The 72,089-nt window shown below is 36.4% G+C and overlaps 1 protein-coding gene across 1 annotated transcript; it reads right to left on the bottom strand.

The window, feature by feature from the left end:
* Positions 1 to 1,300: 1,300 nt before the first annotated feature.
* Positions 1,301 to 52,217, bottom strand: LOC131856953 (uncharacterized). Its single transcript, XM_059208920.1, has 4 exons — positions 51,654 to 52,217; positions 3,244 to 3,658; positions 2,411 to 2,808; positions 1,301 to 1,555 (listed from the first exon to the last, which is right to left on the bottom strand). The coding sequence occupies exons 1-4, from the start codon at positions 52,215 to 52,217 to the stop codon at positions 1,301 to 1,303; spliced, it is 1,632 nt and encodes a 543-aa protein (XP_059064903.1).
* Positions 52,218 to 72,089: the final 19,872 nt, after the last annotated feature.

Raw genomic sequence — 72,089 nt, forward strand, 5'->3', positions numbered from 1 at the left:
TCAATAAACATGCAAGAAATAACACCAAGTATGCAATCACCACATAAAGCATAAACCACACGACACAAGAGTTTATACATGGAAAACCTAAATGGGAAAAACCATGGTTGGAGTTATTACCCACAAGATCCGCTTACTGATGTATAGAGATCTGACTGGTTAAGGTCTACACCACCCGGTTAGGGGCACACCCTGTTAGAAGTGTCTAAGCCTGGTTAAGAGCATTACGAAGAGGCTTGTGAGGACCAGCCCTATTAGGAGCTACCCAAGTAACTAGGATTTACAAACACAAGCTAATGTGTCACCTGGTTGGAGGATTTAATGATCATAACTGTTAGGATTTGATTGCACCCTGTTAGGATTGACCTTGTAAGAGAATTTTCTTGTTGCAACTCTTAGGAAGACAACAAGTACAAATGATCTCAGTATAACACCTTTTATGTCTGATATTTCAACATCACAAAGACTTCATCTCTCAACTCCTATGATCTTCGCACTATTAGAAATACAAAATTCGCTCATCACATATCACACTAACAAGCTCATGTATATATATTCTTTCATACCTCATCACACAATTAAAATTATCATAAGTTTGGCTAGAACCTTGTTAAAATTCCCTAGGTTCAATGCATCTAGACAATCTTTCAGTGTACCCTTTAGTTATGGCGGTCACCGACATAACAAATCCAATTCTATTCTATTTAACTGATCTGAGTGATTTTCATCACTACTGGTTAACTGTGTTTCTTGATCTCTGCCTTGTTGATCAAATCTCATTCATCTAATCAAATTTTCTTGTGTGGCCATGAAGCTATCTTCAACTGCTAGTCATCAACGTTGCTGAAAAACCACATTCCTTCATCCTTCTTAGATTTCATGTACCAGTTGAAGTCCTAATTACTGATTCAAATAAAATTGTCTTTGCTTTACTAGTTAAGTCTAGCTAGTTGATCTATAGGACTTAGATGACTTAAGAAACATAGTTGCCATCAATGACAACATACAAAATAGTCATCATACATAAATCTATACTAGTTGATGAAATAATCAAATGCCAACAATCTCACCCTTTGGCATGATGGTAACACTTAGGAAAATTTTGTCAACTAAGTGTGCAAAACAAAAATGACTTCATGATATAAACTCCCCATTATCAATACATACAAAATTTTGACTGTTAAACTAATTCTACTCCCCCTTTAACAACAATGCCAAATAAAAAAGTAAACTACATTCATTACATCAAAATTGTCATAAAAAACTGCATATATAGATAGAAATAACAGTTTTGAAGTCTTTACAATGCAATTCTCAAGAAAATATCACTAAAATGAAACTTTAACTTCTTAAGGTCATTGTCCCATGCTTCTAATAGTGTCTCAGTGATCTCAACATGTGTCAAGATCTGAGCTGGAAACTCCTCCATAGCATCAACAGTTCTCATCTCCGGGGTAGCCAAAATTTCTTCAGACTCCTTGTATGCTCTCTGTAAGATTTCAACCTTCAGAATTAACTGATTCTTCATCTCCTTCAAGGATCTTATCCACTTCACCTGTTCAAAAGCATAAATTTCTAATATGTGTTGTAAGGCATCAACTAATTTACCAAAAGTTATTGCGGAGTCTTGTACTGGTATGTAAGCATCACTTATCCTTGCTAGTTCCTTCTCTGTATATTCTCTCTTCTACTTTAAGTTGGAACAAAATAATGATATTTTAAATATAGTGGCCAAAATTTTACCTCTGGTTTCTATTCCAATTTTCAAAAGATCTTTGTTAACCGTTAGAGCCACTTTTCCTTTATCTATCTCAACCATTAACTGTTATCCCCTTTCCTTCTTGTAATCTCTTTCTGCTAAAGCATGAGCTGCCTCTTCAAGTGATTTTAGTTGTTCATTGACATCAACAACTAACTATCCAAGCTTTGCAATAGGGGTGGGTAGATTACCTATATCAGTCTCCGATAGGAGACTTGATAAAATTTCAATAGTAGTTTGAATGGTCTCTGCTTCTTGTTTCTGCTCTTTCAACCGCTTTTTTTGTGCTTAGGATTGCATAGTAGTAGCAATCTCCATTAATTCAGAGGAACTTAGATTGTCCATGTCCATTGGACCTTTAATAATAACAGAGTCATCATCATCATCATCAATCTTTATTTTCTTCTCTTCATCCTTTTTCTCTTCTGACTTCTTCTTAGGTTTCTCTTTCCCTGTCTTTGGTTGTTCCTTCTATGTTGTTGTAGTGAATGGTGGTAGTTTACTTTCAAAATGATGCACCTTTACCAGTGGTGGTTGCATTTCCACACTTTGTTCAGTAGCCGGTGCCTCCTTTGCCTTTGATTTTCCTCAACCATATCCTTCTAGCTGTCATGATAGCATCATTACATTTGTATCTATGGTTACATTTACTAGTGGATTTTGCGTTCCTGCAGATTGAGCATTCACCGGTTGCTCACTTGAGCTCTTATCAATTTCCTTCTCACCTTCATTATTTACATCTTGTTGTTTCTCTTGGGGATCATCCATTTGTATATCAACTTCAAAAAAATCTACATTGTCAGCAGTGTTTGCAACATTATCTCCAGTATTGTGAACATTATCTATGTCATTATTAACTGCATTACTGGTGTCATCATCATCTGGTATATCTATAGGCTTAGTATCAACAGGGTCATCATACAAGTACTTATTATCTGGCTCTAAATCTGTAGGCTTAACACCCTCTAGAAAATCTTCTCCCTTTAACTTATCAGGTGTATTATCCTTATCTTCTTTATCTTTTTCTTCTTCTTCTTCAGGGATGAGACCTAAATATTTCTTTATCAAAATTTCAGTCTCCTTTTGGACTGATTTAGTATCACCTATCAACATTCTAGTTAATCTCTTCTTTAATCTGAAGAAATATTTTGAATTTACCTTTATCTGTTCAATTTCCTCTTCAGTTGCTTCCGGTTGCAAGTGTAAGTGTACAAGCAATAAATTATTTATCAAGGCTAATTGCTCCTTGCCACCTAGCATCAATCAAATTATATAACGAATCTAGAATTTTCCCTTGTATTTAAATAAGGGATCTACTAAACTTGTTATACTAAAGATGACTGTATCTTCAATCTCCCTTTGTTGACTTTTAGACAAATGAATAAACTGTATGTTTAAACCTTTGTAAATACCATACTCCTTAATAATCTTAGTCATTCTAGTGAAAGAATCTTCTAGTGTCAATATTTTTGTAGTTGCTTTACCTTTTTGAGTAGTCTTCTGCTTCTTAGCACTTGCCCTTAGTACTTTCTTATCTTCTTCTAATTTTGTTTCCTCTATAGTTGTCACCAGTTTGTGAGATTTCTCCTTCTTTCTTTTTCTAGTTTGGGCAGGCACAACATGAGGTTCAATAGTTTTACCTTTCTTTCGGAATTGTATTTTAGAGGGTTTCCCTCTTTGAGATTCAACAAGTTTCACCTTAGTTTCTTCTTCTTTGTTCTTCTCAGCTTCTTTGGCTACTCTGGTCTTATCGGTGGGGGTACCAGTTGGTACAAAAGATGTTTCACATTGTTGAGACTCATATTTGGCTCTTGATACAACTATCTGTTCTCTTACAAATCTGGCTTGCTCAGCAAAGACATGCACCTCTTTTCTTACTTTCTTTGCAATCACCAGTTTCTATAGTTCAGAGTGTACTTTCAGTAATTTCTCCTTGTAGGTTCCAAACCTCTCAGTGATGGTATCAACTGGTTGAGCTAACAAATGATCAACATAAGTAATAAGTAGATCTTTATCTACTTCATATCCCATGGGCATTACCCATGTGGTTCTTGGAATCACAACTTCCATCAGGCATGTATCTGTGTCAACCATGAAATAGATGGAATCCTCATATTTGTTTACAACTTTAGCTAGAATTCTCTCTCTTACATGCATTTTCTTTTGAAATCTCTTGAAATATCCCCAAATAATATCATCAAACTTTTCTTTGATCATCTAGATACTGTTCTTTATTTGCAATAGTGTTGGAGTGCTAGATATCCATTGAATATCACCTATACTGGGGAAAAAGTTTTGGAAATAGAAGAATAAACCCATGATAAGCTGTCCAAACTTGAATCTTAGTTTCTAGTCCTTCCTAATTGCTTCTAAATTTGACATTAATTGACTTCTCATTGCTTCACAAATATCATAATCAACATCCTTCTTAATCATCTGGTAGGCAGTGTGAATAGTTGTTGTCGGTATACTGTTCATTCTGCTTGAATAGAAAATTTTATGGCCAGTCACCATAGATGTAAATTTAATAGCAGGATCATTAATTTTATTCTCGGTCATGGCTCTTTTATCCCATCTAGATCCAGTTAACTTCACAACATCATCCTTAGCTATAGACCTAAGCAATGACACTTCACTAGTTGAGAAGAAACCAGTTACAACATGGATTTCTTCCTTAGTGGTTTTGTGAGGTCTGTCCAACCACATATACTTATCATGAATATGGCTCAAAACAAATCTCACCAACATGTCATCAAAATCATCAATAAAATTGATCACATGATGAAAACCTTTATTGGTTATGCTTCTAAACTGTTCTTTCAATCTTCCCTATTCATTACACAGAGATCTGTATTGCTCATAAATAACTGCAACTCCCAAGTCTTCAATTTTTCAGTGATAAAAGGATCTTACATCCTCTACATGTAAAAAACCATTTGGTACATCGGCTAGGGCACCGATAGGGTCAGTTTCCTTGGACTTGTATGGATGTCATTTTTATTCAGGTCTTGCCCTCTCAGTCACATCAACTAGATACGGAGTATCCATACTACAATATGCAAAAATTTGAAGCAAAGAGTAAGATTCACTGATAAATATCTCTTCTTTGGTGCTAGGGTTTCCAACCATCAAAAACTTTCAATACTCGATCACCGAATCAAACTTTACTTCAATCACCTTAGATACTGGTAAATGATCTAAATGCTACTTGTACAAACTTATCTCTTCTCTACTCACTTTGCCAAAAGTTCTTAAGATGCAAAGGGATAAATAGAATTCAAAAAGTTCTATTTATTTGCACTTTAACTACTGCAATAAATGCATTTACTGATAAAACCCTAAAATGCCTTAGCAAACTCTAAAGTTTATTACCGGTAGAAAAAAATCAATGATATTTACCAGTTATGATCCAAAAATACATCAAAACATCAGAACGTATCAAAATATGCATATTTAACTTACAGTACATCATCTAGGGGTTCAACTCAAGATTTGACAATAAGCTCACCCCAAGTTGTAAAAACAACTTAGTTTTCTGGAGAGGGATTCTCCACATTAGGTGAATAATCTAATTCCTCAAATGGTTTTTCATTACTCTTCTTCTTCTAGGTCTTATTCATCTCAGCTTGGGTTTCTTCAATATCAACCTTCTACTTTCCTTTACGATTTGTAGGATGATTCATTGGTTGGTTCTTCTTTGTTCTGCAAAACTTTGCAATCTGTCCTAGTTTTTTGCAATGATAGCATACCATTCTAGATTCTCTCCAAGGTCATGTATTGCCTCTCCCTGTTCTTCTTCTATAGTTCATTACCACATGTCCGAAATTTTTGTAGATTGAACAAGTCACATTGACTCTCTTTTCCAACTCATAAGGACTAGACTGGTTAACATAGGGTCTTTGCCAATTTGCATTCCTTCGGTCAGTGAAATTCCTTCTCCAGTCACCAATAGGTCTTGGGTTCATGTGAGGTGTAGGATTGTTTGCTCCATATCTGCATTCAACTGATCTATGCCCATACATGTTGCATGTATAACAATATCCTTCAAATCTCCTAGGTACATATCTAGTATTAGGTCTATAACCAATATTACCATCAGACCTACTTTGACAAACATTGGCAGTATGTCCTGCTTTATGACGATTAAAACAAATAGGTTTGTAAGCTTCCTTACCAGTAGGCTTCTAAGCCATAGGATCAATTTTACCTTCATGCATGTCGCTTTTGGTTCTGAAAGGTTCTCCCTTCTCAAATGTATTGTATCCTAGCCTAGATGTATCACCTTTCATCCTCTGAGATTGGATATATTCATCTAGCATAGTAGAAGTCTTGTTGAATTTTGCAAGCTTCTCATTGGCTTTTGTAATCTCTTTAGTAAGATCTTCATTTTGCTTCATAATAGTCTCTCTAAGAGACATTGCCATATCAAGATCTACTTTGATTTCTTCTTTCTCTTCTTTCTCATCATGCCAATGTTCATACAAAGTTGTATTCTCTTGCTTGATCATAAAGATCTCATGGTCTTTCTCTTTGATTTGGTCTTCACCTGCCCTCCTAGCTTCAAGTTCTTGACTCATATAGATTGTAAGGGCTTCAAGTTCTCTCCTTAGGTTCAATTTCTCACCATTTAGTTTCTTCACTTCCTCGACCAGTGCATCAATGTTCGCCTCATCTGAAGAGTTGCTGCTAGAGATCTCCAATAATTGCTTTGTCTGTTCTTTCCTTAGTTCTCTTCACTTCCTCAACAAGTTCTCTAGCCATCTCTCTATAGATCATTCCTTCACCCATATTTTCCTTAGGATTAAAGATCCCTTGCAAGCAGTTAAGCCTTAAGGAAGTTAGGCTCTGATACCAATTGATGAACTTATAAGGCACTAAGAGGGGGGTGTGAATTAGTGATAGTAAAAATAATACAAATCTAAATATCAATTTCACCAACTTAAAACTCAATAGACATGCAAGAAATATCACCAAGTATGAAATCACCACATAAAGTATAAACCACACGACATAAGAGTTTATACGTGGAAAACCCAAATGGGAAAAACCACGGTGGGAGTTATTACCCCCAAGATCCACTAACTACTATATAGATATCTGACTGGTTAAGGTCTACAACACTCAGTTAGGGGCACACCCTATTAGAAGTGTCTAAGCCTAGTTAAGAGGATTACAAAAAGGTCTGTGAGGACCAGCCCTATTAGGAGCTACCCAAGTAATTGGGATTTGCAAACACAAGCTAATGTGTCACCTGGTTGGAGGATTTAATGATTAGAACTATTAGGATCTGATTGTACCCTGTTAGGATTGACCTTGTAAGAGGATTTTCTTGCTGCAACTATTAGGAAGACAACAAGTACAAATGATCTCAGTATAACACCTTCTATGTCTAATAAGATCCGCTTTAGAATATTACAACATCACAAAGACTTCATCTCTCAACTCCTCCGATCTTTGCACTATCAGAAATACAAAATTCGCTCATCACATATAACACTAACAAGCTCATGTATATATATCATTTCATACCTCATCACACAATTAAAATTATGATAAGGTCATCTAGAAACTTATTACAATTCCCTAGGTTCAATACATCTAGACAATCTTGCATTGTACACTTTAGTTATATCGGTCACCGACATAACAAATCCAATTCTATTCTGTTTAACCAATCTGAGTGATTTTCATCACTACCGGTTAATTGTGTTTCTTGATCTCTGCCTTTTTGATCAAATATCATTCATCTAATCAAATTTTCTCATGTGGTCATGAAGTTATCTTCAATTGCTAGTCATCTATGTTGCTGCAAAACCGCATTCTTTCATCCTTCTTAGATTTCATGTACCGGTTGTCAGTGTGAGACTCTATTAGTCATTTTACCGGTTGAAGTCCTAAGTACTTATTCAAATAAAATTGTCTTTGCTTTACCGGTTAAGTCTATCCAGTTGATCTATAGGACTTAGATGACTTAAGAAACATAGTTGCCATCAATGACAACATACAAAATAGTCATCATATGAAAATCTATACCGGTTCACCAAATCATCAAATTCCAACAAGTCCTACCTATCCTATCCCCATTAGACAAAGCATTAGAATTAAGGCTTCCCAAGGTTTAATTACCGAGGAGATGGAGCCTAATTTGGGTGACTTATTTAATGAGGATCATGCTAATTCTTCCCATCCTAATCATGTGCATATTCACCTCATTGATGGATCCGATGATGAAGAATAATATTTAACTAGGGTTTCTCTAGATCAACTTTCTACATTGGACAATCAATTTGATAGCTTTCGATAATGGATGTCCCAAGGATTCCCTAATAGTGAAGATTTTCCTTTAATTGAAGGTCTTAAGCACATGCTTCAAAGTGATAAGAATGGAATTGATATATTGTGTGGTAGTGCACATATTGTTTATTCTAATGTCATGTCTATGAAGCATCATGCCACAACCCTAGTTTATTCACAACCTTCAACACAAGTCAATCCTTTGATTCCTTTGACTACTCCTATGACTAGTATTCCTAATTTGACATCTAACATCATGGCTACTTAAACTCAAAATGTCATCTCTACAAACATTGGTCATGGGGGCAATCCCTATTCTTCATTTAATCCTCCATCTTTACCTACATCTTCCATGAGTGTTCCTATTATTCCTCAACCAATTAGTGTGACACAAGGGGGCAATTCCTTCAACAACTTTAATCCTCCTTTAAGTGTCCCTTTTCCTACACAATCATCAGCTATGCCTACTTATCATAATGTCCCACCACCTTATTTTCAGCCCATGCCTTCTTTAAATAACATCACACCACCTTCTCAATCACCTATGTCTAACATCAATTCTTCTACCAAGATGACAATTAGCAATCTTGCTCAAACCGTGTCTTCCTTACAAAAACAAATTGATTCCATGAGTCAATCCAAGTTTAGTGTTGATACCTTTGATGTTGTGAGCCCACTTTCTCTTGATATTGTTAAATCCATGCCACCGAAACATGTTGAGATCCCTCAATTGGAACTCTATAATGGAAAAGGTGATCCTCTTATGCATGTCAAAAAATTTCAAACCTTGTGTACTAATTTTTCTTCTGATCAAACATTGCTTGCAAAAATGTTTACAAGAACACTAAGAGATAAGTCTTTACAATGGTATTTCTCTCTTCCTTCTTATTCTATAACTTCCTTTCAACAAGTAGCAAATTATTTCATCCAATAACTTCAAAACAACATTGGTCCTAAAATCACTTTGATTGATTTAATGCATTGTAAACAAGGTGTTAAAGAAAAAGTGATTGATTTCATTCGTAGATATAAGAATTTGTGTGCTCAAATTTGTTTTCATGTACTTGATAATGATATTCAAATAATTTTCATTTCTAATTTGCAAAAAGATATCAGGGAAAAACTTCTTTCTTCTAAGTTTACTTCCTTTCTGCAGTTGTGCGCAACACTCCACAATTATCAACTAGTTGTTTGTCAAATGGATAAATCCACTCTTATGGCTCTGAGTGATAAGGGGGAGAGTGTTCAACAACTATTTGTGAAGTTCAAACCAACTAAAAGCTTCATGAAGTTCAATGATCCAATCAACAACAACCGTGTGAATTCTACAATAGGTGTGCCTTCTATTTCAAAATTCTTCCAAAGAGAAAGACATATTACTCCTTTGAACGAATATTTACATAGTATTATGTCTCAGTTGTTGCAAATAAATGTTATCAAACACCCTCCTATAAAAAAAATTGATCCTTCCAAACTTTCATCCCCTCATTTTGATAACAATTCCTTTTGTCAATTTTATTGTCAATCTGGTCACGATACTAAGAAATGTTTTGCATTCAAAAATAAGATTCAAGACTTGATTGATAATAATACTATATCTGTGGTAGGTGTGAATGGTAAAGGGAATAAATTAGTAGCTCCTCCTAATCAAAATATTAAGATTTTCATTGATCCCTTGCCATCTCATACCTCTAACATTATTGAGATTATGCCTAATTCTCTCTCTTCTGAAGAAATCACTTCTATGGCTCCAAACTTCATTAATATGGTAGAAACATAGTATATGCCTATAGATCCTTGTATTACATTTGACCCTAGTGAGATCATTAGAGCACTCGATGGCCCTTTATACATAGTGGCAAAGGTTAAGGATATCCCTTGTCATGGTGCCCTGATTGATCCCTCTTGCATGGTTAATGTCATAGCTAAAGAGTATCTTTTCACTTTATGATTGCATAAGCCAATATATGATGCTTCTAATGTGTTTGTGAAGTTATTTGATGGCTTCTCTTGTCCTACCATTGTCTCTATCACTCTTCTTGTTGAATTTCATACTAAATCCTTGGATGTTTTCTTTGTTATCATACCTTCTTCTGAGCAATTCCAAAGTTGGGCTATCCTTGGCTATCTTCCATGAATTCTATTGCTTCTCCAATCCATAGGTGTCTTAAATTTCCTCACAACCATAGCTTGTTTTGTCCATCCAGAACAAGCACTGGTGTTCCTATTGATCTCTTTTGGCATAAACAATTTCAATCTCTTCCATCAAGGAGCGATGATCTTTTTCAATCTTATAAAAAATGGAAGATAAAAATGATACTATCCTTAAGTCAACCTGGATCCCCAACACTTGACATCCCTATTATTCTTCAAGATGACATTTTTCCCCTCACGGATAGAACTAATCTCCTTCCTAAGGAAGATTGTCCACCTACCTCTATGGATGTGAATTTACCTTCTCTTAAAGAGAACAACAATATTATTCCTAAGGTTAGACCTATACCTCCTCCTCATGATAGACCTGGTCTCCTTCCTACACCTAATATTCCTCCTTTCTATGGCATAGTTCCACCTCCTTCCTCTTATCGAGAGAAGAGGCTTGCTTCTCCTATTGTTCAACCAAACTGACCTCAACCCAAATCTTCAACTATCAAGGAGAGAAACATTCCTACTTTGTCAAGTGTTCCTCCTCCTTCTCAACATTCTACTAAGACTTGATGGAATCGTTGTGTGAGAGAATTTCAATGAAAATGCCATGTTTGATCTCATGAAGCTATCCATCAAAATGCTCAATCTCCTCAGACTCCAATAGTTGACATGATTCCCTTTTCTCCTAAGCAAGATGTTCAACCTACATCTCCAAATCATAAGTTGCATAAAACATGTGATGGTTTTACTCCTATTCATGTTCTTGCTCCTCTTAAATTTGATGAAGTGGGTGAAAATTTTATTCATAATGGTAATACAACTCCTAATGATTCTTATAGTGAGTATGAGTATGTTGATGTGGCCAAGCATTTATTGGATGAGTTTTCACAAACTCTAATCCTAGCTCCTCGAATTGAACAAAGTGACTTACAACATGAGCATAGTTCTTGTTTTGAACTTGAGATAGCTCCATCTGTTGTGCTTGATATCGCTCCTCTGGCATGTTGCTTGCCTTACCGAAATAGTGATCAACAAGATCGGGAGGCAGATGTCGTGCTAGATTAGCAATATTAGCATTGCATATCTTTCTCTCTCTCCTTTCTTTCTCTTTTGGGACCATTCTTCTATGTGTATCCCTGTTCTTCTATTGTTCTCTCTTCCCTTTCTTCCAAGGTAGTGTCCTTCTTTTGGGAATGAATATTTTTATATTCATATACATACATGATATACATGAGTTATCATACAACATACTGACCCCGAGGAAAGTGACACTACCTCGTGTTTTGTGTTCATTATCCTTGCATTTATACCTCGATTGGGGGCTAAATCCTTATGATAACGTGATCCCTTCTCTCTCTCTCTTGGGTGTATCCTACCTTAAAGCAATCTCTCTTGATAAGGTGCATGCAATCACTTTAATGCGGGGGCATACACTCCGCTCATACTTTCCTTCTTGTGATACTTAGAATTACTTAGTGAACTTTTTTTTGCCTTTGTAATCTTTTGTATCCTTGCTTTCATGACTCATAGTGAAGAGAACTTTGCTACCTGTAGTCATGGTTCTCCCCTTCTTGATATTCCCTTTTACTTTGTCAATTGAATTCGTAAGATCCTAAGTCCACTAGGGGCTTGGAACATCTTGCCTCCTTGATGTGGTAAACTGTCTTTCAGTCTTGTTTCCTTGAACTTTATTGGTAGTATTGGTGTACACTTATACTCTTGCTAAAGTGGGGGCTAAAAGTAGTGTCATAAAATTATGGCCCTAGAATTTTTTGACTGCATTAGGGTCCTCACGCATGCAAGTTCTTATCCTCTAGCCTGATTAGAGATCGAAGATTGCTCAGCTTGTAGAAGCAACTTCTTCCTTGACCTCCACATCACCCCATCCACACTCTGCCCTTGAGAAAGTGGTAGGATAGGGATGTGGCACCACTATCCCCTCTTGGATAGGGTGTGGCACCCTTGTCCTCTAGGATAAAGGGGCGTGGCACCCTTGTCCTACCAGGAGAGGGGCATGGTACCCTTGTCCTCCCATTACAGGGGCATGGCACCCCTGTCCTTTCCCTATTTTGGGGCAGGACCCTTCCTAGGGTTGCATTGTTGGTTATGCATCAGGCGTGAAACTCCCCTGATGTTGACCTGTGAAGAAAATTAGACCCACTAACATGTATTTAAGGGGCATTCATCCTCTCATTTTCATAAGTTCCATAAGTGAAGTTCAATAAGTTGGATGAGTCAAAAATTCACAAGTGATCGAGCATTCAAGAGCATTCAAGCATTCTCAAGTCTCCCTTCATGGCTAGGTGTTGCATTCAAGTCAAGGATTCAACCATTGAAGAGGAGATTGATTCCAACATTCAATTCCACACAAACATCTGTATCAACATTGCTATTGCAACCTCCCTTGAGGTGATTTACAATCTAGTCTTTCAATTACATCTACTTGCAAGTACTTTCTTTCATTACTTGGTTAATTCAAAAATTGGGGTTCAACCTAAAGGCATGCCCCCAATACCAACCCATTTTCCTCTCTTTTGTGTGTGTAGGTTATAGGTGCGCAGCTGTACTTTTGGATTAAGACTTCATTTGCAGAGGCGGAAAAACCCTTTTCATTTCGTGGGGTTTTCAGAGGACTGTGTACATTCTCACCACAGTCCAAGAAACTTTTCCTTAAATTCACATGGAGACTTCATCTCGACATTTTACTACTAGATTCGGGTGCACAACTTCATCCCATATTCTGATCTCAAGTTGTTATCAATTCTTTATCACTTTTGCATTACATAATTCAATGAACTTCCTTTCGATTTCCAACAAGGAAGAGGGGGTCAACTTAACATTCCAAATTCATTCAGAATTCAATCTACCATCTTCATGTGGATTGATTGAATCTAGTGAATTATCCTCTCCTCTTTCTAATGTAACATGGTGAAAAGTGTTGAAGTATAATCAATAGCAAAACTCTCATCTCTCTTTGAGGGAGGGTAGTTTCCTTCTTGATCTATCATTCATAATTTTTCCACCATTACACACATAAGCTCATCATGCATCCTATTGAACACATACCGGACTCACTCGTGTTCATCGAGCAATAGGAATTTGACAAACTGCACAAAAATCTATTCCTCCAACACTTTGAATTCTAGTTTTAGCTTGAAATTCTCATCAATCAAGTGCTTATTACTTAAAGATTTAACAATTGAGAACTCCCCAACTCCTCGAGGTTGAAATTAGTGTTGAAATGAGTATAAACCCTAATGTCCTTGATATGTAGAACATCATATGAAATCGATGAAAATGCACTTTTTGGATCATCTTCGATAGAAATAAATGGATGTTTCTTGAAATTGGGTTGTGATCTCTCAGTGATATTAACAAGTAATGAAGTATCCATCTCAGAAATCTTGAATCAAAAAGTTTTACAAAGAAAATATTTTCTTACTCGGATTAGTGTTTCATATGGGGAATCTAGATCATGCTTCAATTTGTTCACAAATATTCAAGTAGAGTGCTCTCCTCTTGTTCTCTCAAATGCAAAGTGACAAATGAAGGTGAGATATTTCCTTTTATCACTTGCATACCTAACTTTTAGGGTGCATTAAATGCATTTTACACTAACCTTCTAGATACTCAACTTTTATAGACAACTCACAAAGAATCATCTTTGGATCTTCATTATTGCTCAGATTCTTTCGAAGATCATCTCACATCATTTGCAATACCTTAACACAACATCTGCTATCCTGCTAGATTAATGTACCATCTAATAAAAGGGATGCGTAAGATTTTCATGAGAACTCCCCCTCGGACATAGGCCTTAATTCAGTTCTCGGAGGAATTTCCAACACCGAATTCAAGTGCAGATCCATTCCCTACATCTGAATCACTCTTCTTAACCCATGTATTCCTCACTTGATTACAAATCTCATCCACTTTTGCTTTCCTTTATTGTCTTCTTACACACTCTTATTCTTGTCTACCAGAGCATTCCTATTCATATTTTTGCTTCTGCAGAATCTTGCAATGTGATCAGATTCTTTGCAATTGTAGCATAGCACATTTCCTTGTCTAGTCCTAAAATTCCCTTGATTTCCTCTAGATCATCACTAATTATAAATATGTCCAGACCTACCACTTGCATAACATTTGACATTCCTTCTATTTGGAAATTTATTCATCATACTTCTCCATTTATTTAACTTATGTCCATACTTGTATTTGAAAAATTGGCTGAAGAAAGATTGACCATTATGATTTATCCTATTTTTGCACAGAATTACTTTATGACCAAATCTATTGCAAACAAAGTAGTTACCATTAAAATTTTGAGAATTAGGTTGCCTTATCGGAGACCTTTTAGGTTTGAACTTCTTATTTTCTCACTTAGGACTGCTTTGACCAGATCCAAAGCTTTCACCTTTCTCAAATCCAATACCTCTTCTATCATTTGCATATTTTTGGCTTTCAAGCATCTCATTAAGTTTGGCTGAATTGATATTGAATTTCTCCTTGTACTCATTTGTATCTTCAAGATCATATCTAAGAAAAATAATCTTCTTTTCAAGCTCCTCCTCATGATGTTTGGATTCTTGCAGGTCAAGCTTTAGTTGGTCATTCTCACAATCAAGTCTATAGCATTCATCAGATTTATCTTTCAATAACTAAGAAAGTTCTCTTCACTTTTCTTCCTTCCTTAAATCGCCTTTTTCAACCCCATCACTATAGATTTCATCTCAAGCTTCAAGACTACATTTTATTTTGCAAGTTTTTGACATTCTTCTGATTTCTCCTTTAGGGCTTGATTTAGATGATCATCTTCCATGCATTTTCTTTCCTTTTGCTTAAGTTGATCAACAAGTTCCTTTCTCTTTTTCTTGGACTTATTCAGTTTCTCTTTCAATGATTGAATGAAATTCTCAACATCCTTAAGATTTCCTTGCAATTCCTAGACTTCAACTTTGGACTTGTAGCATCCTAAAATTGCACCCTTTGCAATTTTGACTGTATTTGGGGCCCTCGCCTTAGTGTCCTCATCCTTACGCTTGATCTAGACTCATTTATGCCTCCACCATGCAACAAACTTCATATTTTCACTTTGTGCCTTGTTGGGACCCTTAAACCTGGTAGGACCGGGGCACTACACCTTGGTTCTCCCTAATTGGGGCCAAGTTAAAACCCTAGGCCTTATCTCAAATGTGTGTGGGACTTGCTTCTTCATGTCGGCCTATTTTGAAAAATTATTAAGTTTGACGACAGGTAGGTATATAAACAGATTTTCCCCTCTCATTTGATCATCCATTACATTCATGATGTATTGAGCACACGAGAGATTAAGCATTCAAACATTGAAGCATTCATCATCAAGAATCTCTAGAGTTCTTCAAGGATACATATTCTCCATCTATCCATTGTGGAGCAACATGACATTATTTATTTGCAAGAATGTGTGTGTTAAGGTTTCGTCATTTTCATGCCATTTCATACAACATATGTGATTGCATTCAAGTAGCAAAGCATCATCATCATTCATTGCAGATCTAGAGGTATAAATTTCCAGACTGAGGTTTGACTTAGGTGAACCCCTATTCCCAACCTTTTCCCCCTTCTTTTCTATGTGCAAGAAACAGGTGTGTTGCTATACTTCTGGAAATAAGATTCACACAGAGACGAAAAAACCATTTTTGACACATGAAAATTTTGGAGGACCAAGAGGCAACGCCATGGTCCCTACTTTTTTAAGGTATTTCACAAGGTAGATCCAAATCAACTTATTCTACTCATGTCTAGGTGCACGACGAAATCTCAAACCTGTAGCTCAGTATTTTCTCAGTTTTGTCTTCAATTTTGGTACTTTACCCTAAATCGACATTTCAACTTACAAAAGAGGGAAAATCTCATCATAATCAATCAATCCACTTAGTATTTAGTCCTTATCTGATTTGTGAGAGAATCTTGTGGATTCCTCCCCTCTTTTGAATGTAAAGGAAATCTCCCCCAAAGCAAAAATTGATTTGGTGATTTCTCCTTCTATGTTGCAAATTGCCAAATCAAATTTTCCTCTTTACATTTCTGTAAACCCAACTCATTAAACCATTAATTATGATTTTTATTTTTAGATCTGAGTGTATGCAATTTAAAATTAAAGTTGTCATTTACAAGTTTGATTTCCTTGCAAATTTTAAAAAATTAGAGGTTAATTTTATTAAAACCCTAATTTTTAAATTTCAAAATTGAGCTTGTGAATTGCTTAATTTGGATTAATTATTTCAGATCTGAGTACTTCTTGTTAGAGTATTTGAGTATTTACTTGATTAATTAAACATTATTTGTTTAATTATTTAAGTTCCCTTTATCTCTTTTACACTTAAGCTAACTTTAGGTGCATATAATTAATTATTTTAATTAATTATTATGTGCAAACCTAGGTTTTCCCTTTTAGGGTTTCTTGACCTATTAAAGGTTGAGTACTTTCTTTTCATTGTATGAAGAAGGATTATTATTGACAATACATTTTGGATATTATCAAGCTCTCATCTTTTGGAGCATATTTTTCCTGTGTATTCTTTCCTTCTGTGATTTGCTTCATTGCTTCTCCTTGTAACAGGTTTTTCAGCTTGTAGAGATTATTTGGGCTCCTGTGGTGTTGTATTTTCTCAACTCCTATACTTCTTCTATTTCAAAATACAAAATTTCATCTTCAAGTCAAATTTAACAATTAAATTTTAAAATCAAGTGGTTAATTTCAAAAACCCTAATTTTAAAAAATTTTAAAATTGAGCTTGTGGGTTGTTCAAATGCTCAATTTTCCTCTTCAAATTTGGTTGTTAATTTCAACTCAAATTCAAATTTACAATCTTGGATCAAATTTAAATTTTAAAATTAAGTGGTTAATGAAAAAGACCCTAATTATAATATTTAAAATTAATCTTGTGCATTTCCCAACTTTTCAATTTCCAAATTTCAATTCTAAATCTAATTTTAAATTTTAAAATTAAGAGATTCTTTTTATAAGGCCCTAATTTTAATTTTAATTTTCTTGTGGATAAGTTTAAAATTAAATTTTAAAATTAAGAGGTTATTAAACAAAGCCCTAATTTTAAATTTAATTTTTTTTGGGTAAATTCAAATCTTCTAGTGGGTAATTTTAAGTTTAAATTAAGAGGTTATTTTCAAATCTCTAATTATAAATTTAAATTTCTTAGGAGGGTGCATAAGTTTTCACAAATTGAATAATCTTTTTTCTAAAAATTTTCATTATTCAATTGTTTTGCAAATTCCAATTTCATAAATCTCAACTTTCAAATTCTCATTTTCAAACTTCATTTCACATTTTTCAAAATTTACATAAATTAAGTGGTTTTATTTATAAGATCCTAATTTATTTCAATTAATATTCTTGGATTTAAATTTCAATACTCATCATGGTAATTAATGGATTTGATCTATTTTCTATTTCATATATGATTACATTACTTTTTACGTACATTTATCATAATCATGTGTTGGATAATGGCTTCTTTCGCTTCATGTTACTTATTTTCATCCATAGCACTTGGACATATTGCATTCTTTGAATTTCCAAGTTGCTTCCTTTTAATAAATTAGATCTCAAAGCTTTCATTTATCATGTGCGTTGTGTTATGGTGATGTTTTTGGGAAAATGTATTTCAAACGTAAATCACCTAAAATCTTTTGTAGATCCTAATCCTAGAGATGACAATGAGAAACCTAATACTTGTAGCTCTCCTAGGGTATCTAATGTCAATTAAGAAAGAGATAATTCTCCTATCAATGATCTCTCTAATGGAGAGCAAGAATTGAAGAGAAACATGGCTCCATCTTCTTCTCATACAAATGCCCTTGCGTAAATATGGCAAGATCAGAATATTGGTGTTTCCATCTCTCTAGATCCTCCTTATTCTCCAAGAGACTATCTTAGACATCAATTTTCTTTTAGAGAAGATGATTTTGTGCATTTCATTCATGATCTCTCTCCTCGCATAACATTAAGCAAAGATAAGGCCTTAGATGATAAGGATCTTCCTTCCCAATCTACCAAAGAGGATATGAATGATGAAATAAAGGAAAATCCTCCTCCACAAGATATTCCTTCTTCATCTACTCATCCTTTCATTCCTTCTAAACATCATTACACTACAAATTTCAAATAAATTTATTATAATGTTCTCTCTCCTTCTCAATTAAAATATTCTTATAGGAGTGGCTTTAACATAATATCAAAACAAGGTTTTAGAGGAAAAGTACTTGGAAAATTTGAACAAGAAATTTGAGTCCCTAAAATACCTCCTACACAAGTTACCACAGAAGGCTGAGGAAACAATAATAAATCTCCTATACATGACCTCCTTAGAACTCAAGACTTCAAAAATCATCTTGCAAGACAATAAGCCACTCGTTCTTGTAAAAGTTCTTCTACTTCAAAAACTCATTTTTGTTCATTTCATCAAACTCATGATCACCATGTCGATGATTGTCCCAATTTTCAAAATTCAAAAAAAGAACTTATTGATAATAATAAAGTTAAAATCATGGATGAAAATCCTTCTTCTTCTAATAACATTCTTCTTCTAATAACAACTCTTGTCCTTAATCTCAAAAGAATAAGCCTACACTCATTAATGATCAAGAAAGACTAGCTACTAGAATCTTTTGGAAATTCAAGTGTGACAAGAATGTTGTTTTTCCTTTTGTGAAGTTTAAGAATAAACATAAAGAAGGAAATGAATATTGTCTTTTTTATCTTGGTGGTTCTCATTCTCTTGGAAAGTGTAAAGCATTTAAGGAATTTGTTCAAGAACAATACAATTGTTCTCATATATGTCTTTCAACGGATCTTGCTCTCTTTCTAGGTGAAAAGGTAGTGCTTTAGCACTCCTTTCACCCTCATGTTTCTCCTCACCCTATGACATAAGTAGTTAACTTAATTGGGGTCTCTTTGTCATTAGTGGTGGTGATTTTTCAACTTCAAACATCTTGGGGTAGCAACATGCTCCTCTTTTATCTCTATCCAATCTCTTATCTTTTCACCATTTCCTTTTATGGATTGCATTATTCATAATTTGATATCCTTTCTTGCATGGAATTATCCTTAATGTGAGAACATGTTTGTTCCTTGGTTAGGACCTATTCCTTTCTTGAAATGGTACATCTTTTATGAATTATCTCTCCTTAGAGAGGTTTTGTGATCCTTCTTGTATCTTGCTCTTTCTCTTTGAAGATATTACCTCTTCTTTTGTGTTGCATTATTCATAATGTGACATCCTTTCTTGCATAGGGTTACCCTTCATGAAATCACATGATTGTTCCTTGGCTAGGATTCATTCCTTGTTTTAAATTAAAAATCTCTTATTAATAACCTCTCTTTAGAAGTTGTGTATTTATTCTCCTTGTTCTCTTTCTTGGGGGGCAAGAATGGATTTTTCTCTCTCTCTCTTTCTATCTAATGTATCACTATTCCCTTTAGGGATTTCATTTTTCATGTGTTGATATCCTTTATTGCAATGGTATGGCTCTTATGAATAATCCCTCCTTAGGGGTAAACATTATCTTTCTTTCTCTCTTTCTATCTCTCTCTCTCTATCTCTTTCAAGATTACCTCTTCTTTTGAGTTGAATTTTACATATACTAATGTCTTTTTTTGCATTGGATATTTATTCATGTAAGTTGAGAATTTTCTTAAGCCTAATCTCTCCTTAGAGGATTGTTTAATTCCTCTCATTTCCCTTACACTTGGGGGGCAATGATCGATCTCTCTCTCTCTCTCTCTCTCTCTCTCCTTTATAAGGATCCACCTTTCCTTTGTTTAGTTGTGATTGTTTCATGATTTGGGGTCATTCCTTTTGTGAATTTGTTGTTTTCTCAAGGATTCTCTCTTATACAAGAGGTGTAAGTAATTGCCTACAACCTCTTCTTCACTTGGTGATGTAGATCTATTATAAACTTACCCCTCATATTGGGTCAAAAGTGTGTCATCCTCCGTCAAGAATCCCTTTCACCTAGCAATGGGAGGAAGGTATGAATTCTTGTTCTCTTTCCCTTCTTTTGGTAGAAGATGTTATGTTTGTTCAAGATATCTCCTCTTGGAGGTAGATGTCTTTTGAGAAAAGATCTTTTTCAACTATCTTAGCCTTGCTTGAAGAGTATTCCCTCTCTAGATTGGATTTATGACATTGTTGCGTAAAGGATATCTCTTTGTTGTTGAAGGATGGTGTCCTTGTTTCTAGCTTCCTTAAGACATCAACATAGGGCTATGTTGACATCTTAACGGGGGGGGGGGGCACCCATATCACTCCCTTTGTATCATATTGTACCATATTTTTTCATATCATTTTTGCATGTCTTAAATGGGGTGTTCATTCTCGAACCCAGAGTAAAACTCTTAGAGCAAGATTCTTCACACCTGAAACTAGACTCAACATTTGATATGTGTCTTAGATGGGGTTGCACATCACCGAAAACAATAGTCCTACACAGGATGTCCTTGAAACTAGACATGTATCTTCACCACTTGGCATTAGCACACACATTTGCACACACAATCGCCCCTTGGTATTTGCATTTACATTGCATGTCTTAAATAGGTTGAATAACACTTGAAAACAACAAAGTATTAAACGGGGTGCTATACACTTGAAATCAAACATTGCTTGCACACACGCACGAGGATGAGTGGAAATAGCTAAAAACAATTAGACTATTCTTACTCTCCTCCCCAACATGGATCACCTAGATAAAAACATATAGGGGTGAGTATTCTATGTCCTTTCTTATCATGGATCACCTAGATAAAAACATCTAGGGGTGAGTATTTCATGCCGTTTCTCATCATTCTTCTCATGGATCACCTAGATAAACACATCTAGCGTGTATTCATTCCCTCTCTTCTTCTTCTTATGAACTCATAGCTTTTCTATTTGTTAGTGAACAGATTTGTCCTTTCTTAAAATGATCAATTTTAAACTTTGTCGCCTTCTTTTAAAGATAAGTGTTCCACTAAACAGTTGGGCAAGTGTTGTATAAACCACTTCCCTCTGAATTTTCCATAGGTACAGCTCCATATTTCAGTTATTCAAGGAATAATTTAATTAATTTTATTTGAGCAGTAGCTTTCAACCTGAAAGCATGTAAGGCTGCCTACTTCATTCTTGGATGAGAGGCCAATATTTCACACATATTTCTGAGAAAAATAATCTTTCCAATCTTTTCAATATAAGAGATGAAAGTAACTAAATCAAAGTTCAGACACCACTTCCATGATTTCAATAAGGAACGAACAGATAAGAGAAACCGAATCTATTCTCAAACATGAATCTTTTCTAAAAGAAAACAAACACTCAAAGGAAGGAGTACGAGAAAAATAATAATTTTCTGCAATAGAAAGGTCATTGCTATTATTTGATTAGATAAGCATATGCAAAGATATGTGTCTAAACAGATTCAAAACCCACAAATTTTTCTTCTCCCAAAAATAGTATGGTCTTTGTATATATCTATTCTTATGCGACAAAGGCAAAATAATACATCTATAAATCCTTTTCCATTCCAGATTTAAAAGTCTAATTCTTCCTTCCACAAAAAAGAAACTTTACAAAAACAAAGGAAAAACAAAAAATAACCCAATTTGTCACCAAATCTAACCCATATTCTATCGATCTTTCCTTAATTTATAGTTTTTAGAATAGGGGAGGTCTCCCTGAAAACATGATCTCCCCCAAAACAGTTATGAAACCAACAAGATGTATTTTTGGTATAGATGTCCTGAAGTCTTTGCATAAACATGACAAATTACAAAAATAAAGGAAACGGGGCCTGGATCAATGTATTATGTCACTTTCCCATCATCATCATCCTCTCCGCTTTCACAGGCGTCATGGGTGGTTGTGAGTTTCTGAATAATAGATTGGTTCCGAACCTTCATCGCATTGAGTTTTGCCTTCACCACCTCCTTATTCCATCGGTGCTTCACCATCTTTTTAGCATGCTTTGACAACTGATCATTTCCAATGAAGGTCATGGACTCAATCCTAGCCACCCTTGTTATATCTTCTAGAGTGAAATTACCCTAGGCTTTGATTTTCTCCATGTTTATCCAGAAAGCCCTGATTGCATCTTGTGTGTTCAACCTACAAATTCCCAATTGCCAATCATGGTAAAGGTTAACCACCTTGTTATCATTGACTATACTGCACTGGAGATACTGGAGCTCATAAACAAAATTCTTAGCATCAGAGATCACAGACTTGAAGGTAAGCACCCACCACATTATGGTTTTCTTCAGCACAAAGAGCTGACATTCATCCGCTACCAGTTTGATTGAGTGTTCCATCAGAAACCTGGTAACTCCATATTCTTCTATTTTGGTGAACAAAGGCAAGATATTATGCCACTTGTGTTCCTCTTTCTCCCATGACATAAGCTGATTTTGAACTTCGGTGATAAGACTCTGTATCTCATCACATAACTTCTGGGAGTTGGTGATATACTTCTCCCCATCCTTGATTATTCCCTCAATCCATTTCTCCAAAGCTTCTGCAATACTCTTGGCCCATTGAACTTGACTCATTAACTTTTTATTTTCTGGCGAAGTTGGGTCGAAGTTCTCTATAGCATGAGATATTCGAGTGCCCCAAAGCAACCAATACTGTCGATGAACTGGGCAAGAACATTTATGTGTCACTTTAGCTCTCTCTTTTGCCACCCATCTTTCTCCAATCTCATGAGCATTTTATTTGCTGATACATGGAAGAAATGATTGTCTGAGTCTCTACTCATATTTCCTAGTTCCACCTTCGCGATCTCAAAATCATCGAGGCTAGCTTCCTTGTTTTCATCCTTGGGTTTGTATGAGCCGATTTCAGTGACCCATTTTCCAGTTCCTTCATCATTGTCTAGGTGGGCGGCGGTTTTGAACCTTTTTGGCTTGGGGCTCTTCTCTATGTACTTGATGACCATTTGTTGAATTGGAATAGTCACGGGAAGAAAATTCCGCTTTCTGTTCACCAAAGTGGTCAACCACTTAGGAGTTGCATTAGAACTGGTTGTTCCTTTGATCGCTTTGGAAGGTGGTGTCATAGCCACAGTCACCGTATGAGAATCCAGGGCATTAGCAACATCGCTATCCAAGTCTTCAACTTCAAATATTTGAGCATCAAGAATCATATCTTTCACCCCTGTATCCTTTGCTTGATCCATCTTTCTTTGAGCAGCACGTCAAGACTGGGTATGCCGAGGAGTACAGAAATCCAAAGTTGAATTAGACCTATGTCTAAGCTGGGGTGGCTTGTTATCTTTACCTGCATGAATAGGAATAGAAGCATCATTAGAAAGATGCTTTGGTGAATGTAGAGGGACCTCATTACTTCTCGCAAAATTAGACATAATGCCTAATTTCACTACTTTCTTCCTGGCAACCCATGCTGCGGTCCTTTCCAAAACTCCTTTGGTCCTTAACTATATATCATCTTTCTCTTCTTCATCCCAGTCAATTGGAGGCATTTCAATTTTTGCATGGGCTAAGTATCCTGGTTTGAATAGCTCTAGATAGTCGTCTTCGAGCCCCTTAGTGTCCAACTTTACCTGTAATGAAACAACTTGTTCTAACACCATCCTAATATTTTCTTTTTTGAAAACCTTGAGCTCATCGCTACAGTCTTCCTAGAAGTCTTCCAATTGTGGCATTAGACCAAGACTTCAAGAAAAACCCTTATTATCAAAACCTTTCCTTTTAGAATACAAGGAAAAGTTGAAATTCCTAAGATCTGCTCCAATACTCAAAGCGTCGAACATCGAACTGCAGGACAACACACCCAATTGGATGGGAAAATGACCCTCCCATTTATTCATGGGTTGTGCCTATTTGATTACAGAAGTCAGCTGCCTATATATCTCTGCCAAAATAAAGCAATCTGAACAAAAATGAGGGAGCTTGAAAGGCTCCTCTTCAAAACCGCCTATCCTTATGTAACAAAAGCATGGAAACTGGATATAGAAACTGCCAAACCTCTTTATCAATGTCTGTGCATCCTCAGAGATCCTTTTGGCCTTCATATTCTTCAATTCATGGCACAAGTCGCCCAGAAAAGCATTGTGTACCCTTCTGAAATCCTGCAAGGCCTTATCCTTTTGTAGCGTGGGATAGAACTCATACATGGGAACATCCTCCTCAGTGAGTTGTTTTGGTATTCCAACTAACTCCTTAATAAATGCCAAACAATACAAGAGATATGGAGACATAAATAAGTTTTGCTTGAACTGTTTAGCCATACTCAGTTGTTCTCTCATTGAATCAGCAATCAATTCAGCCCAATCAAGATACTGCTTCCCTTCCAAAACTAGCTATGCATAGCAATAAATCCAGTCGTCGAAGCTGTAAGCTTCAGCAGACCCTCTGGCCCAGTGCAACAAAAGAATAACATCTTGAATGTGAGGCAACATGTGATTCTTATTAGGATTCTTGGGTAACCTGGAACCACCTCTTTGAGGGACCTTCAACCAGAATTTTTCTACGTTATTACGATGTCCGGTTCTGTCCGTGTTGAACTCTGTGATTGACTGAGCAGGGGAAAAGTTGGAGAACTGGTAATTAGGTATCTTGAAGATGGAGGAAATTACTTCATGATTTATGGCCAGAAGGGTTTCACCATTGTCTCTCCTAATGGTCTCAAAGACTCGGTTGTATCTAGCGATACATTCCCGAATCAATTTTGGGAAAGGAATGGCTAGGGGAAAAGCTACTGCTTCTATGAGACCGCTACTCAAAATCTCCACACCAAAAGATTTGTCAATTCCCTTGAACACCCTCTCTTTTAAAACCTCAAGATTTTCCCCTTTAAGGTCAGTATCGCTAACTATGGGTTCAGTACATGCGAGGCTAAAAAAATTCCCGAACAAATGCAGTGTGGACTTCATAATTCAAAGCAATATGCCTTAATTGGTTGCCGCAAACCTTTCTATGAGAGAGAAAATGCAAGTAAAAACTACTGGAGAGAACAAGAAAAGGACTCACCTTCACAGTTGAACAACTAGACGACGACTAGCAGCAAACAAGACTCCTATCTAGGAAAAACAAAACTGCAGTAGCGAGGAATGAAGTCAGAGCACTAATAATCCTTTATACCTTATAGTGAGGGCAATGATGTGGAACCATTGAATGCAATAATTCTAATTATCAGTCTGAGTGTGTTAAGTTTGTGGATTAGACCTCGTACGCATGCATTGAATGCATGGTGGCATTTTTGAAGTAACCGCCAGTTCTCAAAATGATTACTTACTTCGAAAAGCCAAGGATTGACGTCATTGAAGACATGGTTCACCTTCCGCATATTTGGCAATAAATGCAGCATCAAATCATTTAACCCGCGGGACCCACCAACTTCAACACATATGAACATCCTGAACAGACTTCATTGGCATTTAGATAGTTCAAGATGTACGTCGCGCTCAAGGAAAATCTTTGCTGAGAAAATTAATTATGCCAAGCTACTGACCATTTGTGCTATATTGAACATGTTGAACACGTTTGAACCTCTTGAACTTGGTTCAATGAGTTCAACGCCCGGAGAGAAATGAAGTAACACATTACTAAACAAGAAACTTTAAAAGAGCCACTGCAAGACACTTGAAGAAAATGTTAGTATGAAAACCTTCCTGAACACCTAGGAACCTATGGAACCTAAATGAACCTGTTGGACCCGGTTCAAGATAGTTCAACATGTTCACAGAGTTCAAACAATTACTAAAACTTGACCTTTTTGATTGAAAGACGATTTACAAATGTACTAAGGGCTTGAACCAAGGTGTTATAAGAAAGAGAAGGACTCTGAATGGAATTTTATTATTAGGATGACTCGCTCTTGTTATGAGGAATGAATAACGCAATAACATCGGCTCTGACTGGAGATTGTATTTTATGAAGGGAAATGCAAAGAACTCCTAATCTCTGGTTTCGCATGACCAAAAACAAAAAGAGAAAATTCAAAGGAGACCCACAACTAACAAACACCTAAGCTACTATATACAGAAACTCTCAACCACAGGACTTACAATTTGTAGAGTTTGAGATCTTTCCCATTGTAGGTATAGGGCATAACCATTCCATTGACGTAGCTGAGTCTAAAAGCATTTTGTCCCACCACTTCGCAGATTTTGAAAGGGCCTTTCCATAATGGGTCAAACTTGCCATGAGCACCCTTTGGCTCTTTCCTTTTATCCCATAACAACACTTCATTTCCTTTGAGGAAACCTCTTGGCCGAGACCTCATGTCAAAAATCCTCTTCACTCTACTCTGATGCTCCGTGATTCTATCCAACAGCACCTCCCTCTCTTCTTCCAACTTCATCAGGTACATAACTCTTTTCTCCAAAGCATTCTGAAAGAAAGAATCTTCCACTACTGTCTGCAGCTTGACTGTTGATAATTCCACATGTAAAGAAAGTTTTGCGCCGACCCCATACACAAGCTCGAAAGGTGCCATTCCAATGGGCCTCTTGGGCATGTTGAAAATATTCAGGACTAACCAAGTTACTGAGAGGGGAGGGGTGAATCAGTAACACTTAAACTTTTTAACTCATTTCTGCACTTGTATATATTAAACCATTCATTCATTTAATCTACTGTATGCATGAAAGTATAATCATTCATAACACTTAACACAAAGATTTGGTGACCCAGAAACCTTTCAAATAGAAAGTAAAACTGGGGTGGGGATGGTACCCACAAAACTTTGGTACTGCAGTAAAAGTTGGCTGGTTAAGGCTTACAATGATCACTTCTGATGATCTGCCCTGTTAGAAGCAAATTTTGGACTGCTAGGTCCACCTTGTTAGAGGATTTACAAACATACAATGAAGTATGCACTCGGTTAAGAGATTTACAAAAGACTGTTAAGTCTACCCGGTAAAAGGATTTACAAACTGATTCAACTGTTAGGATGAAACAGTAGATCTTGACTTACAACTTTATTGCTGATAAGATCCTTTGAGTATTGATCTCCTTCTGAGATAGATATGTCGATTCTGCTCCTTTACTGACTCTGCGAAAATGTTCTGGTCTGCTGCCTTAATGCAGTTTCTGCTCTGCTCTTTCTAATTTAGCATATTCATACATCTTACATACATTTTCACATTTTTCGGATTACAGATGGTATAATACATCACATATATATACCGTCCATAATTACATTTACATTTCATAAAGTCGGCCTCATACAAATTAATAACATAAACTCATTCTTAAGTCGGCCTTACATAGGTGAACAAAATATTACTGAGTCGGTAGGCTCTCGGTAAGAGTAGAAGCTCGGTCCATACTAGTCCCAAAGTGTAGCTTGGAACTCGGTAGCTGCGGTGACTCGGTAGATATAGTGTCACTCGGTAACCACTGGTAACTCGGTAAGAACTGACTTCTCGGTTACTGCTGTTTGTTTCATATGCTCGGTAATAGTCTTACTGCTCGGTATGAACTGTTTAATCGGTAAGCTTTGCCGAATGCTCGGTATAGGCTGTGGACTGAATGATGAGCTCGGTAAGCATTCAAAATCGAATAAGTGTTTTCACTAAGTGTTATTCACTAATGACAAATATATCATTATTCCAACAATCTCCCCCTTTGGCATTAGTGGCAAAAACACTTATGAGACAAAAATGAATCTGTCATGCTGACTTGATTCTTCAAAATTGATACCAATTGTAGATTGCTGTACATACCTGTATATCTCACTATACATAACTCCCCCATAGAATATACACATGATTCTATACTTATCTCTATAACAATTGTTATTTACATTCTCCCCTTGTCTCTAATAATATGTTCCATATTCTCCCCCTTTTTGACAATAATGCCAAAGAATAGATAACTCAAATAGAGATATTAAAGCATGAGATAAAATCTGAGTGTACCTGTTTGATATGAGCCAAGGTATTATCCCAATTTCCTTGCAAAATTGTGCAAATAGACAATGCAACTTGAACTTTGGCTGATAGTTCAATTACATGCTCTGCAACTGAAAAACTGTTATCATGGATCAATGTTTTAGAATGTGTAATGTGTTTCTGCATTGTATCCATGTTAGGGAGGATCATATTCTGAATATCTAACAATGTAGACCGGATCCTTGCATCTTCCCTAAGCAATTCTGATTGCTTATCTGATAGGACTCTGATTTTTGAATGGTGAGTTGAGCTTGAGCTGGGGTCAAGCTGCAACTGTTGTGCACTTGCTTTCAGATCATCATCAACTTTCTTCAGTTGATCTCTGATTCCTTTTGTGAACTCGGTGACATCACATAACTTTGCAAAGAATGAAGTTACATTATTAAAAGAATTTTCTAACTTGGCCAAACTAGTGGTCAATTCAACTTATTTTATTGCTATCTGTTGAGCAATGTGCTCAAGCACCTTGTTATCAAATTTCTTCTCGGTTCGTTCTATCAGTTTCTCTTCTCCTGATGAGTCCTCATTGAATCTATTCACAACCTCTTCGAGTTGTAGCAAAATGTGTTGAGAGGGATCAACTTTTATGCCTAAGGCATCTGTAAGAATGGTCTTTGCACCATTTATGATGTTGAATTCCCTGTCTCTCTCACTTCTTAATTGTTTTTGTTTTGCTTTCTGTTCTAACATCTGGCTGATCAATCTCATTTCATCAATTGATGCAGTATTGAGGTCTATTTGTGGTATGACAATCTCTTTATCCAGATCTATATCTTCCTCTATAGCCTTGCCGATAAGCAGAAGTTTTAAAGGTGTCTTTTGTATTACTTCTGTGCTTACTACCTTATCTTTTGATGTAGTTATAATGGTTGATAAGGTTGGACTAGCTGTTATAACTGGAATAGGAAGACTCATGGATGTACCGACTGTTTCCAAAATTGATGTACATGCAGGAGTGCTGATAGGTGCAAAAGAATGTGTCAAAACTGGAGAGGTTGCAAAACTTACTATATCTGCTGCAGGAGAAGTTGTGATCTCGGTGACTGAAGAAATCACTTGTTGCTCGGTAGAAGCAACACTCTGCATCCCAGTAGATAATGACATGCTCTGCAGCTCGGTGGATGAGGTAACTATTGGAGTCTGGAGCTGAGAGGTGATTGGCAAGGATTGAGCAATAGATGTAGCTACTGTGCTCACAATCCTGCTGGCTGAAGGTGATGATGCAACGCCTTTCTGCGGTGAGTGAGGAAGAGATGCAATGACTTTTGCTGCTACCTGTTCAGGATCATCTTCTTCATCACCTATTATCACCGTGTCACCTTCTTCCTCAGCTGCTTCTTCTTCTTCCTTCTCCTCTTCATCCTCTTCATCCTCTTCTTTTTCACCCTCAGTTGTTACCGTGGGGTCAGATGGCATTGGCAGATTATATATCCTTTTCCACACAATTGTGGCATTATTTACTATTACTTCTATCTGCTTGGAGAGAACTAAGAAGGTATGAAACCTAAGTGTCATTTGGTGTTCATTCTTCTTTAATGCCTCTTTAACTTCTTTATATGTCAGGTTTGGTAACAACTATTTTAAGGTTTGTGCATAAATGTCTTTGACAGTTTGCACTGCTGAAGTCCATCTTGGTCTAATCCTGTCTAGAAGCTCATTTGGAATTTGAGGACTGATATCATCTGGGGTATATTTCCATTTACCCATTTTGTTCAGTAAAAGCTCCTCGATCTGCATCTTTTCTGCATCTGATCTGTTTTCATACCTCAGTGTCTTGAAGTTAGACATGCCAGATCCTTGTTCCAACTGCTTCAATTTTTCTTCGAAGGTAGGAGGGGGTCTCCTGAATAGAATTTCACTTTCTTTTTGCCCTTTTCTGGTTTTCCTTGTGAACACTGCAGTTTTAGGTTTGGGCTTTGTGATTACTACTTTGCCTTTCTTCTTTGATGTTTCTGTTTCCTCCTCTGATTCCTCTTCTGTTTCTTCTGTTTTAGCTGCCTTTCTCTTGGTACTGGTGGTGGCCTTTGGAAGCTTGTTTTCAAGCTCAATTCTGGCTTTAGCCTCATCATAAGTGCCAAATGCAGGGGTGTTGGGAATGGCTGGTTCATTTATCAGGGCTTCTATTATATCCCTTGCTTCATCTATGTTAATTTCATAGGGTAATGGTTTTACCCATGCCACTCGGGGTATGGCTGCCTGGATGTAAACTTTATCACAGTCTACCATGAAGCATATATCATCCTTGTAATCTTTTACCAACTTAGGAGGAATCCTGAACCTGTTGTTCATTTTGTCCTTAAATTCTTCAAAATAATTATCCATTATTGTCTCAAAATTCTGACCTATTTCTGCTATAAACTCATTTATCTGATACAAAATTGGAGTATCCTTCCTCCATACTACCGTGCCTTTAGAAGGGAAAAAGTTTTGTACATAGAAAAATATACAAATCAACAAAGAACCAAATTTGCATGGATTATTCTTTGATGTCCTTATACTGTCCATGTTCTTGTTGAATTGTGTTAGTAAAACCTCTGCTAGGTCAAAATCCATGTTCTTCTTTACTACCTTGTAGGCAAGGTCTACCGCCTCACATGCCACACTATTTAGCCTACTGGAACTATACAGCTTATATGCAATGATAATAATACCAAACTTAAGTTCAACATCAGATACATTGTTAATTTTCATTCCTCTGCCATCCCACTCGGCTTGAGTTAACTCTTGCAATTCGCCCCGACCTAGGGTTTTGGTGGATTTTGCTTTGTCTAACATTGGTAATCCTGTGATTCTATGAATCATCTTCTTTGTTATTAAGATAGGTTGATCTAACCAAAGTTGCCCATCATGTACACGGCTCAATACATACCTAATCCATTTTACTTGAAAGTTTCTTGGTAGGTGTGGGATATGGGTCAAGCCTTTGATTTCCAAATGTCTATGCACGGGTTTCAGGGTTTTGTCAACACATAGCTGATCTAGGGCATTGTCCATTTCCAAAGTCCCTAACTCCTGAATAGTGCATTTGAAATGAGTATGAATGTCATTGATGAGAAGTACCTTGGAAGGAATTCTGGACTGTGCTCCACTTGGGTCGAGTGATTTTGCGATCGCTGGAACGAGTTTGAAGTTCGGCGCTGTCCATTTAACTCCTTTCACTAACATATTGGAAGTCTTCTTCGCCTTGCTCCTGCTGGTTGTGCTAGTAGAAGTCATTGCTGAATAACCTGAGTTCCTTTTAGATTCTTCGCTGCAAATTCGTCTTAAATCTCCTTAAGCACTTTGAAAACCTAAGCTCTTCGAATGCTGAATAACGCGGTGAAGAATGAAGTCGATTTTGCCCTTTTTATTAAAATTCTGTCATTAATGCTTGATAAGTGGGTAGGTGAGATGACTTAATGACTTTAGCGATTGCTCAGTAAGACTGACCTAACTTGGTGTTCTTATTTCTGACCTAACTCAGTAAGGTCTGCAGTTTTACCATGCTCGGTAACATTCAACTCGGTAAGTGAATTTTTTGTATGTATCGGAAATACTGATTTCATCGATTATGCTTTTGTATTTTGGAACTGCTTATGGTAAGGTTTTGAAGATGCAGTTCCTTATCTTCTTTAATGGATCTAATTTGTAATGGTGGGGTCACCTAATTCTTGAGTGACAGGACCATTGCTTGAATTATCCTGCTCGGTAGGTTTAGGAACCCACTGCTGTCTCATCTGTTTCCGAATGTTGTCAGCTTTAGCTTTCTTTTCATCTTCAATCTTCTTTGTGTTCATGCAGTTCTTGGCTATATGACCGAGTTCAGTGCATGTATAACATCTTATGGTTGTATCTTTCTTCCTTAGATGATGCCTTGTACAATTCAACCCAATGTGTCCATATTCTCCACAATAATGACATCTGCACCAGGTATTGTAATCCCAACCAAATATTGCTTTGACAATTTGTTCTGCTGGAGTGAATATCTTTGTTCTACATTCTGATGCTTTGTGACCTTGTTTCTTGCATTTGTGACATTTGCCTTCAAATTTTGGTTTCTCCTTGCATTCACTGGCCTTGTGACCATGCTGATTACAGTTGTAGCATTTGCCTTTGAATCTTGTCTTTCCATTGCTCCAACATTTGTTTGATGTGTGACCTGTCTTACCACAGTAATTGCATGTAGGTCTTTGATTTCTTTGGCTACCTTGCTCGGAAGATTCACCTTCTTCATTGTAACCAAGACCAGCTTTACCCTTTTGTTTGTGAAGATTTTGCTCATTTAATTGATCCAAGTCTGTTTGAGTTTTCATCATCCTTTCATTTGCTTGCTTTTGAATATCTAGCTCATTTTTCAAACTTTCATTCTGTTCTTTGAGAATTCTGATCTCTTCATTTGCATTGGAGAGTTGCTCGGTGAGATCTTCATGTTGTACAATTTCATTGCTTCTTCCTTCTATTTCATTTTGCATTTTATTCCTTTGTTCCAGGATTTCACAAAATCTTGCAGACTGAATTTCCTGTTCTCTTCTTAGCATCCTTACTTCTTTTTGCAGTAATCCATTCTTTTCTAGGAGTTCTTTGATTGCATTGTTTGCTTCATCTACTTCATTTGAACTACTTGTAGGAAAGAGATCTTCAATTTTTGTTTCAACATACTCATGATCATTTATTTCTTTTGCTAGTTCCTTCCTTCTTTTTAGGGATTGGGAAAGATGTTCTCTTGCTTCTTTGAGTTGAGCAATGGCCATTTCCAGATCTAGCTTTTCATTCTCAATAGCTTTGTCAAGTCTGAATATCTCCATTGTCTTGACCTTTTCTCAAGCTGTCAAACTTTTACTCTGAGAACCACAATGCTCTGATACCAATTGTTGAAAATATTCAGGACTAACCAAGTTACTGAGAGGGGAGGGGTGAATCAGTAACACTTAAACTTTTTAACTCATTTCTGCACTTGTATATATTAAACCATTCATTCATTTAATCTACTGTATGCATGAAAGTATAATCATTCATAACACTTAACACAAAGATTTGGTGACCCAGAAACCTTTCAAATAGAAAGTAAAACTGGGGTGGGGATGGTACCCACAAAACTTTGGTACTGCAGTAAAAGTTGGCCGGTTAAGGCTTACAATGATCACTTCTGATGATCTGCCCTGTTAGAAGCAAATTTTGGACTGCTAGGTCCACCTTGTTAGAGGATTTACAAACATACAATGAAGTATGCACTCGGTTAAGAGATTTACAAAAGACTGTTAAGTCTACCCGGTAAAAGGATTTACAAACTGATTCAACTGTTAGGATGCAATAGTAGATCTTGACTTACAACTTTATTGCTGATAAGATCCTTTGAGTATTGATCTCCTTCTGAGATAGATATGTCGATTCTACTCCTTTACTGACTCTGCGAAAATGTTCTGGTCTGCTGCCTTAATGCAGTTTCTGCTCTGCTCTTTCTAATTTAGCATATTCATACATCTTACATACATTTTCACATTTTTCGGATTACAGATGGTATAATACATCACATATATATACCGTCCATAATTACATTTACATTTCATAAAGTCGGCCTCATACAAATTAATAACATAAACTCATTCTTAAGTCGGCCTTACATAGGTGAACAAAATATTACTGAGTTGGTAGATACTTGGTTCCTCAAGCTGGCTCGGTGATCTTCTGATACACGGCATCCACTACAGTACTCGGCATCGTCATGCTCTCGGTAAGAGTAGAAGCTCGGTCCATACTAGTCCCAAAGTGTAGCTTGGAACTCGGTAGCTACGGTGACTCGGTAGATATAGTGTCACTCGGTAACCACTGGTAACTCGGTAAGAACTGACTTCTCGGTTACTGCTGTTTGTTTCATATGCTCGGTAATAGTCTTACTGCTCGGTATGAACTGTTTAATCGGTAAGCTTTGCCGAATGCTCGGTATAGGCTGTGGACTGAATGATGAGCTCGGTAAGCATTCAAAATCGAATAAGTGTTTTCGCTAAGTGTTATTCACTAATGACAAATATATCATTATTCCAACAGGGCATGGTTCTATCTGCCCACAAAGCTTCATATACCTTCTTATGCCAATTTTGAGCATTTTCATCAATCAACTTTTTCATGATGGCTATCAGGTTCTTGTTGCTGGACACTACCAGTCCATTACCCTGTGGAAAGTAATTAGAGGAATGTGAGAGAGTAATCTAATGCTCATAACAAAACATAGTTAACTCGTCAGAAGAGAAATATGATGTGTTATTTGCAACAATCTTTTGGGGAACCCCGAAATGAACTAGGATGTAATCTTTAAGAAAACTACACACAACCTCTGAGTTTGCTTTTTTAGTGGGAATGGCTTCCACCCATTTGGTAAAGTAGTCAGTTGCTATCAAAATGTACATATGACCAGAACTGGAATGAGGGTTTATCGACCCTATGAAATCAATGCCCCATTGTTTGAAAGGTTCATCTACTACCACAGGCCTTAAAGGCAGGGCTGCTAAATGTGGCTTCCCAAAAAAGAGTTAGCATTTCTCATATTCCTTAACATAAATATATGCATCCCTAAACATGCCTGGCCAATAAAAATAATTCCCCAAAATTTTGAAAGCAGTGACGGATGATGAGAAGTGCCCCCCACAGGCTTCACCATGATAAATCTCCAGAAGTTTTTATTGTTGAGGTTTATCTACACACCTTAAGTATGTTCCATCCAAACCTTTCTTGTATAAAACATCCTGCCAAATTACATACTTAGCAGCCTTTAATTTAAGATTCCTTTGTTCTTTGGCTGACAAATGACTTGGGCAGTTGCCATAAGTCAAATAATAGGCCACATCAGAGAACCAAGTATCCTGCAATCCAACCAAAAGAGTTAATGGTAATTCTGCTTCTGTTTCCATCTCATTTTCTGCTATTAACCTACATAAACCTTGTCCTTTGACTATCTGTGTAGGGTGAATATCTAAATCATATTCTTGAATTTTTGTTACCCAAGTTGCTCTTTTATTTAGTCCAACCGCTTGCTAAGTTAAAATGCTTTTCACTGCGGAGTCTGGAACAAAAACCAAAGAGTGAGAGTGTAGAATATAATACCAAAACTATTTCACAGCCTTGACTACAACAAAGGCGTGTTTCTCCAAGAGTGAGTACTTAAGCTCATGCTTCTTGAGTGAAATACTCATGAATGCTATAGGTGCTTCGGCCCCAGATTCATCCAACTATAATAGTATTCCAGACATCGTATGTTCTGAGGCATAGCAGTACAAAATGAAGTCCTTTGTGAAATCCGGGTTAATGAGAGTAGGCGCATTTGCAATTGAACCCTTGATTCTTTCAAAAGCTTCTTTGGCCTCTTCAGTCCATTTGAAAGGATGTTGTTCACTCAACACGCTGATGATGTGTTTTGTAGTTTCTGCAAACTTCGGAATGAATCTCCTTAAGAAATTCACTTGACCAAAGAAAGACCTTACTCCAGTCTGGTTTGAAGGTAAACTAAGATGTTGAATTGCATTAACTCTCTCGGGATCAATCTTGACTCCTTCCTTTGAAACAATATGTCCTAGCAGTTTGCCCTCTGTAACACAGAAAATTGATTTCTTTGGGTTCAGGGAGATTCCATGCTCTTGACAACACTGTAGAACTACCCTCAGATCTCTGAGATGGTTCTTTCTCTCTTTAGAAAATACCATCAGGTCATCCAGGTAAACAACAATAATTCTATCCTGAAAATCTTTAAAAGAGGAATCCATAGCTCTTTGAAAGGTGGCTCCAGCATTTATTAAACCGAAAGGCATACGATTATATGAGAATGTTCCCCACGGAGTGATGAATGTTGTCTTGTGTTGTCCATGCTCTACAACACTAATTTGATTGTAACCAAAAAAACCGTCTAACATCGACATCATTTTTGACCCGGATACCATCTGCAGAATGTGATCCATATTGGGTAAAGCATAGTTGTCCTTCAGACTTGCCTAATTCAAATTATGAAAATCGACACAAATACGAATCTCTTCATTCTTCTTCCTTATGGGCACAATGTTGGCTACCTAGGTAGAGTGATGAATTGGATATATGATTCTGGCCTTAAGCATTTTATCAACCTCTTTAAAAATTGCATCCACCATTATGGGGTTGAAATTTCTCAATTTTTGTCTGAAGGGAGAGACGCCTGGCTTCAACGGAATCTGATGCTAAAAGTGTCCATCTCTAAACTCCTTTAGATCATTGTAGGACCAAGCGAATACATCAATGTATTGTTTCAGTAGTGTGCCAAGTATTCATTTTCCCTCTGGAGAACAACACTTGCCAATTGTTACTTCTTTTGGGTTGGACTGATTGCCTAGATTCATTTTCTCACAACTTCCTTTCCCATCATCCTTGGGGACTTTCTTGCCTATGAACGCATCATCTCTGGTGAAAAACCTCTCTAGAGTCACTAGCCCTTTCGGAATTTTGTTGCCTTTGAGCTGAATAAAACTATTTATGGGATCAACATCTGGGTCTGGACTAAACTCCTTGTAGTTATTTGCAGAACCTTCAAAATATGATTGGGAGAATGACTGAACGCATTCCAAAAAATATTTGATTTGAGCATCCGCATCAAATACTTGCCAATGATTTACATTATCAGGGACACTAGGCCTATAAATCATTTCCATCCTATATGAATTATCCTTAAAGTTTGGATGTGGTAACAAAAGTGATGTCGAGACGGCCAACGAATTTGCCCTACTATTTTGATCCCTCAGTATGGCTTCAATCGAGAAAGCATCAAAGAATTATAACTCATCCCAAACCCTATTTCTATAATGTCTCAATCGGTCATTCTTAACTATATAGACATTTCTCACCTATCTGACAATCAACTTTGCATCTCCTTTAACTTTGAGAAATTTGATACCTTTACATTTGGCCTCATTTAATCCTAATAATAATGCCTCATACTCTGCAGTATTATTAGTATTCTTAAAATCCAATTGAAAGAAAAAGGGAAAATATTACCATTGGGTGACAACAAAACTACCCCTGCTCCAGAGCTAGAGTTGGCGCAACTTCCATCGAACTCCATCTACCACAATCCACCAAGTCCATCAACTACTTCTTTAGGTTCCCTTTAGCCAGGTGCAAGGATGAGATAGTTTCCAAACTTGCATTCTCGAAACAAAATCTGGGCTTTAGGGTTATTTGAAGGAAAAACAGTGTACTTATTTTTCGACTTAGGTTCAAGCTTGATTTTCTATTTTCCAAGAGGAATAATAGCTTCAGACCAGTCCATCTTTATTTCTCCTCTAAGGTCCTTACAAAAAGTTCTACTCAAGAGCATCCCATAACTTGTGGGAATGTCAGCAACCAGGATAGTCAATTTTACTCTTTTATCAAGGCATGTTGCTAGCTCTGCTTGGACGTCTTTTACCTGTCCAATAAGAGGAACCTGTTTCCCATCCATCAAAAATAATCTCCCAAATGTTTTTGTGAGAGTTAAACCTAAAGACCTAGCAATAGGTGAAGGCATTATGTTGTCTGATGCCCCTGAATCTATTATGCAATTGCTAAGCTTTTGACCATTCAGAAGAAGGGATATGTAGAAAGGTTTAGGTTTTGGAACCTCAACCTCAAGCCCATTTTTAGCATCATGAAAAGCATAGGGATCAGTCAAGTTAGCTAATGGGCATGAAATAGATGAAGATTCTTCAGCAGCAATCAAATCACTATTCTCCACACATTCATTCACCAAGGACTCTGAAGAAGAATCTCCTTTAACATATTTGACCAGCTTATCTAGTTCTTTTGGGTTTAGTTTCAAATACTCAGTAGTGGAAAGTTGAATAGTAGAAGCTTTACAAAATTCAATGATGTCAAAGGAGGAGGAAGAGGAAGAGCTATTGTTATCTTCCTGATTCCTTTGCAAAATCCTAACCTCATGAGTCTTTGAATGAGATGAAAAGCTATTGTTTGGGGGATCTTTACCTTTGAAATTACCTCTAGAAGGGTTCACAAAAGGAGAAGAATAGGAAGTTCCTTGATTCCTTGTTAGAATCACACATGCAGGACCTTCAAGGGTCACCAAAATATTACTACCTCTTTCTGAATCTGACTCATATTCAAGGTAGAATGATCCAGAGTTGCTAGGTACCTCTTGAATTTTCTCTGCTTCAGTGAACTCACCTAATTCATCCTTTGTGTTTTGCATTTGAACATGTCTTATCATATCAGGACAAGAACCCCCATCGTGATCTGTGGTAAGATGGAATGAACACATGATACCCTTGTCAGGAGGTGCCTCTATTTGTAATCTTTGTGGAACAACAAGTAATTGCAACAGTCGTCCATAGGTATACTGATTTGGAGTTCTTTTGCCTATATCCTGATAAGGTTGTGGATAGGAATTTCTAGGCTTTGGTATCTACCTCTTCAAAGCAATCATATCATTGACAAGCTGTTGAACAACTGGGTCAGTGGAAGAGGTAGATGCCTGAGGTTGACCCTGAGGAGTTTGTACATCTTTCCTCCATTTCTTGGCTATTATTAGATCATCTTCAAGTTGTATAGCTTCATTTTGTGCAGTCTCAAGATCAGCTGACCTATTTCTTCTAAGGTGAAAACCTACATCAGGAGGCATGGAATTTATGAAGAAACATTGTTGATTATCAGTGGTTGGCCTTTTGGCCTGAGGAATTTTATGGATAATCTTATTATACCTAGCTACATAATCCCTCATTGTCTCATGAGTTTCTTTTTTCATTTGTGTGAGTTGAGCCAGTAACGAATGTTCATCATCAGCACTTTTGAACCTTTTCTCAAAAGCAGTTTTCATTGTTTGCCAGTCAGTTATGGATCTTGCTCGCAGATGACTGAACCAATCTGTTACCCCCTCAGTAAGAGTTTGAGCAAAAAGCCTAACAGCCACATCTTCATATTGGATTGCTAGAATCCCAGTGGCTACATTAAAAGAATTCAAGTGCTCTTCAACTAAGACTTTTCCATCTCCATTATATTTAGGTAGGACATCCCTCGCCCCTTTTGGGAGCGGATTATGAGCTGCGAGAGCAAGAGGTCCAACAACGGCACCCCATGGTTGGGCCATAATGAACACAGGATAAATGGTTACTAGAGGAGGAGCTTGAACTCCAGTAAGTGTTAGTGCTTGCCAAGGGTTTGAAGAAGAGGGTATAGAAGTAATTCTAACAGGAGAGTAAGGCCTACTTTTAGCGTTTCTTTTGGGAGTAAAGTTTGTAGCAAATGAGAACCCTTACAATTCTTCAAAACAATTATCAATTATTCCTTCCCTCCTCTATGATCTAGTATAAGGATGAGAATCCAGTGTTGTTACCCCTAGGGTTCTCGGGTCCTCAACAACTCCTTTAAACCCAACAATATTCATGTACCTTGGGAATCTATTTTACGCAAGGCAGGCCTATGAGTATTGTTTGTTATTTTTGAATACAACTCTTTCAAACTCAAAGCATGTTGGTCTATTGAAATTTTTACTTGTCTTGTCGTTCTTCCCCAGCAGAGTCACCAAAAATCTGTTAGTGAACAGATTTCTCCTTTCTTAAAATGATCAATTTTAAACTCTGTCGCCTTCTTTTAAAGACAAGTGTTCCACTAAATAGTTGGACAAGTGTTGTATAAACCACTTCCCTCTGAATTTTCTATAGGTATAGCTTCCTATTTTAGTTATTCAAGGAATAATTTAATTAATTTTATTTGAGCAGTAGCTTTTAACCTGAAAGCATGTAAGGCTGCCTACTTCATTCTTGGATGAGAGGCCAATATTTCACACATATTTATGAGAAAAACAATCTTTCCAATCTTTTCAATACAAGAGATGAAAGTAACTGAATCAAAGTTCAAACCACCACTTCCATGATTTCAAAAAGGGACGAACAGATAAGAGAAACCGAATCTGTTCTCAAACACGAGTCTTTTCTAAAAGAAAACAAACACTCAAAGGAAGGAGTACCACAAAAATAATAATTTTCTGCAATAGAAAGGTGATTACTGTTATTTGATTAGATAAGAATATGTAAAGATATGTGTCTACACAGATTCAAAACCCACAGATTTTCCTTCTCCCAAAACAGTATGATCTTTGTATATATATATATTCTTATGTGACAAAGGCATGATAATACATCTATAAATCCTTTTCCATTCCAGATTTAAAATTCTAATTCTTCCTTCCACAAAATAGAAACTTTACAAAAACAGAGGAAAAACAAAAACCAACCCAAAATTTGTCACCAAATCTAACCCCTATTCTATCGATCTTTCCTTAATTTATAGTTTTTAGAATAGGGGAGGTCTCCCTGAAAACACGACCTCCCCCAGAATAGTTATGAGACCAATGAGATGTATTTTTGGGACAGATGTCCCAAAGTCTTTGCATAAACATGAAAAATTACAAAAATAAAGGAAACCAGGCCTAGATCAATGTATTATGTCGCTTTCCCATCATCATCGTCCTCTCTCCTTTCGTGGGTGTCGTGGGCAGTTGTGAGTTCCTGAATAATAGATTGGTTCTGAACCTTCATCGCATTGAGCTTTGCCTTCACCGCCTCCTTATTCCACCAGTGCTTCACCATCTTTTCGGCATGCTTCAGCAACTGATCATTTCCAATGAAGGTCATGGACTCAATCCCAGCCACCCTTGTTATATCTTTCGGAGTGAAATTACCCTTGGCTTTGATTTTCTCCATGTTTATCCAGAAAGCTCTGATTGCATCCTGTGTGTTCAACCTGCAAATTCCCAATTGCCAATCATGGTCAGGGTTAACCACCTTGTTATCATTGACTATACTACATTGGAGATCCTGGAGCTCATAATCAGAGGTCTTAACGTTGGAGATCATAGACTTGAATGTAAGCACCCACCACATTATGGTTTTCTTCAGCACAAAGAGCTGACATTCATCCGCTACCAGTTTGATTGAGTGTTCTGTCAGAAACCTAGTAACTCCATATTCTTCTATTTTGGTGGACAAAGGCAAGATATTATGCCACTTGTGTTCCTCTTTCTCCCACGGCATAAGCTAATTTTGAACTTCGGCGATAAGACTCTGTATCTCACCACATAACTTCCAGGAGTCGGTGATATACTTCTCCCTATCCTTGATTATTCCCACAATCCATTTCTCCATGGCTTCTGCAATACTCTTGGCCCATTGAACTTGACTCATTAACTTTTTATTTTCTGGCGAAGTTGGGTTGAAGTTCTCTGTAGCATGAGATATTGGGAGTGCCCCAAAGCAACCAATACTGTCGATGAACTCGACAAGAACATTTATGTGTCGCTTTAGCTCTCTCTTTTCCCACCCATCTTTCTCCGATCTCGTGAGCATTTTCTTTGCCGATACCTAGAAGAAATGATTGTCTGAGTCTCTATTCATATTTCCCAGTTCCACCTTTGTGATCTCAAAATCATCGAGGCTAGATTCCTTGTTTTAGTCCTTGGGTTTGTATGAGGCGATTTCAGCGACCCATTTTCCAGTTTCTTCATCAATTTCTAGGTGGGCAGCGGTTTTGAACCTTTTTGGCTTGGGGCTCTTCTTTGTGTACTTAACGACCATTTCTTGAATTGAAATAGTCATGGGAAGAAAATTTCGCTTTCTGTTCACCGAAGTGGTCAACCACTTAGGAGTTGCACTAGAACTGGTTGTTCCTTCGATCACTTTGGAAGGTGGTGTCATAGCCATGGTCACCGTATGAGAATCTAGGGAATTAGCAACATCGCTATCCAAGTCTTCAACTTCAAATATTTGGGCATCAAGAAATGTATCTTTCACCCCTGTATCCTTTGCTTGATCCATCTTTCTTTGAGTGGCACTTTAGGACTGGGTATGCCGAGGAGTATAGAAATCGAAAGCTAAATTAGACCTATGTCTAAGTTGGGGTGGCTTGTTATCTTTACCTACATGAATAGGCATAGAAGCATTGTGAGAAAAATGCTTTGGTGAACATAGAGGGACCTCATTACTTCTCGTAGAATTAGACTTAACGCCTAATTTCGCTACTTTCTTCCTAGCAACCCATGTTGCGGTCCTTCCCAAAACTCCTTTGGTCCTTAATTGTATATCATCTTTCTCTTCCTCAAACTAGTCAGTTGTAGGCATTTCAATTTTTGCATGGGCTAAGTATCCTGGTTCGAATAGCTCTAGATAGTCCTCTTCGAGCCCCTTAGTGTCCAACTTTACCTGTAATGAAACAACTTGTTCTAACACCATTGTAATATTTTCCTTTTTAAAAACCTCGAGCTCATCACTACAGTCTTCCCAAAAGTCTACCAATTGTGGCATTGGGAGGTATGGCATTAGACCAAACTTCGGGAAAAACCCTTATTATCAAAACGTTTCTTTTCAGGGTATAAGGAAAAGCTGAAATTCCTAGGATCTGCTCTAATACTCAAAGTGTCAGACATCGAACTGTAGGACAACACACCCAATTGGATGGGAAAATGACCCTCCCATTTGTTCCTGGGTTGTGCCTTTTTTATTATAGAAGTTAGCTTCCTACATATCTCCACCAGAATAAAGCAATCTGAACAAAAACGAGGGAGCTTGAAAGGCTCCCCTTCAAAACTGCCTATCCTTATGTAACAAAAGTGTGGAAACTAGATATAGAAACTGCCAAACCTCTTTATCAATGTCTGCATATCCTTGGAGATCCTTTTGGCTTTCATATTCTTCAATTCATGGCACAAGTTGCCTAAAAAAGCATTGTGCACCCTTCTAAAATCTTGCAAGGCCTTATCCTTTTGCAGCATGGGATAGAACTCATACATAGGAACATCCTCCTCAGTGAGTTGTTTTGGTATTCCAACTAACTCCTTAACACATGCCAAATAATACAAGAGATATGAAGACATAAAGAAGTACTTCTTGAACTGTTTAGCCATACTCAGTTGTTCTCTCATTGAATCAGCAATCAATTCAGCCCAATCAAGATACTGCTTCCCTTCCAAAACCAGTTGCACGTAGCGATAAATCTAGTTGTCGAAGTTGTAAGCTTCAGTAGACCCTCTAGCCTAGTGCAACAAAATCATAACATCATGAATGTGAGGCAACATGTGATTCTTATTAGGATTCTTGGGTAACCTAGAACCACCTCTTTGAGGGACCTTCAGCAAGAATTTTGCTACGTTATTACGGTGTCCAGTTTTGTCCACGTTGAACTCGATGATTCACTGAGCAGGGGAAAAGTTGGAGAACTGGTAATTAGGTATCTTGAAGATGGAGAAAATTACTTCATGATTTATGGCCAGAAGGGTTTCACCATTGTCTCTCCTAATGATCTCAGAGACTAGGTCGTATCTAGCGATACATTCCCGAATCAATTATGGGCAAGGAATGGCTAGGGGAAAAGCTACCACTTCTATGAGACCACTACTCAAAATCTCCACACCAAAAGATTTGTCAATTCCCTTGAACACCCTCTCTTTTAAAACCTCAATATTTTCCCCTTAAAGGTCAGTATCGCTAACTATGGGTTCAATACATGCGAGGCTAAAAACATTCTCGAACAAATGTAGTGTGGACTTCATAATTCAAAGTAATATGCCTTAATTGGTTGCAGCAAACCTTTCTATGAGAGAGAAAATGCAAGTAAAAACTACTGGAGAGAACAAGAAAAGGACTCACCTTCACAGTTGAACAACCAGACAATGACTAGCAGCAAACAAGACTCCTATCCAGAAAAAACAAAACCGTAGCAGTGAGGAATGAATTCAGAGCACTAATAATCCTTCATAACTTCTAGTGAGGGTAATGATGTGGAACCATTGAATGCAATAATTCTAATTTTCAGTCTGATTGTGTTAATTTTGTGGATTGGACCTCGCACGCATGCATTGAATGCATGGCGGCATTTTTGAAGTAACCGCTAGTTCTCGAAATGATTACTTACTTCGAAAAGCCAAGGATTGACGTCACTGAAGACATGGTTCACCTTCCGCATATTTGGCAATAAATGCAGCATCAAATCATTTAACCCGTGGGACCCACCAACTTCGTACACATATGAACATCATGAACAGACTTCATTGGCGTTCAGGTAGTTCAAGATGTATGTCGTGCTCAAGGAAAATCTTTGCTGAGAAAATTAATTATGCCAAGTTGCTGACCATTTGTGCTATATTGAACATGTTGAACACGTTTGAACCTCTTAAACTTGGTTCAATGAGTTCAACACCTGAAGAGAAATTAAGTAACACATTACCGAACAAGAAACTTTAAAAGAGCCACTGCAAGACACTTGAAGAAAATGTTAGTATGAAAACCTTCCCGAACACCTAGGAACCTATGGAACCTAAATGAACCTGTTGAATCCTGTTCAATATAGTTCAATGTGTTCACAGAGTTCAACCAATTACTAAAACTTGACCTTTTTGATTGAAAGACGATTTACAAACGTACTAAGGGCTTGAACTAAGGTGTTACAAGAAAGACAAGGACTCTGAATGGAATTTTATTAGTAGGATGACTCGCTCTTGTTATGAGGAATGAGTAACGCAGTAACACTATTGATAGTTCATGGATGATACTTGCTTTGCTCTTTTATGTGATCGCTTGTGCTCATGAGATGGCATCTTTCAAGAATGATATTAGTTGTTGAGACATTTTGATATCGAGGTCTCTTTGGCTAGTTGACTTGGGGTCTTGTTTGTCTTTGGTTCTTAGCATTTGTTGTGTGTCTTTTTGTGCCTTTTTGCCTTTGTTTGTCCTTATTTGCCTTTTTGTTTGTCTTGTTTTGGTGTGCCCTTGCATATGTTTGAGTGAGTTAAGATCCTAAGATTGGGAGCTTGGGTTCCTCAGAATTAGTGATATCTTGTACTCCTTGTCATTTTGCTCTCCATTTCTCATCTTTTTCATCTCTCTTTCTTCTACTTTACCATGAGTATTTGCGTAAGATAATACTCCCACTAAAGTGGGGGCTAAATGTAGCATCCTAAAAATATAGCCTTTGTAAATTTGACCGCATTTGGGGCCCTCGCTTTAGTGTCCTCATCCTCACACTTGATTTGGACCAATTGATTCCTCCAACATGCAAAAAAATTCATATTTTCACTTTGTGCCTTGCTGGGACCCCTGAACCTGGCCCAATTTAGGGTAGGACTAGGGCGTGGTGCCCTGGTCCTCCCTAATTGGGGCCTAGTTCAAACCCTAGGCCCTATCTCAAATGTGAGCGAGAATGGTTTCTTCATGTTAGCCTATGTTGGAACATTAATAAGTTTGACAACAGACGGGTATATAAAGAGATTTTCCCCTCTCATTTGATCAACTATTACATTCATGAAGTATTGAGCACATGAGAGATCAAGCATTCGAGTATTGGAGAATTCATCACCAAGCATCTCTAGAGGTCTTCAAGACTGCATATTCTTCATCTATCCATTGTGGAGTAACATTACATCATTTATTTACAAGCATGTGTGTGTTTGGGTTTTTTCATGTTCATGCCATTTCATACAACATATGTGATTACATTCAAGAAGAAAAGCATCATCATCATTCATTGCATATTTGAAGGTATAAATTTTCATTATTTTATTTCAAGCATTTGCAATATTTCATTCAATGTTGATTGTAAATCGGGGTTTGATTTAGGCAAACCCTCGTTCCCAACATTTTCCCCTTCTTTCTGTGTGCAGGAAACATGTGTGAATTTGTACTTCTGGAAATAAGCTTCAAACACAGAGACATAAAAAACCCTTTTTGACATGTGAAAAATTCGGAGGACCAAGAGGCAGATCCATGGTCCTTGATTTTTCATGGCATTTTTGCAAGGTAGATCTGAATCAACTTATTCTACTAAGATCCACGTGCACGACAAAATAACGAACCTGTAGCTTAGTATTTTCTCAATTTTGTCTTCAATTTCAGTACTTTACCCTAAATCAACATTTAAATCTACAAAAGAGGGAAAAACCCATCATAATCAATCAATCCACTTAGTATTTAGTCCTTATCTAATTTGTGATTGAATCTAGTATATTCCTCACCTCTTTTGAATCTAAAGGAAATTTCCCCCAAAGTAAAAATTGATTTGGTGATTTCTCCTTCTATTTTGTAAATTGCCAAATCAAATTTTTTCCATTACAGGATTGATCAAGATCACCAAGTGCAACAAGAAGCTAATGTTGAAGACTACTAAAATCCATTGAATTTCCTTCCCGGATCCTCCTCAAGTTGTTAGAATTCTTCCGAGGGACTAGGCTCTGATACCAATTGTTGGAATCAAGGAACACTGAGAGGGGGGTGAATCAGTGTTATGAAATTTTTAACCTTATTAATCTGAACCTTCAAGCACTTAATGCAAATCAATAAAAGAGAGATACAAACACATAAAGTAAATATCCACCACACCATAACACCAAGATTTTTATACATGGAAACCTAGTTAAGGGAAAAACCATGGTGGGGATGAATCCACAATATAAATACTTTGCAGAAGTATATAAATATTACAATGAGAATGCACATGCATTCAGGCACACTACCTAGAGCTCACTACTCAAGATATCAAGGGATACAACCCAAGGAAGACCAACTATCTTACAAAATAAGTAGAATAGATTACTAAAGTACATGAAATAAACAATAGCATCTACAAATGCCAAATTATAGTTCCGATTAAGCACAGTTGCAAACATTTCATACTCTGCCCTATCGTGCTCTGCTTCACTATTTTGCATTAATCCACAGCATAAATATTTGAATTGCGCACATTAAACTGCACACCATCGATCACACAACATTTTTCCATGCTCTAAATGATCAACTACATCGGCCTTATAGATCCACAATACAAAATTACATCGGCTACATGTCGGCTCAAGAACATATAACATATTCACCAAATGTGTATGAAAAGTTGGCTTAATCTGATCTCCAATGCATATGTGAACCAAAAATAATTGTCCACATTATCCCCATAAGTTGGCTAAACACCCTCGAACACAAAAACAATCACGAAATCCACTCCAACAATTCCACACAATGTTCAATCATACAAGTCATCCATAGTTCACTATTGAACCAAAAAACTTGTACACCGAATCTCCTAACTTACACATGAATTATTAGCGGAGGCTAAAATCATGGAATAAGGTACTAGATAAATCTATTAGGCTTCCCTTATATCTACAACACAAAATATTTAACTGAAATGAAATACCGATCAATATATTGTACTCTATGAGATGCACTATTCTAACTTACCACACTTGACCAAATCTACACTCAGACTTCCGGTATAAGAAAATCAATCACTGTGGATGAGTAAGATGACTTGAGTTTCCATCAATGACAACATCTAATGATTTGAGTAGTGTCTCTTTCCAACAAATGGTGTCTATTTTCCTTCTTCTTCCAACACAGGAACATTTCCACTAGTTTCACCGACACACAAATTTTTATTTTCATTTTCTGGAGCCGATAAGGACTTTACTGTTGGGATTCTCATAGATATTGAGAGGGGGGGGGGGTGAATCAGTATCTAACTAGTGTATTTAATTTCTTAACTTAAAACATGTAGAACATATTATGACAGTGTACCAGTATGCAAGAAATAATGCAATAAATAGAATTAAAAGCAACCACATGAAAAACACACCATAACACAATGATTTAATGAGGAAACCCGGTGGGGGAAAAACCTTTGTGGGATTTGTGACCCACAATATTCACTTACTAGCCAATAAGAGAATATTATTGCTACAAGAGGGGCCTGCACATGCAGGAAGGCCAACTGCCTAGAGCTCACTACTCAATGGGAAGTCTCACTGACTTACAATGATGGATTATATAAATCCAGTATCTTGTACTGCTTTAGAATAGCATCTATAATACCAGATCCAGTACCGGTTTCTGCTCTACTTCTTACATAAACCCTTAACCTATAATTCGCATAATAGGTCTACCTTATTTCACCTAAATATATTCTTCTTTCTTCCTTTTTAAATGTTCTAAAATGATCTCTCTTATATAAGAGTCATTTTACAATGAAGCCAAGTCATCTTACAAAGATTTTACAATAATAAACAAAATACAATATAACAAAAATCCTGTCGGCCTCTGTGTCCGTATGCTTCCTTTCTCTGCTGGTGCTGGTGGTCTAAGTGCTGGTGTAGAGTCTGATCTAGCTAGTGTTGGTGTAATGCCTTGTCGGTGCCATAGGATTGTAAGGTTGCCATCAATGACAAAACCTTCAATCACCTATAATTTCTCATTGGAGTGTGCATATGCCAACAATCTCCCCCTTTGGTATTGATGGCAACACTCATGAGAAAATTCAAAAGTGTATCCAAAACTGTAATCCAAAAATGTTTCCAAAAATATAAGAGCTCCCCCTAAACAGATAAGTCTTTTGCTGGTTATTTTCTCATACTACTACTCCCCCTTTGGCATCAATGACAAAGGTTGCCAAGATGTTAGTAGAGTTGTAGTCTCACTTAACCTTGTAACTGGGTGGTTACAATTTGAAAAAGATTTGCCAAAATCAATTTTATACTTTCCATAAACTTCTTGTTGTCCTTTATTGTTGTCTCTGTTCTTTTAACTGTACCGGTGAGGTGTTGCATATGCTTTGCTGGTGTTCTTTGTCCCTGTACTAGTGCCTCAGATATTTCCTTCCGTAATGATGCTAGATAGTCCAATCTTGGACTTAGTCTTAGTCTCAAATGCTTTGCCTTATTTACTATTCTCTCCTTTTCTCTTTCTAACTTGAGTAATTCTTCCTCAAAACTTGTTATCCTTTGCTCAAAAACTGATAATGTATCTGGTGAGTTAACAAAATTATCTGCAAGTTTATTGATTTCATCCTGTACCTTGCTCATTTTCTTATCTATGTCTACTGTCAAAAGTTTGTCTTGCAAGTATCTTTGTACAGAGTTTTAAATTCCTTTAATAAGTTACATAGTTCTGGTACAAGTGTGTCAAATTCCTTAGTACACTTCTTTATTTGATCTTCAAAGAATTTTTTCTTTTCAATTACTACCTTATTCTTCAATGTCTCTTCCTTTATTTTCTCAATAGTCACTGTGTTCTCAGTGATGTATTTACACAGAGTATCAAGTTGTTTTAAAGAATCCTTATTGTCTATATTATAGTTAGGAGCTATTACCTTCAAAATTGGGATTGTGTCATCTATAGCTTTATAAGTCTGTGAACTACAATCTGTTATCTTTTTGATGGAGTCCAAAAGTACTTCAATTACATTTGTTGATTTGTAATCTGTTGAGGAGGAACCAACATTCTGAATTCTACCGGTGGAGGAAGTAACCAAGCTTGCAATGACCTTTGGTAGGTCAGTCTGTGTTTCCATTTCTTTAAGCAATGGTTTTTGACCTTCTCCTATTGCCGGTGGCACTGTTTCCATGTGAGCCTGTTCCTGTTTTGGAGCCTATTGCTCTACTTGTCTCTCTATTTGTTGCTCTGTTTCAGTCTCAGTCTGAGTCTCTACCTATTGCTCTGTGTTATCAACTTCAACTTTCCTTTCAATATTGTCAATGTTGTCAATTGTTGGTGGCTCACTAGCCATATCTGTTTTGCTGGTTGTTTCTTTGTCTATCACAATGTTGACCTTTTGTGTATCAACACCAACTGTGTATAGTACCTCAGGATTAGGATTAGTATCCTTTATGTCCACACTCTCATTTGTTGGTTGATCTTCAGTAGTTTTTACTGATGATGCAATTTGAGGTGGTGGGGATAAGTTATCTTTTACTTTGATGCTCGGAGGTCCACCAACCTTTCCTTTTCCTTTGTCTCTCTCCTTTTGGTATACCTTTATTGGTTTGGGGTTCCTGTATTCTTCCTATTTTTCTTTCTCAACTAGGAATATATCCCATCCATTTTCTATTTCCTCTGTTACTTCATTCACTCTTCCAACCATTAATGCAATATGTCGGTGTGCAGTAGAGAATACTGACCAGTTGGGTTCTGCAATTAAGTCATCTATCTCCTTAGGTGAGTTTACTGGGTAAACAACAAGTAACTTTTCAATTTTGATTCTCTTATCAAGCTCTATAACAACTTGTCTTCTTGCTTCCAGTCTTTTGAACAATTCATCTGGTACTTCATCTATTACTTCCATTAAGAACTTCTTATAGATGTCCATGTGTAAAATGACACTATTTTCAACTTGTTCTTTGTCATTTGCTGACAGTGTATCATAGACCTTTCCTATGTTTTTGAGTTTCCCTTCCTTTGTGATTTCATATAGCAATTTGTCAAAAGGGACCATGTTTTGTTTAGTCTTCTTCTTCTTTGGTGTCAACTTTTTCTTTGGTGTTGTCTGTCTAACCAAAGACCTCACTGCCTGTTGTTTTTGTCTAGTCCTTCTAGACAAAGGTGTGGATGCCAGTGAAGGATCCCTTTTCCTTACAACTCTTTTGAAAGATGCAGTCATGTGACTCTCCGAAGAAGTGGCTACCGGTGATAGGTGAGTCTCAGGCTATAGAGTTCCTAACTCATCCTTAGTGATACCGGTTTGTTTTAATACATCTTCTTTAATAGCCTTAGCCTATCTAGAACCTCTTCTCACAACTGCTTCAACCTTTTTCACTCTCTTTTTAGATTGAACTTGTTTTTCTATGGTCTCAGCACTACCAAATACTTCTTCCTTTGGTTCATTTGGTGCTTCCAGAAGTGCTTTAGCATAAGTTTCAATTATATGATCATCAGTCTCATAACCCATCTCTATTACCCAAATCGTTCTTGGGATGACTACTTCCATCCAAGTCTCATCCTTTTTTATTACAAAATATATATCATCCTTGTATTTGTTGACAATTTTCTATGATAGTCTAATTCTTTTGTTCATCCTAACCTTTAGTGCTTGAAAATAGTCATGAATGTTCTTTTCTTTGTTTTCACCCATGTTGTTGAATAGGTCTGTTAACTGTTTCCCTACTGGTATATCAAATCCAAGGTTCTTATGGCCAATACTGGGAACCTGTTTAGTTATGTGTAGCATCAAGCATACAAGTAGATTTCCAAATCTAAATGTTCCTTTCTTATCCTTCTTGATTTTTCCTAAGTTATCAATCAACTCATCTTTTAACCATTCACATACATCAATTTTCACATTCAGAATAGCATCTATAATGCTAGATCTAGTACCAGTTTCTGCTCTGCTTCTTACATAAACCCTTAACCTATAATTTGCATAATAGGTCTGCCTTATTTTGCCTAAATATATTCTTCTTTCTTCCTTTTTAAATGTTCTATAATGATCTCTCTTATATGAGTCATTTTACAATGATGCCAAGTCAACTTACAAAGATTTTACAATAATAAACAAAATACAATATAACAAAAATCTTGTCGGCCTTTGTGCTGATATGCTTCCTTTCTCTGCCGGTGCCGGTGGTTTGAGTGTCGATGTAGAGTCTGATCTTGCTAGTGCTGGTGTAATGCCTTGTTGGTGCCATAGGATTGTAAGGTTGCCATCAATGACAAAACCTTCAATCACCTACAATGTCTCATTGGAGTGTGCATATGCCAACATTTACAACCTCTGAAGAAACTTCAGCTGCAATATCATCAATTTTTCTGATAACACATTTGATTTTATTTGGATCTTGACCCATTATAAGATTTACTCTCTCCTTTTGGCAGAATCTTACATTAAGAGAAAGTTGAATCTTGCTTCTAGCATCCTTAGACAAAGGACTACATGCTTTATCAATAGCAACAATCTGAATATCATTTTCTTTTTCTACAACCTTGCTTCTTTTCTTTGTCAATACCTCATATAGAATATTAGGGAAAAAATCTTGAATATCACATAAATTTTGATTACATATAATCAAATATCTTACCACTATATTCTCAATTAATTCTTTATCTATAGGTTGAGCTTTATTATAGACATCTATATCATATTCTACAGACTCATTCTCATACATAGAATTAACAAGACTATCCACATTAAAAGATGGTTCTACCTTTTGTTCCTTTTTCTTTCCACCTTTCTTTTGACTTGAATTATTTTGAACACTTTTCTTTGGTTCAACAACAAATTGGCTTCTAGTCTTCTTGGTAGGAGGAGCATCATCCTTTCCTTCAAAATCCTCCATTTTAGTCCTTTTAGTCCTTGGACTAATGAAAAATTTCTTGTTCTCTACTTCTTCATCGCTGGTACTATTAACCTCCTTGACTTACTGAACATTGAGATCTTTGAGCTTTAGCTTTCTTCCTCGGTGTCTTTTTTTCATTGGATGCAGATAGAGTAGGAGTTGTGGAGGAACACCATATTACCTGGGGTGATGTAAAAGTTGATCTAGTCAATCTCTACCCATTGACATCTACAACTCTAGGCAATCCTATGTCACAATATATTTTCTTCATTATTTTATCCAATTCCTTTTTTGACCTCTCTTCCCTCAAACTTTCTTTGAGCTCTTCAACAATCCCATAGTGGGGTTTATTGGGATCCTTATCTAGATTGATAATATTAATCTAAAAAAAAATTGATTTAACCAACTCTACAAAAACTTGGTAAGACAACTCCAGAATCAAAGCGATCCTTGGTTCAATATCCCTACTACAATAATTGTCTTTGCTGACTAAGATGGTAAATGTATCTTTGTATTTCAAAACCAAATCCAAAGGAAACCTATATCTTTCCTATATTTTTTCTGTAAATTCCACAAAACATCCACCAATTGTCCTTCTATAGGACTGACTATCAAATCCTTGATGTATAATCCTATCTTTGCTCTGATAGGTGTGGACTTTCCCAAATATAATTGTTCCTTTTGGGAAGTTCATTCACATACATGAATGCAAGACAGATAATCAAGGAACCAAACTTGAACGGGTACTTACTATTTCTCATTTTCTCCAGATTCTCCATTAACTATTCAAGTAAGAGTTTGCATAGTTCAAATTGTTCTCCACACACAACCATACAAAAAGAAGTGTGATAAGAAATCATAGTTGCAGTGCCTTCGTGATTTCAAAAGTAAATTTGGTATGCAAGAACCTTAGTGATATATTTGACTCTAGGGTCAACATCATCTTCAACTGTCATGGATTTCCCATCCCAGTTAGCACCTGCTAGCTTAGTTACCATATCATTTTTCATAGATCTTTTCACTAGAATGACGCCCTTCTTGCATGAGCCAGTTAATGCTTTAATGCCATTCTTTGTAATCTTGTAGGGTCTCTACGAATTCTACTTAGAATTACCCTTATCCATTGAAAATCATAAGAAAAATCAGGGAAAACCCTCCAAATGCCTAGCCCTAACTTGGTGATATTCTTATACTCACTTTTGAGAGAGATTCCATCACTTTCTAATATATTCACCTATAGGTTATTAAAGATTGCATGACTTACCTCTCCAATTCTTCATGAATATAATCTCACACATCCTTTGTACATAAACAATTAATTGGCACACTTCGAAATAGACCTTCCTTATCTTTTACTCTTGTAACAAATATGTATGGTGTTAACACTAGTTGTAGCTTGAGATCAACATCGACGATAATCAAAATAGGCATCGTATCTACAACTAGGGTTTTCTTCTACTAACACAAAATGCACACTAATACTTCTTCACATGGGAGCTATCCAAATTATTAAATTGCAAGTGATCTAAATATGCCCAAAAAATAATATTCATTTTGTCAATATTCTCAGTCATAAATGCACCAAACCCAAAAAGCTAATAAATACTCTATTCCAACTACAGACCCAACAAGTCTATTAGATTCAATGACATTCCCACAGAAACTGAGAGGGGGGGGTGAATCACTGTCTAACTGGTTAAATGAATATTTAAACTTATTTATAACTTTGCTACCCGAAACAGTGTACCGGTAAATAAGAATAAATGCAGTAAACATAAATAACAGAGACAACATAGAAACACACCATAACACAACATATTTTAATGAGGAAACCCGGTGTGGGAGAAACCTCAGTGGGATTTGTGACCCATAATATTTACTCACTGACCAATGAATAAATACTACTTACAATAAAGGGGCCTGCACATGTAGGGAGGCCAACAACCTAGAGCTCACTACTCAATGAAGAGTCTCACTGACTACAAAATGGATAATTAAATCCAATACAATTTACTGCTCAAAACAGCATCTCTAATGCCAAGTTCAGTACCGATTTAAGCTCAGATAGATACCTTAACCAAAAACCTTCACTGCCAAAATTATCTTCTACCATACATTCCTATCTTTCTTCTACTCTCTATCTATCTGTTTCAAAATGATCTATAAGATCTCATACATATATGAGTCTTTACAATATACCATGTCGGCTTACAAAAGATAATTATATTACAATAACAAAATTTCATCCCATGTCGGCCTGAGTGCTGGTATGCTTTGTTGTCGAAGTAATTTGAATGCTGGTGTAAGCATCTGCCAATGTCGGTGTCTTCCGCTGTATGATATATGTGATGTCGGGCATGTAGAAACCTTTGCCGGTTGGTTTCCAGTTGGTTTCCATCAATGAAAACATCAACTATTCTCATTAGAGTGTAGAATGCCAACAATCTCCCCCTTTGGCATTGATGGCAACACTCATGAGAAAAATCTAAAACTGTTATCCCAAAACTGAAGTCCAAAAGGATGTGCTCCCCCTGAGCAAGTGATCTCCTCTATACATGTATTTTTCTCTGCACTAATCCCCCTTTGACATCAATGGAAAAGGATGTCATAAATAATCAAAAGAGTACAAAAATGCTACCTCAAGGTCTGTAACCAGTTGGTTACTATCTGAAAAATGTCCACCAAAATAGATTCAAACTCTGTATAAACTTGTTGTTGTCAGTTAGAGTTGCCTCAGTCTGCTGGATCATACTTGTGAGATAGTGCATTTGCTGCTCCAGTGTTTGCTCACCTTGTATTGTTGCCTTAGATAATTCAACTCTCTGAGTAATAAGATTGTCCAATTTTGGACCAAGTTTACTTTTGAGTTCCTGGGCATTGGACCTTATCCTTGGCTTCTCTTTCTCAAGTTTCTCCAACTTCTCCTAAAAAATTGTCATTTCCTACTCAAAAACTGATATAAGTCCAGATGAACCTATTATATTATCCGCAATATCATCAATTTCCTTTTGTCTTTTTAATCTCCTCATCAATGTCCTCTGTCAAACAATGATGTTTACATGCTTCTCTATATAACTCCTTATACTCCAAAATTGTAGAATTAAGTACCAGTAAAAGTGTGTTCAAGTGTTCAATACATTTCTTTATGGTGTTCTCAAAGAATGTACTTTTCTCTTTGTCAACTCTCTCCTTAATGGTATCCTCATTCACCTTATCTATGGTTATTACATTATTAGCAATGAATTTGGACAATGTGTCCAATTTACCTAAAGAATCATTAATGTAATCTATCTTACAATTAGGGGCAATCATCTTCGGGATAGGTAAGGTGTTATCAATTGACTTATATGCTAATGCATTGCAATCAGTTGTCCTTTTAATAGAATCCAATAGAACCTCTATGATGTTAGTGGGTCTGAATTCACCTGTAGATGTGCTCAATTCTGCTATGGGTTCTTGTCAACAGATGTTTGACCAATTACCTTCACTACATCCTCTTTATTTCCATCACATGCATCCACTTTACTTATATTTTCTTCTGGTGGATCTGTCTGTGTATGTACCTCTACCTTTAATGGTTTCTCAATTTGATTAAGAACCTCTGCAACTGTCGATTTCCCAGATTCAACATGAATCTCTGCCTTATATTGTTTCTAGGTCGGTACAACTGTCGATTTCTCTGATTCTGTTTGACCTGAGTTAGTTCCCTTATCCTCTATTGGTTTCTCTGGTTGCTCTGCTTGAGTCGGTATCTTAGTTTCCTGAGAGTCAACAATCTGTTCTGAATTCTCTAAGATCTTGTTGTCTTTGAGATCATCTACCTTAACTTTTGTAGTCTCTTTGTCCACCATAATGTTTATATTCTATGTGTCCACTTTCATGGTAAAGAGTATTTCTGACTCCGGGTTAGCATCATCATGAGTTATACCTTCAATAGCCATATCCGATGGATTAGTTGTATGAACTGGTGATGTTGAGGTTAAAGGAGGGGTGTCCTGAGTCAGTGGAGTGATGTTATCTGTTACTTTTATAGAAGGTACACCACCTATTTTACCTTTTCCCTTGTCTTTCTGATATACCTTGAATATCTTTTCCACTTTTGGTCTATTTATTTCCTCTTGCTTTTCCTTCTCAACAAAAAATATGTCCCATTTATCTGTAGTCTCATCTGCAATTTCCTTAACCCTTCTAGCCATTAGGCTTACTTGCCAATGTCCACTAACAAATACTGACCGGTTAGCTTTAGATAATATCTCATCTATCTCTTCTCTAGAATTTACAAGATGTACAACCAAGAGTGCTTCAACTTTCAAGTTCTTGTCCAGTTCCATCATAGATAGCCTTTTAGCTTCTAATCTCAAGTATAAATCGTTAGGTAAATCATCAATTACTTCTATCAAAACTTTCTTGTATATATCCAAATGTAGGATAATGCTTTCTTCAATGGTTTGTTTGTCAAAATCCTTAAAAGAATTCTATCATTTGTTTACATTTACCAGATTACTTTCCTGTTTAATCTCATTTAGTAGATCATCCAGTGTAGGGGTAACTGATGTCTATTTATTCTTTGGTGTAAGCTTCTTCTGTGGTTCCCTAACTACATGTTGCTTTTTCCTTAGTGTCCTTATTTTCTTAGGTGAAGGAGATGGTACCAGTGGGGTTTTCCTTTTCCTTTCCACTCTCTTAAACTCAACAACCTTACCACTATCAATATCAGAAGATGTTACAACCGATGAAACATGTGCTTCTGATTGTAGTCCTTTAAGCTCACTAGCTGATATACCACTTATGTTCATGACATTTTCCTTTATTTCATTGGTCTTCTTAGAGGCATCTCTGATAAATTTGCCTCTTTTCTTCCTTTCTTTCTACATAGATACATTACTTGCAATGGTTTCTGCATTACCAAATATTCCTTTGGATGGCTCCCTAGGTGCATCAAGTAGAGCTTTTGCATATGTTTCTAGAATAGGTAGGTCTACCTCATAACCCATCTCAGTAACCCAAACAGTTATAGGGCTTATTGCTTCCATCCAAGTCTCATCTCGCTTAATGACAAAAAAGATTTGCCTGTCATACTTATCAACTATGCTTTGCAGTAATCTCTCTTGCTATCATCTTAGTTTGAAATGTTTTGAAGTAATCTGTAATGCTCTTATCACAGTCAGTGCCCATACCGGTGAAAACTTCATGTATTTGTTTTCCTACCAGGATGTCATAACCAGAATCCTTGTGACCTATGCCAGGTATCTCTTCGGTAAAGTATAGAATCAAGTATACTAGAAGGTTCCCAAAATGGAAAGTACCTTTCTTATCTCCCTTAATCTTCTTCAAATTATCAATCAGTTCATCCTTAAGCCATTAACAAACATCTATCTTAGTATTATTATTCACCATCTCATATACACTGTGAATACAAAGGCTAGAAACTAAATTCAATCTATTGGCATGTGTTTCTTTATATCCAAGTATCATACTAATATTTCTCACATTTGTATCCTTGACATCATTGACTCTAAGTGACCTGCTATCAGATGTGGCTCTGGTTAACTCCATAACTCCCTTGTTAGGTATTTTCTTGGTTTAATCGGGCCTACTACCAGTTGAAGGTAAACCAGTGACTGCCTTAATTTCCTCCTTGGTTATCTTGCAAACAAATTCTAACCATATGGACTCTCCATGGACTCTACTTAATACAAGTCTTACAACTTCCTTTGGAAATTTGGGAATGTTCAAAATCTCTACAAAACCTAAGTCTTCCACAATCTTATGTTCATCTTTAATTGCACCTTGTTCGTCGGTAATAACCTCATTAATATTTTCTTCAAATCCTTAGTCTCTAGGTTTTCTATGTTGAAATGTATGTAGATTATAGGGTCTTCAACAAATTCTACACCCTTCAGAATTTTCAAAAAAGCTCTGATAGAATCATCCTGCTTTGGAATCTCGGGGATAATCTTAAACACGGGTCTAGGGTGTTTGACATTTTCAACAATGATAGGTTTCACAATAAACTCAAGAATAGAAGATGAGGTTGCCATTATGATAAATACCTCTTAACTGAAGTTCTCTGAATGCCTGAAAAATCACTTCATAGCTCTGCCTTAGAATGCCCTTGCTTAGTTTCGCGCTCTCTAATTGTTTGAATGTTGGGTGAGTAAAAATGAGGGATTTCTGGTGCTTTATAGCCAGAAAGTTTATTTAAAACCACATTAAATGCTCATCGGTTAAGTGAAAACTTAACACATATGCCGGTAAAGAAGAAATGTATCTTCTTACCATCAACCGAGGGTAGAATGCATGATTTTCAACTTGCTACAATACCCCCTAAGGATTATTCCTCAATTGGATGAAGAATCTCCTACTAGTGGAGGGTTACTCTGTTCTACCAGAGCAGAGATAGATTTATCAACTTTCTGATCACTCTTCTTAATCCATTGTTCTGAAAATTTTTGCTTTAGTTCATCTACCTTTTCTTTGCCCTTCAAACTAGTTCTTTTCTTGTTTGCCAGTATAGCCTTGCTTCTACAAAATTTTGCATTATGTCCAATCTTGTTACATGCATAACAAATTACATTATTCCTCTAAATAGACTTTCCATATCCTTGACCAGTTTGTGATCTGCATTGATTAGATAAATGCCCAAATCTACCACAAACATGTCATTTCACATTCATTTTGCAATTTTCTGAATTATGACCAACTTTGTTGCATTTGGAACATTGACTGGTGGGTGAGTTTGTATTCTGATTATTTCTAAATCTACACTAATTTTCTATATGGCCATATTTGTTGCAACTAAAATATTTCCCATTAAATTTATAAGCATTAGGTTGTCTTACCGGTTTGTTCTGATCTTGATTATCTGCAGTACCAAAAATTTCTCCATGTTCAAATCCAAGTCCATTTGTATCTCCATCAGGTTTTTGTCTTTTCAACATGTCATCAAGCCTTTCTGAACTTTTCTTGAATTTGTCTTTGTGTTCATTTGCAGTAACCAACTCATTTTCTAGAAGTCCAACTTGTCTTGTAAGCTCCTCCTTATGATGTTGCATGTGAATCAAATCTATCTTTAGCATATCATTTTCATGACAAAGTCTCAGATTTTCATTTCCTGCATCATTAAGTCTCCTAGTCAAGTCTTCCTCATTCTTCTTCCTATCTTCAATAACCTTACATAACCTCATAGTCATATCTTGCATTTCATTCTTCATGTTAGTGTTCTCTTGACTTAACTTATTTGCAATATCTCTAAGAATTTCCTTTTCATCATCATCATTCTGCATCTTCTCATGAAGTTCCTTTCTCTTATTTTGTGCTATAACTAGATTTTCCTGAAGTCTTTTAATGAATTCCTTAGCAGTCCTCAGATCATCTTCAAGTTTGATATTCTTCAATTTTTCTGCATCAAAATCTTCAAGAGCTCCTTCCAACTGTTTTCTTAAGTTCTCCATCTGTACCGATTTCATAATCTTCCTCAAGTTGTTAGGCTTTTGCAAATAGAAAACCAGGCTTTGATACCAATTGTTAGATTCAATGATAGTCCCACAGACACTGAGAGGGGGGGGTGAATAAGTGTCTAACTAGTTAAATGAATATTTAAACTTATTTATAACTTTGTAACCCAAAACAATGTACTGATCTCCCCCTTAGACCTTTCTATCTAATTAATTTCTAGAAGAGGGATCAACACCTTCAGTAGGTGTGGATCCACCTTCATTCTTTTCTCATTATTGTCCTTTGATTTTTTCACCTGTCATATTCATTTTCTCTATTTCTTGATTGATATCAATCCTTTTTGTTGAACCATTAGACTTTTGTACTTTTCTTCTACAATTTTTGGCAATGTGACCAATTTTGTTACAATTATAGCATATCGGACCTCTTTGAGACATGTCGCCATTAGTTTTTGTCATTTTAGATCCTTTTGCTTGACCTACATTCAACAGTTTTGTGTTCATATGAATTTCAAGCATAACACACTCCATTGAAAGATTGAGCATTACTCAAATTCCTGTATCCATTCCTCATCATCCTACTTATGCATTCAATGGCCCTATTCCCAACCCTTTTGCAAGAGTAGCATCTTATGATAATTGATTGATTTCTAATTTGACTTCTACATTCACTACATCTATGTCAAAATATATTGCATGAAAAATAATTTCTATTAAAAGAATACCTGGATCTAGCTTGAGAAAATATTCTATCATTCTTCCTATTGTTCTTCTAGGCTAGAATGAAGTTAGTATCCTCAACCTTCTATTTTCCCTTAGAATTTTTGTCTTCCTCAGAACCAAGTCCATCCTTGTTATTATTCTTCTTCTAAGCTTCGAGCATGGCATTAAGTACTTTGCTTCCTCCATTCAGCTTTAAACCTTTGTCAATTTGTTCCTTCACCTCCTTCAATTCCTTTCTAAGTTTATGCACTTTCTTTTGAAGTTTAAAACATTCCTCTATTTTGGTGTTCAGTTTTGTATCAAGACCATCCACCACTTTTCTTCCTTCATCAAGTAGCTTTCTTAAATAGGCAATTTTGTCTTTAGCCCTTTTGCACATTAATTTTCTCTCATTTAGATCAGTCAAAGTGGATCCCAATTCTCCTTTTGTATCATCAATACCTTCAGTTTCCTAGTTATGATGATTCTTAATATACATATCAACGGATTGAAAAACAAGTGTTCAAATCACAAATCTACCTCAACGGTTATGTTATTTCTTCAAGAACCAATGCTTTGGTACTAGTTCTTTGATACTACCAGATGTTGAGAGGGGGAGTGAATCAACATGAACTAAAATATTAACAATGTAAGATGCTTGAAACAAACTATTTATTCAAACTAATATGATGGAAAGTAAATAGTAGTAACAATAAATGCATTCACACAAGAACACAATATTTTTATATAGAAAACCCAAACTAGGAAAACCACGATGAGAATCTAACTCACAATATGTATATCAACTATTTACAATGTTTATGGCCACTGACCAAAGATATTACTTCTCTAGACTGGCTAACTAAGGCACACAACCTTAGGCGAGATACAAGTTGATGATATATTGCAACACTCACTCCTAATTGGTCCTCTCTCTCATCATTCTACTTTACCATGATTACATGTATAGGCTCATACTCCCATTAAAGTGGGGGTTAATTGTATCATCATAAATTGTAACTAGTTGAATTTACATCACGTGTTTGTGCTCCTACTTTAGCATGTCCTATCCCCATCCCCTCTCTAGGTACAATTTGACCCTATTATCCAACTTTGATATCATGAACACACTTTGTTTGGCCCCATCATGAATCCCCTCCCCCCTTTTTCTCTTTTTTTTATTTCTCATTGTAGAAGGACCAAGGAAACCTTGGTCTGGACTAGGGCATCCTAAAATGCATTGGTCTCTTGCAAATGGGACCCAATTTGAAATGGGGTAGGTTCTATATCTCCCTGGTGGCATTTAATTCCTAGAGGTACACATGACCATTGGAGGTTGGCCTAATCAATAATTTACCTAGGGAACCCTATATAAAGGCATCCCATCAATTCATTTTGACATCTATTACATACCTAAAGTATTCGTGAATCCATGAAGCATTCATCATCAAGCATCTTCAAAGATTCAAGGCTACATATTTATCATCCAAGCATTGTGGAGCAAAGTTATATCAATCTTCATGCAAGCATATGTGTGTGATTAGGATTTTTCATGTCCATTTGTTTTTCATTCGATTACATTCAACATTTGTGATTGCATTCAAAGAGCATTGCATCATCATCAATAATTATAGATCTTAGGTATATCTCCCTAGCATTTATTTTAGTATTTGTATTATTTCATTCAAGCTTAATTTCTAAATCAGAGTTTGACTTAGGAAAACCCTATCCACAACATCTCTCCTTCTCTTTCTATGTGCAGGAAATATGCTTAGGAGTTGTACTCAAGGATTCTGGCAGAGTCAACAATGACAAATAGGTTAGCTTTGGATGGAGAGAAAATTGGAGGACCAGGGAAGATTTGTGTTGTGTGGTCCCAAAAAATCAAGCTGAATTTCTAGAAAAGGTTCTAAATCTTAGTTGGTGTCTCTATGGGACAACTATAGCTTACTATTTCTATCAATTTACCTTAATTATCCCTCATTTTACCCTAATTTTATAATTATCATCCAATTTTCAACTAGAAAGAAGGAGACAAACAAACCAGTGAATATAATCAAAATTTTAGCCCATTCCCCATTTGGATTGTCGCTACATCTATTAAATTCACCCTTTTGTCAATGTATAGTTAATTTGGTTAGTTAGTGGTTTTATTGTCTTAATTGTTGAAACCGTAATTGAAAATTATACCATTACAAGGAGTAGTCTAACCATCCTTGATTAATTTCCAAACACCAAACCTCTTAGAGAGGTCAGATAGGCCTCCACTCTTATTCTCCAAAAGGTGTAATTAGATCCATCAAACCTAGGTGCCTTGTGACATCCATCTTGAGGCATCTTAGATCTTCCTCAAGTGGTTAAAATTCTTTAAAGGAACTTGGGTCTGATACTAATCATTGAAAACACTAGATATTGAGAGGGGGGTGAATTAGTATCCCTTAAATTTTTTTGCATGAACTTTTAATTCAAGTCATTCAACTAATCAACACCAATGAAAGATAAAGAAATAAACACAAGTGTATAAGGGAAAACCATATATACATGAAAAAATCAAGAACAAAAAAACCATGGTGAGAAGAGCTACTTCGAGCTATTGTCCAAATCCAACCTCACAAAATAAAATACGTTTACAACTTTGTTTTAAGGATACCATCCAAGGAAGCTAAAACTCCCTAAAAATTACGCATATTACAAAAGAGGCAACAAACTTTGAAAATAATGAATGATTGATGAATCTACATCACAACACTTTTGTACCATCAGCTACCTTTGGTTCATTACTTGAGCCTCTACCAAACTTCTAGACTTATCCAAATATAGATACCTTCAGCTCACTACTTTGGGTACGCTTAAGGTAATTTCATGCACACCCAATAACTACCATAATCTCCACACACCTCACACACCATCGACTCATTGCAACTAATTTGATCTTTTATTTATATCCCTCACAAGCATCAATAACCTTCACGAAGATGGCTAAGAGTGATAAAATGTGCACTAACCAAGAGGTTGAGACAAACAACATCAACGAAGAAAGGAGACCAACTGTGGTCTAATCCAAGGGATAAAAAAGACCTAGTTAATCTTAGAACATATCTCCATGCTTGCAAAACATCAAAGTAGTGGTGCTCATGCTCCAAAGTCAGTCAAGATGAAACTTGTAGGCATGAAACGTACATCAACCAAGAAGGTCAATCTCAAACACTTATATGGTGGAAGGGAAGTAAATGTGGAGTGAGGGAATAGATATAATGGTCCCAAATCAACTAAGAACAACTCTCCATGCTGGCACAAACTACAATTCATAAGTGCATTTATTCTAGGTCAGCCAAATAGCCACTTATTCTTCCAATACATCCAATCCAATCACCAACTAATTCTAGAATGATTAGGAACACCAATAGGAAGCACATGACAAAATCATATGCCTACTAATATAAATTTTGTACCATTCTTTCATTTTGTCACATTCAACTAAGTTGGCGCAAGCAAGTAGATACAATATTCTTCATTCTTGATAAGCCATAAAACACAATCTTGAGATATAACATTGATAATCATACTTATTGTGATGGTGAAAATGGGATTGGGTACTTTAGGACCTAATTCAAATTTTGTTCATATATTGGAATATGAAAGAGCCTAAGCAAATGATTCTCTTTGACTACTTGTGAAAGAGAGTCAAGGAATACTCTTAGGGTTTCTATTCATTTGCTTCTATGAAGAGGAAATGAAACTTAGATGTGCACTTATCAATAAAAACTAAGCTTGATTGAGTCAGACCAGGGCGTTGGGTGCTCTGGTCCCTATTACAGTGTTGACCTAAGATTTTGGAATTTGTAGACTGAATTCCCAGGAGGTCAAACTGCCAAAAAAATGCCCCAAAACATAGAGCACTAGAGTGTTTGGTGCCTTGGTCCTAGACTAGGGTGTTGAGTGCCTTGGTATCATAAAACTGGGACCTTCCTTTGGATTTGGACCTGTACCTGCAAATTCTATTTTTTCATAAGTTCGTAGCTCCATCAGTTCTCTATACCTATGCCTGCAACTTTTAAAATGGTGTATGGGTGGCTATATAGGTCTTTGACTTTGTATAATGCCTTGTTTTGGTGATTTCCACCTCCACAAATAGCCAATGTAATGTTGAAAAGTGTTTTCTCCCTAGAATCTCATGTGTTTGTAAGATCCTAATGAGATAGAATAAAAATTAGAGTTCTACCCTATGTTTTGAGCATAAACCCTAAATGAACATAATGTAAATGTATATGCTTCAAATCACAAATGCAATAATGGATCTAAAGCAATAATGTAAATTTTAAAATAAGAGTTGTGCAAACTCACGTAGAGATATGAAAATAACATGAAACCATATCAAGTCCTAAGGGAAAGGTACAAGGAAATCAACAATCGGTGATCTCCTTATTATTATTCAATATCTCCTAAGCTTCAATTGGTGATGAAAGAAGGTTGATGAAAACTCAATGAATTCTTGATTTTCTAATTGTAGACTCCACATAAACGTGCACTTTCACTTCATAAGAGGTCTTCTTTAATTTCTTGAGAATCAGATCCTTCAAATGAGGAAAGGAAAGGTTATATATTTGAAACCCTAACTTCATTTTTGATGATAGGCCGACCTAGAATTGATATAATTTCGTACAAACCAAGATTTAAACATTCCAATGCCGCCAAAACATGATCTTAAAATTCGGGGAGTAAAATTTGGGATCATGGTGCCACACCATGGTCCAGTCAATATTTTTCCAAATTTTTAGGGATACAAGGTTTCATGATTACAAAGCTAATCCTAGTTTGATGCGACAATCCAAGGTGTTTAGATATGTAAATTTGAGTCTTGAATGTCGAAATAGGACCTTATTAGGACTTATTTAATTAATTAAAGAAGATAAAATTAAAAAGGGCACACTTAGCATTAATGGCCCAATTTTATAATGTGTAGAATGATGAGAGAGGAATTTAGATTTAATTAAATTCTTAAAGGAATCTTTAAAATGCAAAATGCAACACACTAAGGTGGGTGCTAACCTAAGCGTGAAATTGTACAACCCTAATTAAGTGTGTACAATACATAATGCTACATTTACCCCCCACTTTAGTGATCATATGACACTACGTGCATATTGTTGTAGAGTTTATTAGAGGGTCTATAACACACCAATTCTATGGTTTCAAACCCCAAACTCTATGCTACACAATAGGTTACTCAATCCAAGATTTCCACTAATTAACAATGTCTCATAATGTGGCAATTTGAGACAACACAACAAAGGACACTTGTAAGGATAGGAAAAGGAATTCCATCATGTCCACAAACCCAAATTGACCCAAATCAACCAAATCCACCTTTGAAACAAACCCTTTTAGGCCATTCCACACCATTGGCTTTCTAGGGTGGCTAGATTCTAGTAGCCCTACTTAGAAGGTTTTTTTTTATCATAAATTTTGACTCACTGACCCTAGGCACAAAAAAGACCACTTCCAGATACCCTTTTGGATGTTCTTTAAAATATCTCAAAATGGCCATAGAGTGTTTTCGACCAGCTTGACCAAAAACAAACTGATAATGTACAACCCATATGCTTTTTAGTGCACCAAACTCAATATTTTGGGGATATATTTTCAAACATAGGTCATAAACCATAAATAAAACCATAAATGGATACCCATTTCTATGTTACATAACATATGTCAAAATCTGACTATGGTGTTTTGGAGCAAAGTGTTCAAAAATTGACTGTTACAGTCCTTCAAGAGCCCTATTAGGCCTCCAAATGCACTAGAGACACCCCTTAGACTCCACCAAGCTGAAAACTCAACTTGGAAGGTAAGGGAATATAAAAAATGAAAGGATTTAGTAGGTTTTATGGCCTTGTTGACTATTTTGGTACCAAAACTCCAAATGTCTTCTCAAACGTTGTCCAACTGGCTTAACACGTGAGGATGCTAAGCCCTCAAATGCTCAAAACTCCACTTAAGTTATTCCCTTGAAAAAAATGTTTAAAAACCATTTGTAACACTACAATATCCACCATTCCACCAATTCTTGAGGCAATTTGTTGATGGAATGGAGAGTTCTACATTTTTCTTTGACAAAGCCCCAAAACCTAGGTTTTTAGACCATTTTTGGTAAATCCTATTGTAGAAGGATAAAAAATCAATAAGATTGAACCAAACTGGTCCCAAATGAAAGGTAACACAGATATATTTCCAAAAATTCCACTCTTATGTGTTAATTCATCCAAATAAGAAAGTTATGAAGAAACATGCAGTGTTTTTACTAAAAAATTGCAAAGAAAATGATCATCAAATTGCCTTCAAATTGAGTTCTCTGTACAAAATCACCATCCAACCTTCATTTGGTCATGGTAAGGGCCTATTTTAATTCCTGTAAGGTCTCCCAACTGAGATAACCACCCTTTGAACTAACATGACTAACAAACACCTAATTACCTTCTCAAACACAAAAAGTTGCTTTTGAGAATTGTTGACAATATGAGTAAGTTTTGCCTAAAACTTTATCCTAGACCAAAACATGACTCAAAATCACTTAGAGAATTCCAAATAGATCCAAAAAACCCTTACATACCATTAAACATCAAATTTGACCCATTGAGACCTATTTCTCACAAAATGACAACTTTTGACAATTTGACAATTTTTTAGCAATATTAACAATATGACCCTAATAGGACTTGACCTAACATCAAATGGTGTCAATGAACTTATTACATCATATATGGTCTTAAAAGACCTTATTTACAACCTTTATCCTTCAAAACACAAAAAATTCATAATTTTCCGCATAGAGGCCTAATGGTGCCTTGGGTGCTCCTGCACGATACACCCCCCTAGAAGAGAACTCATGTCCCATGAGGGGTTTCTTTGTTCTACTCCACCTTTTTTATTTTATTCTCCATGTCTTTCCCATGATATATAGGCTGAAAATTTCTTCCATGGAATCAAAGACTCATGCCTAGCACTGCAACCTTTGTGTACTCCTTGCCATGATTGGTTGCTTGTAACTAGGCCTACACTTGACTTGTTATCCTTATGTATTGTCATCTCTGTTTGAACACTTGCATTCAAAACCTTACTTTCTCCTCCTTGAACTCTTGTAATTGTAGAAAATTATTTTCTTCCAACTCTTATTGGTTCTAAAGAACAAACAATGGTCCCCACTATGATTGCATCTCCATCCTTTCAACCACCTTGAGGCTTCTTATAGAATTGCTCTTAGAACCTCTTCTCATCATCTTAGGCATCTCCATATAACCTCCATCATCCAAATCTGAAACCACCTTCAAATTATGATTTTTGGCAACCTCACTCCTTGAGGTATCTTCAACTTCCTTGGTCTCTTCTTCATTGTCTTTCACAAACTCTATCTTACCCATGAAGATGATCTTGGCTCCCTTATTTGCTTCAACATCCTCCTGCAATGGTGCCAACACAAAATTTCTCCCATCCTTCTTGATGGTCTATGTGTTATCATATCCATCATACAAAGATTGCCTATCAAGTTGCCATGGCCTTCCTATATATTCTCCATGGGCAAAATGTCAACACAAAACCCTATCCTTATATTCTCCAATCTAAAAATCAACATAAGCTTGTTCATCTACCAAAATTGATTGAATATCACTTACCCAAGATGATTTTTAAGGAGCGTGATGAGGAATTATTTCCAAGTTCAATTTATCCACCATTTCTTTAGACACCATATTATCTGTTGAACTAAAATCTATTACCATCTTACATACTTTACCTTTTCTTTTGCAATTGGTCCTGGAGAGTGATCTCCTTTGTGTAATCTCCTTGTCCTTGGATGTCTTCAAGAGTGTTCTCCTTATAATCAATGCTTCTCTAACTTCTGGTTCACATCCTCTTGGAAAATTAACACTTCCTTCATCCTCTTCTTGAACAAGTTGTACCCTCTTATCACTTCTTCTTTCACCTCCTGATGATGAACCTTATCATTTTGGACAATTGAATGCTAGGCAACTTCATTGCAGTTATAGCACCTTCCTATTAATGTAGTTGAACCTCTTCCTTCTCCAAATCTACCTCTTGTGTGTCTAAATCCTCCTATGAAATCAATAGCTTGTTCTTTACCTTTGCTTGTGTCTCCTTGGCCTTCTTGAGTTTGTCTTGTTCCTCTTCCTCTGTTGGTATTTCTTCTACCTCTTCCTTGTCTCTCTTTTCTTCTTTGCAACTTCTCCTCAGCCTTCATAGCCAACTTATAGAACTCCTCTACTATTCTTGGTGTTGTGAGACTAATTTCATCTTGAATATTGTACCTCAGCCCATTAAGGTACCTTGCCACCTTCTCTTCATCATCTTCCTCATGTGTTGCTCTTATATCTAGCCTATTAAATTCCTCAGTGTATGCTTGCACATCCATATTTTTTTTTCCATATTTTGGATCCTCTAGTATAATTGAACATTGTAGTCATTAGACAAGAACTTTTCTTTCAACTTTTCCACCATCTTGTTCCAAGAAGTGATCTTTGGCTTGTTTTTCTTCCATCTATCAGCTTGCACACAATCCCACAAAAGTAGAGCATGTCATTTTGATATTGACTTGGCCACATTCACCTTTTGTTTCTCTTCCACCTCTTCACATTAAAAGTAGTTTTCTAATGCTCCAATCTAGTCTATGAGTTCTTCTCCATCTAGTTTTCCTCCATACATTGTTAAATTTGTTTTAGCCTTGTGATCACCTGCCTTTACTGCCTTCAGGAACCTAACGTTCCTTGCTTCCTATGGATCCAACTCTACCTCTTGAGGGACTTAATATTCATTATCTTCTCCTTCTTGATCACTATCACCTTCATTGGTTCTTCTTTTCCTATGTTCGGCTTCCAATGCTGCAACCTTCTTTTTCAAGGCTTTCAATTCCCTAGCAATGGTTGATCCACCTTTTAGAGACATCTTGCCTTCAACTACTCAAACTCACTTATCTCAACTTCAAATAACCTAATCCTTTTCTCTGATACCACTTTGATGCAAAGCATCTAATAGGGTCTACGACACACCAAGGCTATGGTTTCAAACCCCAAACTCTAGGCTACACAATAGTTTGCTCAATCTAGGATTTCCACTATTTGACAATGTCTCATAAAGTGGCAATTTGAGACAACACAACAAAAGACACTCGTAAAGATAGGGGTAGGAATTACATCATGTCCACAAACCCAAATGGACTCAAAGAAACCAAATCCACCTTTGAAACAAACCCTTTTAGGCCATTCCACACCATTGGCTTTATAGGGTGACTAGATTCTAGTAGCCTTACTCAGAAGGTTTTTATATCATAAATTTTGACTCATTGACCATAGGAACAAAAAAAGACCACTTACACATACCCTTTTTGAAGTTATTTAACATATCTCAAAATGACCATAGAGTGTTTTCAACCATCTTGACCAAAAATAGACTGATAATGTACAACCTATATGCTTTTTTAGTGAAGCAAACTCAGTATTTTGGGCATATATTTTCACACATAGGTCATAACCAATAAATAAAACCATATTTGGATACCTATTTAGGTTTTACACAACATATATCAGAATAATACTATGTTCTTTTGGAGAAAAGTGTTCAAAAATTGACTATTACAGTTCTTCAAGAGCCCTATTAGGCCTCCAAATGCACTAGAGACACCCCTTAGACACTCCACCAAACTTCACACTAAAATTGGAAGGTAAGGGAACATCAAAAATGAAATTATTTCATAGGTTTTACAGTCTTTTTGACCATTTTGGTACCAAAACTCGAAATGCCTTCTCAAACCCTGTCCAACACTACCTAGGTTCTTCGCCTAAAAATAATGTTTAAAAACCATCTGTAACACTACCATATCCACCATTCCACTAGTTCTTGAGGTAATCCATTGATGGAATAGATATTTATACATTTTTTTGGCATTTGCATAAAGATTGCATTAATGATATGTTATGTTGTTATTGATGTCAATTGAACTGGTAATGATATTAAATGATGTTGTTGATATTGTTGTTATTGTTGACATTGTCTTGTAATCAATAGGAATATCTTTGTGAAGGTTATTGTAAACCGGTATGTAAGTTTGTGAGTTGAACCGATAATCTAAGTAAAATTTTAAACCCTTTCTATGTTATGTAACGGGTAAACCCTACCAGTTGTTTTTGTTAAACCCTAACCGATTAAGGTTGTTGGATTGGTTATGTTGGTTTATGATTTGATGTTTAGCGGTAATGATGATGACACATAAAGTCATTGTATGAAGACAAGTTCAAATTATTTTGGTGTGTTTGTTTATCTATGGAATGAAAAAAAATGTATTTGCATCTAATTTAAAGCGCATGATGAGTTACTGAGCTCAGTGAAGCGGTAATCAAGGAGCGGTGAGGTTTTCTTGATTCATGTGATGAGATTGCTATGAAATCCAACGATCATTCTTGTACTAACTTGTTTGTAATCTTGATAATGAGAGGATTAGATTTTTGTTGTTTTACCAACCTAATTGATTTGTATTTAAGGTCGATGAATTTTTTTTGTTTAAGTGTTGGCAAGAGTTGGCAGAAATCAGTTGAGTGTGTGATTGCCTAACCAGAGAATGAGTTTGCAGTTTCAGTAAAGGCAGATAGAAGCTTAAATGGATCTGATCAAGAAAATATAGTGCTATTCAGACAGATCAAGAAACTCCTATTGTTTTCTAATGATTACATCAAAATTAAAATCCCCTAACCGGGTAAGCTCTAACAAGCTTGGTTAATTATTAAATCCTCTAACAAGGTGGTCCATTAGATTGGATTTTCAAATCCTCTATTGAGGTTACTCCTTGCATGGTATTTTCTTCTAACAAGGAATTTGTAGTCAATCCCTTAATTGGGTGATTCCTAATAGGATCAATTCTTAACAAGACATTTTGTAAAAGCTTTAACAGGCTAGGCTCCTAACAAGGCAAACGTCCAAAGAGTTCAAATATTTTCATGTGAGTCTCATCTCACCGTGGTTTTTACCTATTTGGGTTTTCCACGTATAAATACTTGTGTCATGTGGTTATGATATTATGATTTATTTGATTAATTATTTTTGATAAGGCATAATAACTAGAAGTATTGAGAAATGAAGCATTTGAATGCTTACAAGGTTGATGTTGTTTACCGTTAAGTTGCTATAACAGTCAACCAATATTCTTATGAGTATTGATCTTGACAGTGGTATTTCATTGATAAATTTACTTTGTGAAGTTTGAGGTTGATAAAGTAAAGTTTGTATCAGTTTTCCTAGTTACTGATTCACCCCCCCCTCTCAGTAATCTACCAGATACTTATTCTTTCATCATGCCATCACATTTTTCTTTGACAAAGCCCAAAAACCTAGGTTTTCATACCAGTTTTGGTAAACCACTTGTAGAAGGACCAAAACTCAATAAAATTGAACCAAAATGGTCCCAAATGAATGGTAACACAGATATATTTCCAAAAAGTCCACTATTTTTTTTTAATTCATCCAAATAAGAAAGTTACATGAAGCAAAGTGTTGCGTTTTTATAGAAAATTACAGAGAAAATGATCATTAAATTGCCTTCAAATTGAGTTCTCCATACAAAATCACCATCCAACCTCCTTTTGGTCATGGTAAGGGATTATTTGAATTCCTCCAAGGCCTCCCAACTGATTAAATCACCTTTTGAACAAAC

The sequence above is a fragment of the Cryptomeria japonica genome, chromosome 7 (genome assembly GCF_030272615.1).
Source record: "Cryptomeria japonica chromosome 7, Sugi_1.0, whole genome shotgun sequence".
Classification (NCBI taxonomy): Eukaryota; Viridiplantae; Streptophyta; class Pinopsida; order Cupressales; family Cupressaceae; genus Cryptomeria; species Cryptomeria japonica.

Bases quoted from the DNA above. Each gene is read 5' to 3' on its own strand.
- LOC131856953 (XM_059208920.1), bottom strand. From the start codon at position 52,217: ATGGAGGATTTTGAAGGAAAGGATGATGCTCCTCCTACCAAGAAGACT. The intron at 2,809-3,243 runs GTAAAGCAACTA...AGAAATATTTAG, and splicing joins GCAGAAGACTACTCAAAAAG to GTCTCATCCCTGAAGAAGAA. The intron at 1,556-2,410 runs GTAAATGTAACC...GCTTTTGAACAG, and splicing joins CAGGAACGCAAAATCCACTA to GTGAAGTGGATAAGATCCTT.